The sequence below is a fragment of the Dryobates pubescens genome, chromosome 28 (genome assembly GCF_014839835.1).
Source record: "Dryobates pubescens isolate bDryPub1 chromosome 28, bDryPub1.pri, whole genome shotgun sequence".
Classification (NCBI taxonomy): Eukaryota; Metazoa; Chordata; class Aves; order Piciformes; family Picidae; genus Dryobates; species Dryobates pubescens.
This window is the reverse complement of record NC_071639.1, coordinates 11,240,134-11,310,793: the sequence shown is the minus strand read 5'-3', so window position 1 is coordinate 11,310,793 and position 70,660 is coordinate 11,240,134. Positions and strand designations below refer to the sequence as shown.

Sequence of the window (70,660 nt, the reverse complement as noted above, 5' to 3'; positions counted from 1 at the left end):
ACTAACCCTTGTGGTTTGGTTTTAGTTGCTTGGGTTTTTACCTGCTTGAGTTTTGGACAACCTCTTTTCACTGCATGGAGCCACCAGATGACACCTTTTGAGGCCACTGCAGTTCTCAGCCCCCAGATCTCTCTCACCCTTTTGAGAGAGATTAGATCCCAGCAATGTGTGTGCAGCACAGCATGCCTTTGGATGAACTGGGGACCCTCCAGACCTCTCTTAAGACTAGTTGGTCTAGGCCAACAACCCATAGATGCCCTCAAGACTAAACATCTCTGTTGTGGCTTTGCCAGTCTCCATTACCAGCAGTCTTGTCTCAGATGCACCACTGCCTCTCCACGGAAACCAAAGGCATTGCCTCCAAACAGAGACAAACACCTCCTCCATACACCCAGGGGATGTACAAAACCTGCAGAGAACTACTGGTGCTGTCAACATAGGTGCTTCTGTTCTCTGAAACAGCTCTTAGTGCCTGGAATTTATGAGGGTTTTAAAGCAAAAAAGCAGGAAAAGAGTTGCCCCTGAGCAGATGCTGTGCTTGAAAGAGCTAAAGACTTGCTCAGTAAGGAAGGGGTTAAAGCTACACTTGTGCTCTAAAGCAGTGCTCCTTACAGAGTGGTCATTTCAGGTCTTGTCCAGGATTTTCTTCACAAATCCTACCTTCCCAAGGGAAAGAAGGGTAATCCCTAGAGAACCATAGGAGAGTACTCCCTCAGCTTCTAGGACAGATCTGTGTGCCAAGGGAGAGAGGAGAGAGCTCAGGCTGTGCACTGCTGCTACTGAGAGCAAGCTCCTCGAGGCAGGAGCTCCCCTGCCCTTTGGTCCACCACAAGGTGCACAGTGAGCCAACCCCCAGCGCTGTTCTGCCACGCCACAGGCTTATTTCGAGACCCCTTCTCAAACCAACCCACCAAAACTCAAGAGCTAAGAGAAGGGCTAAGGGATGCTGTGGGGGAAACACCATGACAGGCATTTAAAGCAGTTTTTAAAATAACAAGAAATTTACATATTTAAATTGTTTATAAATCTATAAATTATACACTATGTCATATTGTACATCTATTGTATGACAGCTGATGCTTTTGGAAGATGCTTGGAGAGAACTGTTTGTTCTAGGAATAGCACAATGGGCCATTCCAGTTGATGCTAACACTCTACTGGCTGTATCTGGTAAGAATTGCACCATTTAATGACTTTGTTACAAAAATTACCATAAAAATACATTACTGAAAAAAAAGAACAACATGTAAAGAATAACAAATCCCTGCTGAACAATAGAGCATACCTGTCATTTATAAATCTATATTTAAATGCAAATAATGTTGTTTTGTTGTATTCATGACTGCTTGCATTGTCATTTAAATGCAAATTACTGTGTTTGTTATCATCCAAGAGAAGATTTTATATTAACTTTCTCACAATATAGTCAGTTTACATGGAACCAGATAGACAAAGTGTGACAATAGAGTGGATACTGATACAGAGGATTTTTGTCAGAAAGCAGTGTAAAATAAAGCAGATGCCTTTAATATGATTTATTTCATCTGTTTCTGTTCTAGGCATGAACGGTGACAATACAGACTCCCAGAAGCTGAACAAAATCATCTCAGAAATACAGGCTTTGCAGGAGGTTGTGGCTAGATTTAGACAACTTCGGCTAGATGCTACTGAATTTGCCTGTCTCAAATGCATTGTCACTTTTAAAGCTGGTAAGCAGGCAGGATCTCTTGCTCCCCTGAGCTGAGAGCTATGAGGTTGCTACTTTAAAGCAAAACAAATGCTGGTTTAAAGCAGACATAGCTTTGTATCATCCAACAGGTTCCCTAGTTTAATTCCCATAGCCAGCATCACATTTTGAAAGGCTGAGTGCTATGAGGTTGCTCCTTTAAAGCAAAAGAAATGATGTTTTAAAGCATAGTTTCATATCATCCAACAGGTTTCCTGCTTATTTCATTCCCATGGCCAGTACTGCATTTTGAAAGGCTGAGAGCTATGAGGTTGCTATTTTAAAGCAAAGAAATGCTGTTTTAAAGCAGACATAGCTTTGTATCATCCAACAGGTTTCCTGCTTATTTCCCATAGCCAGCATCACATTTTGAAAGGCTGAGTGCTATGAGGTTGCTCCTTTAAAGCAAAAAAAATTGATGTTTTAAAGCATAGTTTCATATCATCCAACAGGTTTCCTGCTTATTTCATTCCCACAGCCAACATTGCATTTTGACAGGCTGAGAACTAGGAGGCTGCTACTTCAAAGCAGGCATAGCCTTGTATCACCTGATGACTTTTCCTGCTTACTTCATTCCCATAGTCAGCACTGTGTTTTGAAAGGCTGACAGTGGGGTGCTGGGGAACTAAAGAGAATACTGATAGCATTAACCCACCCAAGCTGAACCACTAACTGATCTGCTTTCCAGTGCCTACACACAGTGGTTCTGAACTGAGGAGTTTCCGAAACGCTGCTGCCATCGCAGCCCTGCAGGATGAAGCCCAGCTCACTCTCAACAGCTACATTCACACCAGGTGAGTGCTGTCTTCTCTCAGTACTTCCTGCAGGTGCAGGGGTAAAATCCTGCTCTCATGGTAGTAAGTGCCCATGGGGCCCAGGCTGTTACAAATAGATATTGGCAGGCAGCCTGCTGGGATTTAGCATTTCCTGACGGAACAGAATCCCAGAAAAGGTTGGAAAAGACCTTAAAGTTATCAAGGCCAATGCTCAGTTCACCACGAAATGTCCCTCAGCACCACATCTACCTGCCTTTTAAATACCTCCAGGGGTGGTGACTGCATCACTTCCCTGGGAAGTCTGTTCCAGGGCCTGACAACCCTTTCAGTGAAAGAATTTTTCTTTGGTGCTGCTCTGAGGGAACCCCAAACGATTCTCCCTCTGCCCTGGTGCTGCCCTGAGGGAACCCCAAACGATTCTCCCTCTGCACTGGTGCCGCTCTGAGGGAACCTCAAACGATTCTCCCTCCACACCGGTGCCGCCCTGAGGGAACCCCAAATGATTCTCCCTCTGCCCTGGTGCTGCCCTGAGGGAACCCCAAACTATTCTCCCTCTGCCCTGGTGCTGCCCTGAGGGAACCCCAAACTATTCTCCCTCTGCACTGGTGCTGCCCTGAGGGAACCCCAAACTATTCTCCCTCTGCACTGGTGCTGCCCTGAGGGAACCCCAAACTATTCTCCCTCTGCCCTGGTGCTGCCCTGAGGGAACCCCAAACTATTCTCCCTCTGCATTGGTGCTGCCCTGAGGGAACCAAAATGATTCTCTCTGTTTATTCCCTCAGAGCAGGACCAGTGCAAAGGAGGTAATCAAAACTCAAAGACCTTGGTCTTCATCTGCTAGCCTCCCTTAGGAGAGCACAGGTAGCAATCATTTCTAGAATTTGTTGAACACTGGTGTTTGCTGTAAAGTAAAAATCTTTCTTTGGGAACAAACCCAACACCACCACACAAAAACCCAAACCAACTGCAACAACATTTTTCTCTCTGTGGCTCCCAGGTATCCCACACAACCCTGTCGCTTTGGAAAGCTTTTGTTGCTTCTACCAGCTTTACGTTCCATTAGCCCCTCCACGATAGAAGAAGTGTTCTTCAAAAAGACCATTGGGAATGTACCAATCACAAGACTGCTTTCAGATATGTACAAATCCAGCGACATATAAGATGACCTTCACATCAACCATCAGGACGGACAGTTGCGAGAAGAACTTTGACCTATGGAGAATAAGCCTCAACTAACAAAAGTCTACAGGAAGCATAAGCCTGGGAATGTTTAGCCTTTAAACTCATTGACACAAAAAAATATATCCCAGTAGATATGATTCTGCTGCTCTGAACAGAGTGATTTAGATCGTGGAGAGAACGCTTTGTTCTACAGAAAAAGTGAAAAGTGGTTGGAATTTGGCTGCTATTCCTGTTACTACAGGATGGAGGCAATTCAGATGCCAGTCACAGTTAACAAAGACTCTGCTATTCTCTTGTTTAACTGGCAGATCCGAGACAAAAATGTGGAGAGATGGAAAAAAAAATGGTACTTTGGTTTGTTCAGTATTTGGAACTGGGTGACCAAACTGGGCTTCTGTCTAACATGAGATGCAGTGGCCTTCAGAACTGTTTTAAAAGTAGCCTATGTTGGGAAAAAAAAGTTTTTATTATGATAGGCAACATTTAAGACCAGGTTACCAAAACATTGCTTCTGCTGTAACACATCATGAAGTGGCCTTCGGAACTGATTACAAAGTAGCTTATGACGGCAGCTCCGCTCTTCCCGCCAGATGAACTGGTGAGCTCTGATCAAGCTTGTCACCACGCTTTGGTTAACATCTCAAAGACACAAGAGCTTTACACATTTCCTCCCTGACCTTCCCTCCTCCTTCTTCCACGCAGAAACACATTCACACACACACCTCTGAGAAAATAAGTCAAGAAAGGAAGACTGAAACAGCAAAACCAAATACAACGGAGATGAGCGCTTCGGTGACCTGCTGACTGTCCCCTTGGCACAGTGCTGAAACCAAAGGCAAGAGTGGCCAAACTCTTTGTCAATGAGATGTGCAGAGAAGTGAAATGACTATTAGTAATCAAAGGAAAATAAAACTCAATGGAAGGAATTTTATTTGAAAGAAATAAAGGTTGTTGACTGATACAATGCTAACCATTTCCAAACGTCTCCAATGCCTTCTTAGAAACCTCCAGGTTCTAATTTTGAAGCCTTGTTCACCTACACCCTCTCTCACACACACAAGTGTTATAAGCTGCTTATTTGATGTATGGAAAAAAAAGAGAAGTAGGAAAAAAAAAAAACCCCAACAACATTTAAAGATAGCTGCTGTACTCTTCAAAATTTGATTTGGTATTAGGAACTAGCACTGAGGAAAAAAAAGAAAGGAAAGAAATCAGCACTTGGACTATCATAGAATGAGTAAAACTTTTCCTGTACAAAGTGGATTAACTGATTTGTGAAGTTAAAAAGTTGTACTCATTGTATTTACAAAAGAATAAACATATATTGAATTTACATCACTTTCCACTGTTCTTTTAACACTTCTGTCTGGATTAGATTCTTCCACTGTACTCTACTGACCAGGGAACAAAAGTATTCCCTACTAAAATGGATTGCCTTGGATGCTTTGGAGTCTCCATCATTAGGGGTTTTCAAAAACAGCAAGGACACAAATCAGCAGAAGCAAGGCTAACCCAGTATGAACTGTTGGCAGAGAGCACAAAACACTGAACTGGGTAGTCACAGTAGTGTTCTTGAACCTGTTTTCAAGAGCATCTGGATAGGTCACTCCCATGTCACATTTGGAAGCACTAAGGAAGCTTCTCCAGCCACAGAAGCACCCAGTGAGAAAGGCAACTTCAGCTGCACTGCTTGGGAACTGCAGTTCAGGCATCAACAAGCTGCACTTCACCAGTGATCACACAACCACAGCTTCACCTCTAGTGTTCAGAATAGAATTAACCAGGTTGGAAAAGACCTTTGAGATCGAGTCCAACCTATCACCCAACACCACTTAATCAACTAAACCATGGCAAAAAGCACCCCATGCAGTCTCTTCTTAAACACCTCCAGTCATGGTGACTCCACCACCTCCCTGGGCAGCACATTCCAATGGCCAATCTCTCTTTCTGTGAAGAACTTCTTCCTCACCTCCAGCCTAAACCTCCCCTGGCACAGCTTGAGACTGTGTCCTCTTGCTCTGGTGCTGGTTGCCTGGGAGAAGAGACCAACCTCCTCCTGGCTACAACCTCCCTTCAGGTAGCTGTAAGACAGCAATAAGGTCTCCTCTGAGCCTCCTCTTCACCAGGCTAAGCAGCCCCAGCTCCCTCAGCCTCTTCTCAGAGGCTTCAGGGAAGTGGTCCATGATCACACTTTACACCAGGCTTGTATGACTTTGTGTCCCTAGCTGTACTTGCAGAGCTACTTTAATCCAGGACTGCAGATAAATTACAGGTTACGACAACATTCCTTTCTCTGTAGGATGGGATAATTGTCACTTGCTGGTTGAAGCTGGAGTGATACTTCATGCCAAGTAGAAAGCTACTCTTTTCCCAAACTCATAGAAGCCATGCATCTGCTGACTGCCTACCATGAATGGGGTTCCAGCTTTGGCTGCACAGCACGGGAACAGCTTCAATACCTTCATATGTTCTTTAATACTTGAACAGTGAGTGCCAGCATCTAAGAGTATTTGGTGCTGGCTGCTAGTGACAAGACAACACTGAAGAGCAGAAGGGCAAGGATGGAACACAGCAGTTCCCTTAGTACAACCAAGTCCCTGCTTCTCAGAAAGCATGAGAAGCCCCACAACTCAAGGTCAAGAGTGAGAGAACATTTGAAGTGCATTTTCACTTTTATTTCAAAACTTTAGACAAGTTACTTTAGTATATAAATTTGACTTTTTTTTCCCCCCTCTTACAGAATATAAAGATAAATTCCCTCATTACTTCAGTATAAAGTGTTTTACAAGCTTGAAGACAATTGCATAAGTGTTCCTCACACAGAGTATCAGAAATAAAGCAGTCTTTCTACAGAAGTTCAGACAGATGACTACCTCAGAAACAGCAGAGCAGTTTAGTCAGATACAAGTGCACACGTGACACTACAACTGTGCAAGTTCAAGTAAGGCCAAGTCAGTAAACATTGTTAAGTCATTGCAAAGAAGAGTGGAAAGGTTTGTGAGGCGTTGCAAGGGGTGGATGGTCTCATAATACAATACTCTTAAATCAAGAATTTGGAGGGATTTAGCTAGTAGACAAGTGAGTTCTTTAATGCTAGAAAGCATATGCAAAGACCAAGCAGTGCACTGGTGTTAGTGGAGACTTCGTGCCTGTTTATCCTCAGCATGCTAAGACAAACTACAACCTCTTAAAACCAAGCATAAGAACGACTAAATGTTTGAGAAGACGGATTCAGAGCTCAAGTATGTCTTATTTTGGATGGTGTGTAGTTTTTGTCTATTACTTCATCTTGTAAGAACATGTGAAGGCAGCGCTCATTCTGTGCCAGTGGGTGGCCTGCAACCCTGGAGAGGAAAAAACAAGTGTTAGTGCTGACAAATGGAGGCTGCTGGCAGCTAGCCAGCAGAGAAAGCTCTCACACCAATACCCTATGGGTTTGCACTTAGGCATAGATCTCAATTCCAGGTCACTGTTGGTGACCAGAAAGGTGTCTGGCAGCAAGATGTGTCATCCTTCCCCAGCTGATCCTTTGGAAGAGCATGATGTCATTATCTGTCACCTGCAGTTAAAGTGCCCATGCTAGCAATAGGACATCTAGAGCCAAGTGAGACAAGCAGATTTTTACAGGTCTAGAAGCCTTTGACACAGGACATCTTTCCAAAGCCTGCTTAACCCCTCCATGCTCAGTCTAATTCAAAAGCAGTTAGTGCAAGTAAAGTTAAAGACTTACTCCAGCAGGGGGGGTGAAGGTCTTCTGAAGGTTCTGACACTGTTTAGAGCAGTGACTTGCCACGGTCACTGCATGTACAAGCAGCACTGGCACAGCCACAGGGCATGCTGTGAATTGCAGATGTTCTTAGATATGAGACATAAGAGAGCTTGTCTGCTCTATAAGAGGCCAGAACCTCTACTGTAGATTTAGTTTTGTTCCACATACAGACTGAGCCATCATCCTTTTAACAGTAAAGGAGCTGAAATCGAATCAGAAGACGCTCCCAAGCTTGGGAGAAAGCCACAAGGTACTGCATGTAAACTCTTAAAATATCAAGCAGCCTTCTGTATAGGTGAAAATCCAACAGAAGCAATGTTCCTGGAAGTTGATCACTTAAGGATATGAAAACCTAAAGCAGTTTGGTTAATCAAGACAAACAGCCCCCACCAGCTCCCCAGGACAGCTAGTGTCAGCCTTCTGGCCTCCACATCTGTCAGAACACTTCTACTCTAAATGGAAGCTGTCTGGTTGAACATGTACAATACAGCAAACTGCAGTGGCTCAGCATCACTACTGCCAAGCACTTCTGTGCATCTTCTCCAAACATCTGTCAGTGCTGATTTCACCACAGGACAGATTCAATTGTCATTAAGGGTGTCCTTTAATGAGGAAGCTGAGCTCTCCTATTCAGCATTGATAAGCTTTTATGACTGCACTTGAAATAGTCTATCAATATGGCCAGCCTCAAGCACTAGTTCACAAGAAGATAGTCTGAAATAACTAATTTGAGTTTCTTACCCCCATCAGACTGAAGTTGCCAGCCTGGAGCTTCAAGTGGGGGGAAAATACAAAAAGAAAAGGCAGCAGCATATTTCTTCTCCCTTTCAGGAAGGCTTGTGAATTGGTGGCTGAATTGCAAGATTAGATCTGATGTCAGATTCAGCTCTTGGGTTCACATGAATATCTCACTCTGCAGGGGCTTTTCCTCAGTATTCTTCACTAAGGTGACCCTTCCACACAGCAGTTCCTACTTCAAAAGTTTTCATGTATCCCAAAGCCAGCTTCAGGAGACAAAAGTGTTGCAACACCCCTGTGAATGTCATTCCAGGTAGTACTGATGGTGGTGCCAACAAACTGGCCCAAGAAACCTGACTCAAGCTACACTGCTGTGATTTACATGCAGAGGGACAAAGCTGCTCCCATCTTGACACTCTTGGGTATTAAGAATTGACATTGGTGCCTCAAGATCTTTTTGGATACAGTGATGCTGGTTATCTGTGGGACTCTACTTCTAAAAGCAAGCAGAGATCAGCTTTGAGTATTTATTACACAAATTATCTTTGGGTCTAATCTCACTAGTATGCAGAGTACTTGGTAGAAGCCTTATAGCTTCTACATGGTTCAAACCTTTAATTAGTAATACTTGCTTGATGGCCATGCCATTGAAATAAATTGATGAGTTTGAATAGCTAGGAGCTGTGCCGGAGGAGTCTTGTTCCAGCCATACTCCAGTCTGCCACTACATCAATATCTACATTAACAGTCTGCTTTTATGTTTCAAAGGAGGGAAAACAGACCAAGAAGTTTTACACTTCCACAAGATCAATGTATTAACTGCTGGAGGACTAAACAAGTGATACCAGCAAGCTGGCCACTCCATTTCTGTCAGGTGTCCTGAGTTTCTCAGAGATTCCAGGGACCATGACCATTTCACTATCAGCTGCTCCAAAACACAAGCTGTCCTCTTCCCCCACACATTGCTATATTCAGCTTACAAAACTTTGAGTGCCCTTCTCCTGCATTTAGAGTCCCAAACCTGCATGGATAAAAGCTGCACTTCATAGTCATGGCTGCCTTGATTGTACAGCATTAAAAACCATCTTACTATAAAAGGTCATCTGCCTTCATGTAGTGTAAATGCAAAACCAGATGCTTCAAAAATCCATTCCACTTGTCTTTGGACCGAGGGGAGAGCAGTCTGAAGCATTTTACCTGCTTAGAACTAGTAACAACACCCCTAAGTTGATCTAACAAGCAACTATGAGAAGAAAAATTGAAGAGATTTCATAGTCACACATGCACAAAGACAGTTTGAGTTAACCAGCCACTTGCAACTCCAAGCCAGATATGCCTGAACTAACAACAACTGATAAGCAGATTCTGTTCCTGTTGAAGGGCATTGCTATTAAACAAGGTTAGAATACCAGGGGAACTGACAAGCTTGGGAGCAGTCCCAAATCCAGCTGGTCTGAACAGCATTGGTTCTAGAGACCAGAACAGCTGTTTGACAGACAGCACCTTCTTCCTCACTGCTTGGATCTACACTGTTGAAGGTACTGAAGCAGCTCTTCAGGTCAATACACAGAGAGCAGTTAGTAGTGTCAGATGGTGGGGGGAAAAAAAGGAATCTTAAGATTGTTACTGTCATTTCTGCTCACCCTTTGAAAAGCACTGAGAAAAACCACAAAGTGTCTATTTCAAACTATAGTGTGCATACCTCAGGTAGTGTTTTTACACCTTCAGGAAGATTCTCATGATGATTAGAGAGAATATGCATCATTACACAAACTGATAACACCCCATATCTGCAATCAAAGTAAACTGCTGCAAGCCCATTGTAAGCGCCATTGTTCAGCCAGGGCAGGATACCTTTTCAGAAATGAAAAAGTAGAACTATTCTGAGAGCTATAATTTTAGTAGTAATTTGCATAAATTAACAATAGCACTAACATTCATCTCAGCTGTTCAGGTAAACATTAAGATATCCAACCTAAACACTGGAGGAGCACTCTCACTATGTCCTACTGCAAGATTATGTGAAAGCTGTTATTCTAAGCCCACTGCAGTTACCACCATTAGAGGATGAACAGCCTGAATTCAGTTTTAGAGACTTCAGTCCTGGGTTTGTCTCCAGATCACCAGCCCCATCACTCACTTGTTTATGAACTGCTCAAGAGCCTGCTTCCTTTCCTCTATGAAGGAATCATCGAATATGCCATCATCGCCTCGGAAAGGGAGCTGACGGAGAAGAGCTTTTCCTGGTAGAGGAGGTACCACAACCTGGAACATTTAGAAAGTGTCCTTAAAATGCAGTCTGTCAGCAAGTTCAATACACCTCCTGTGTCACCTGCTTCTCTTAGAGGACCCAACCCAATCACATCCCTAGTGAAGGGACAGATGAGCAGAGAAGAACAGTATCTGCCCCACAGAGGTAAGGCGAATTCAAGTAGTTTTAACTCACACCTACTAAACAGCCTCCAGCATTGTATGACTGAGGTTTGATGAAAGACTGACACAGTGCTTTAGCTCTGGACATTAACCACAATATCTGCCCCACATGATATATATGCTTTATAACATAAGGATAAAATTTCAGCATCATTACCCTGTCTATAGAGACTTGGATTTACTTTTCCTTTCACCCACCTTGCTTTCTCTTTCTAGTTCATTCCTTAGCCATTCAAAGTCACTGTATCTTCTTCTGACTGTGGATTCTTTCAATTTGAAGATAGGTAGATTTGTCTGAAAACAAGAACATAAGTTATTGATTAGACAAATTAGAAGTTTTGATAGGCAGAAGCAACAAACTTAAGAATTAGTTCCACATAAGCACCAAAACCAGTACTGAGAAGTGATAGAGAAATAGATAAAGCTCTGGAAGCTACATGAGTAACTTGTACCTCAAACTGCTTAACTGGGGGCCTCATTTTATGGCATTCTAATCACTGGTATTTTGCCACCACACCACCTAGCAGGGTAGCAGATTTGCTGGCCCTTTGAGATGTCCCTAGGGTCACAGAAGCATTTGCTATTCTGTCTCAGGAGCTCAATTCCCAAAGCCAACATATGTACAAAACTGGAGATGGAGGAGAGGGGAAGAAAGTGTCTTAATCCATACAAGCTCCTTCTATTGCATTCAAGGGGGTGTTTCAGGTACCAGCATAGGACATTAACCCAGCTTCCTGTACCCTGCTACCTGATAGAACTGGCCTTTAACACCTTCAAAAGCAAAATCCAGTAAGTCCTACAGTGAATCCACTCAGGACAGATAAAGCTGAAGATTTAATAGTACAAGCTGCAAAGCTCTGACAGCTTCAAAACAGCCAAAGCCAAGACAACACAATGTTCAAAGCTAATCAGATCAGATTGTTTAGCTATGAAGTTAAACCACGTAAAACTTTCCTGAACAAGGAACTCTAAAACCCTTGAAAGGGACATCAAACATGAGCCAGGCTATGAGGCTGCACAAGACCATGTTAAATGCACAAGGACCCTGATGTGTCCTTACACTAACTTGCATGAAAGCCTCTATTCCTTCTGCTTGTTCTTGGGGTGCAGTGTTCTTGCTGTAATGCCACTTGCACATTCTTTTAAGAACAGATGCAGAGGGTGCTCCCCCAATGACATCTCCAGGATGCAAAGCTCCAAGACCACAATTTGAAGCTTAAATATTAAGGTGGCAAACTGGCTGGAGTGCTATAAAAATGTTTTTGGTAGGTCATAACTCCTACAAGCAACACCAGGAGTCTGTAACTGCCATACACAAAACCAAAGTAACAGAATAAAGCTTACTGTTACCAGTCTGCATAATCACTATCTTAATATACCTTTGAAGTACCCTAGGAAGCTGATGTTTACATGGCACTACAATTATTCTCTGTTTTCCTGTTGGCAGAAGCACAGTAGTCATTCCCATCTTAGCATTTCCCCCATCCCCCCTCCCCCCCCCCCCCTTTCTTCTGTTGGTTTATTTCTCTTAAGTTCTAAGCAATCTCTTTCAGCTTCTGGTCACAGTTTGAGTGGATAACCCTGGAGGGTATAATTTGTAAGGTGTCATACATAAGGTATCAAGTGATACTTCTGGCTGCTCAAAACAGGTTTAATTGCAGAGATACTTCTCCTGCATGACTATGGGCCATTGTATTACTGCCAGCCAATAGCAAGGTTTTGGCTGTCAAAGTTCAAAAGTACTTGAGAAGTTAGCTGTGTGCTTTCACATCATGGCTATTTAGTGCATAATTTACAACTGATCAAATACAGAACAGTATTTTGTTATGCAATCTCTTATTGCTAAATGTTTGAAGGCACTCAAGCTCCCCTTCCCAGGTAAGGCCCTGTTGACTGTACCAGTGACTAACAATAAAACTGCACTTAAGACTATTATTCCAAAAGTCAGGCTTTATAAATAAACACTCTTGGCCTGAGGATAAGAATGCTCTACTCCAGAATGAATGAAGCTATGTCCCCCTGAGTGCATGAAGGGGATTCCCAGAAGTTGAAGTACTGGATTATTTTTCTCTGATTTCAGCTGTTGGCTTTTTAACCAAGCTCAGCCTTCCATATTACAACATCAACTCTTTGTCAGTCTCAGGTGAAAAGTCCTCTAACACATAGGCTCTCACCTGCAGAATGTATTCCATTCTCCTCTCAAGTTACTTACAAGAGGGATTAGAACTGAATGAAAGCAGCTAGAAACAATGGATTTGCAGGTCTTCAGGAACTCTTTTCATGCTTCTGGGCATGAAGTCTATAAAGTTAATCTCTAAACAACGTATCAGGGTTACAGGTACAATGTAGGGGTAGAAGTGCCAGCTGAGCTCATTTTACCTTCTACATTCCCTTTTGACATGTTAGTGCAGCTAGGAAGTTGGAGAAAAGGAGAGTTAAAGTACTTGTTTTCCCTTCAAGTTGAGAAATCCTTGATTATAAGCTCTACAACTACCTGAAGGGAGGTTGCAGCCAGGTGGGGGTTGGTCTCTTCTCCCAGGCAATTAGCACCAGAACAAGAGGACACAGTCTCAAGCTGCACCAGAAGTTTAGGCTGGAGGTGAGGAGAAAGTTCTTCCCAGAGAGAGTTGTTAGCCATTGGAATGTGCTGCCCAGGGAGGTGGTGGAGTCACTGTCCCTGGAGGTGTTCAAGAGGGTATTGGATGTGGCACTTGGTGCCATGGTCTAGTAGCCATGAGGTGTTGGGTGACAGGTTGGACTTGATGATCCTTGAGGTCTTTTCCACCCTCACTGATTCTATGAAATGTTCAAACTGGAAAGTATGTCATTAAGTTAAGTGGCTTATAGTCACAGCTTGACAACTACATGATAAAGGAAAGTGCATGTCCCCTGTTCTTTGGGCTGGGTACAAATTAGGGCTACCTGTTGAGATCAGCCTCTGAACCTCATTTCTTAAGACCCAGAAACTGCAGGAATTTTCCTTCCTCTAGAAATTAGTACTGATACAGTTACCTCTCTGAAGAATGCTGCTCTAAGACAGAATCTCTGATTTTAAAGAAAATAAAGGCTATTTGAGAGTCCTGCTTTATACTGTTTAATCTATTTATACCTTGGTGCTCTATTTTTAACTCAGGATCTATTGACATCTGAAGTTACTGTACTTGCCTTTCTCTGAGAACTACACAGGATTATCAAAATAAGTTTTTTAGCTTCAGTTTGAGACTTATCCCTGTTTAGTCACTGAGGTGCCAGCAGCTATTCTGAAGACTGTTTGTGCTTTTCCTGATAGAACAAGGCCAGAAGTAAGGCACAAAACTTGAAGTCAGGCAGATCTCATATCTACAAACACTTCTCCTCATTCATCACCACAGTGTCAGCTTTCTGCCCTGTTGATCTGCAGTCTGTCATGAAGCTCATGACCCAACTTGGCACAGGCCCTGGAGCATAGCTGATTCCTCTGATAAGTTCAACACCATTGCTGCAGCAAGTTGTTTTGGTGGTTTCTTTCCTTCTCTAAGGGTAATTAGTCTCATTTTTATATAGAACGTTTTCAGCAGCTTCCTCACCCCAAATCATGCCTCTTAGTCTGAATGCAAGCCCTCCACCTGAAAGGATTATGCACACTGCCTAGGGCATCAAACAACCAGAAGTCTCTAGTCAGAACTGCAGGTAAAGCAGGACAATAAAAGCATAAATAAACCAGCTCTGCAGGAGTCCCACACAGCCCAAAATCCTAATCATAAAGATACCAAGAGAAGATAGGGTCTGCCTTGCACTGCTTCTGTATCAGACTACATGTAGACACTCATTAAGCTTTCTCTGGCTACTGTCAAACAGCCTGTGTTCTGCTGGGTGAGCTAATGGACAACCCAGAACACTGGAATAAACATTGTCAGAGCTGGTGGCAAGTCAAATTACATAGTTAAATAGCAGATGACAAACCCAGACCCTTAAGTCACTCCTGCATTTCTCCACTCAAATGCCAAAGGGATTTCTACAGTCATCTGGCTGGCATTCAACAAACCAGGAATAGAAAGTAGTGGTTGTGTGCTACCAGACTTCAGGGCAAAGCCTGTACTCAGGGTAAGCATGTTCCCTCAGCTACATTTGTTATTGTAACAGATGCAAAGTGCAAGTCTGGCTCCAACCTCAGGAGGTTCCCAAATTCACCTCAGAAGCAAGTGACAGCCCTAAGACAGTAGCTCAGACAACCAGGTGACAGTGTTCTAGCTGTTAGTAGTCACTCCCTGAGTTAATGCCTAGATAGAAACCAATGTTGTAATATATGACTGAAGAGACCCTCCCAAGCAGAACACAAGTAGTTCCAAGTACCTGTCAATACTGTCCATTCAGCTTCAGATGCACAGCTCCCTGCTGCAGCCACCGGGGTGTACAAGTTGCCTTACATGTAGGAGGAAAAATGGGAGCACTTCAAATAAATCAGTTTGTACCCAAGTGTTTTGTTATCTAGACTAGATGAATTGATCCAGCAAGTGGAAAAAAAGCTTGCAAATAGCCAGACTTGTTCCTACAAGTTCATTTGTAGACACATATCGAATGCAAACAGCATCTGGGTCCCTTCAGAGTGCACGGTGATGCTCTGCAAGATTGAGTCAGTGACACTGCAGCTCAATTCATCCCTGCAACTGCAGAAACTCCACAACTGTGGCTGCCCAGGATAGTTTGAGGAAAAATTGATTAATTTCTTCATCTGTCAATGTAACAGCAGCACTGCACTGCCCAGGTCTCCCACCCCATCAGACTGAGAATAAAGCTGCACTGTTGCCATAGCACCTACTTTGATGTTGTCTTTTCAAGTAGGTTATGGCAGCCTTGATACAACTCTATTTCCATTAAAATAGAGTGAAAGAAAGCACTCAGCTCACTTTTGATAGAAGTTTGTGGCCTTGACTCTCAGAAGCTAAATTCAAGCTTCTTCCTATCATACAAGCATTATCTTTGTCAAGAGACTACCCCTTTGGCTACATTTACAGTAAGCTGATGGGAGCTCGGGGGCGAGGGGTGTTACTGTAAGCAGCTTTCAGGGTGGATAAAAAGAGTGTGATGGTTTTCCTAAAGCAAGAGCCTGCTGTCTTTCAGTACTAGAAACTGGCTGCAGCAGCCCAGTGCAATTGCAGAAACCTTGCCAGTGGTTTGCTTCCTTCCCGACTTGACATAAGCAGCTACCTCCCCGTTTCCTACAATTATAAGGATCATGAAAGAAGGAAAACATGCTCTGAACTTCATTGCTACGAGTTCAGATTTTTGCTGTGTACTTCACTGAAGGAAACCTCTTTCCCCACTGCAAAAGGTGAGATAAGAGGCTGTTATTTGTCCAAGTTTCAGACCTTTTGATCTAAGCAGAGTTCTCCTTCCTCTTTTATCCACTTGGTGTCCACATCTACTGAATGTGCACCTAGCTGCAAAAAGATCTGAAGTTAATGGAACACTGAATAACTCTGACTATATGCAGGCACCTAAGTTTTTAACAAGGCTGGCTTAAGCTATACCAAGACCAATAGAGCTTCCCACTCCACAGTACTGAGACAGAGCTAGGATGTTTCCCATCTTTAAGGCAATGAAACCCTAAAAGAACACAATGACAAGAGGACACAGTCTCAAGCTGTGCCAGGGAAAGTTTAGGCTGGAGGCAAGGAGAAAGTTCTTCACAGAGAGAGTTTTTGGCCATTGGAATGTGCTGCCCAGGGAGGTGGTGGAGTCACCATCCCCAGAGGTGTTCAAGAGGGGATTGGACATGGCACTTGGTGCCATGGTCCAGTAGTCATGAGGTCTTGAGTGACAGGTTGGACTTGATCTTTGAGGTCTCTTCCACCCTTATTGATTCTATGATTCTGTCTCTTTAGAGTAGAGTTAACCTTTGCCAAGTCCAATGCCCTGAGTCCAGAGCTGCTCTGGGAAAATTAGCCTAAGCTGTCTTGGGTTTTGCCAAGCAGCATCTATCGTCACCTGACCAAGTTCACCAACATCATTCAATCAGTGTGCCATGGTCAAAAGGCTCAAAGCAGGGCAAGTTTGAAAAACAGATTGATTAGGCATTCTTTATTCTTCAGATTCCATGCTTGGAAGCCCACTTTAAAAGGACACATTCAGGTAAAGGTTATTACAACACCCAAACAGAATTACTAACTCTGGGTAATTATTTCAAGGTTAGCAAGCCAAAGTGTCCTCTGAAACACCAAATATTCCTCTTAAAGAGAAAGGGCTGCTGCTTTTATACAGTTGCAAGCCATGACTGCCACAAGCTCTGGTTTGACCTACTGTAACATTACTATTCACTCCTCCTTGAGAATGACTGAAAAGAGATCACATTAAGCTGATGCTTTGGTGTCATTACCTGACATCTACCAGCTCCAGTCAAAGGGGGCTGATGAAATTACAGAAAATTACTGCCATTGATAGTTTTTATCAGAAATGAAAGGTTTAACATGTTTGGCAAGCTAGAGACAGTACAGTACCCCTACACTTCTTAAGCATAGCTAGAAATAGATGTATCAAGAAGCAAAAAAATTGTCTTCATATTTCCAGTTCTATTGGAGCAGTGACAGTCACATTAAGTAGACACCTAACAGCTACAGAAAGGCTGACAGCTCCTGTTCATTAATTTGTAGCCTGTCTTAGGGGATACTGCAGCTTAGGCCCACAGAAATAGTTTCAGAGACTATTTCCAGGTACAGAGGTGGTAAAGCAGCATCTAAAAATAAAGAGGTATCAAAATACTCTGGGATCACATGCCTCCCTGGATCACAGCCATCTGTCCTACAAAGATTAGTCACTGCTCTGTTGGATTTAGTCTGCTCAACACTGTACTGGAGTGGACACTTAATACATGACAGTCAAGGCCCACACCATGTGCAGAAATAGAGTCCAAGTCACCAGTGAAGCTAATACATTAATAAGAACCACTATTCAGAGACTTGATGTTATTTACACAGACATCAACACCAAACTAGTTCAGCACCTTTGGACCAGATCTTGAATGTTGTTTAATCAAAACCTCTACAGAAAAATCATCTGCTCAGAGCAAATGCAGGCAATAGCCACTTGTAAAGCCACTTTGCTTGCTTTGCAATTTTCTTTCACCCACACAGAGAAACGCAATAGTCTCCCTAGTCAGTGTCCTGAGCAGTTCCTAGGCTTCCAGCCATTCTTGTCTGAATTACTACTTGAAGGAACAGTTTATGTTTACAAAGGTACAGTACCTGGGCTGTAGATCTGAAAGTCACCTGAATCAGTGCAGGTTTACCCTTTAAAGATGGGTCTAAAAATACCTAACTTATAGCAGTGTCTTGAATAGGATATTAGGAGTAATAAACTCCAGTTTGAGCAGACTTGGTGTGATGCAAGGTTTGCAGCAGTAAGGAAACAGAGAATTAGTGCTGACTAGGCATCTCTAAATACATTCACACTGAGTCACTGTTTAGTCATTACCCCACTACAGGCTTTGCCGATGATGAAACTGAACAATGCTAATGTCAACTATGTGCACCAGCAGATTTGTTTCTTCTCGTGGTGGCAGACGAGTCTGCAACTTCAAACTCTGCCCAGCACATGAAGTGCAAGACATGAAGACATTCACCAGATCAAGGGTGTCGCTTTGCACAAGCATGGTGTCAGACAGGTGCTTTCTGACCAAGCTGCATCTTCAGTTCATTCACCACCTTACTCTGAGTTGGTAACAGAAGTCAAACTCCAATCAGACTACTAAAAATATGAAGTGCAAACACTGTATCCAAGTGAGGTCTTGAAAAAAGGGGTTAAAACGAGAACAGACTTTCAAAAGCAGTTCAAGTGTAGCAGATATACTTCCCCAGCCCTTGAGGCCAATACTATTCTTAACAGTGTGGGCACTTCACAGCCTGTGTGTTCATTTCCTTCCCCACTCCAGGCCTGAGTAGTCAAATATCTCTGCAGGTCTACAGAAGCCTTTCTGCAGAAGATACAGGAAAGGTGAAACACTGGCACCACCCAAGAGATGAATTTCACAACATCTGGAAGCACAGCAGCAAGGCCTTACCTTTCTATACCTCAAGACAGGCCACTGAGCTCTGGAACCTTGAGAAGCTCTAGTAATGAGTTTCATCACACTGATGAGAGGCATAAGATCATTCAACATTAAAGGACAGAATTAAGATAAAGGCTTTTTGTTTAACTTTGGCTTGACTAAGAAAATTCTTTAACTGCTTGGACTTTGTAGCTCCTGTAACAGGGACTTTAGCTCTATCAGCCTGAATATTCATGACTTCTCTGCCAGTCCTTACTAACCACAAGGAGATAACAGAACCTTTTAGCCTGGGTGACAAACCCAACTGAAAAGAGCAGCACAGAAGTTTCTACAGCAACAGATGAAAGTATTAACAAAGGGATATTTTCCCATCTAGAAAGTTCTCAAATATCTGTATGCTTTGTTGACAGTATTCTAACCAATGTGCTTGTCTCCTATGGCACTGCTCTTACAGTGAGCATACAGCTCTGAAGTGTGTCACCAGTTGCTGGGATCAGAGTTAGCTTGTAAAGCTTAAGTCTTGTCTCCTAAAAGGATTTAGCAACTGAAGCTGTTTCACAGAATCTGTTTGAGCAAAGATGTTCCTGTTGACCCACTTAACAAGCCAATTATTTGCCTCAACTACAGCAGAAGTCAAAGTATACCTGGAAGGGGACTGAGGACTGCAGGCATGCTGCAGGATATGACAGCTGTCATTTGCTCTACATTGGATTAATGGAATTCAGAGAGAGGACTGGCTTGCAGCCCATATATTGCAACAGGTATGCTCTTGAAGCGTTGGCATGCACAAGCCCACCCTGAAAAGCTGTAACAAGGTGCAACAAGTAGAAGAGAACCACCACCTCTCTGGTGCCACTTCCTGAGGAGCTAGTAAAGACTCATGACAAAAAGCATGTGGAATGCAAGGGTATTTACACTGAAGTTTAACTGTTGGTTCACACTCTTCCTCAAGAGGGAAGGGCAATGGTTTGTTGTATTACCCCAGCAGAAAAATCAAATCCATTATGTTAGTTTTAACCACTACTCACCATACTGTGATCATCTAGGTACCTTTAGATGAGGTGACTACTATTAAGTTTTATTTCACTGGAAAAAGCACTTTGAGCTTTATATCCTACTGCATTGCTCTCCCTTTTAGCTCATACTAAGCCTTCACACAAAGGATACCTCAAAATGGTACAAACTCACTGCCTAATGCTGCTGCAAAGCAAATTCTCAAGTACCCTGTCAAGAACAAGACCCACTCAAAAGTACAATTTTAGCACTGCAGGATGGCATTTTCTGTATCATTTACCATTACTGAACAAGGCATTTAGCTTTCATCACCAAGCTGTGCTGCAGTGGCATACCACCACATTGTGTTGCTACAGTGGAAAGCTTTGTCATCACCTTGTCCAGTCTGCCAAGAACAGAACATGATTTCATGCAAGTTCAGGCTCAGAAAGTCAATACCTTGGCCAACTGACCATCTGTGAATTAAACTGCCCCACAGCAAGTGCTGTGTAGGTTCCACCTGCAGCACTCCAAGAGCTTAATTGCCTGGGGAAATACCACAACACATAACCATCCTGCTAGTCTGCAGAGACACATGCTGTGAAAAGCCTTCCTAAGCACTGGAATACAACTGACTTGGTCATCCAGCAGTATCCAGCTGCTGCATAGAGCACCCAAAACTTTTGGGTTCCTTATTAAGCTTTCCAACTTCCACCAGAAGTTGATGAATACAGCAATACACAAACTGAAGCATGAGGTAGTTCCACTTGCTGCTTTCCAAGAAACAGATATGCTTCAGCTGCAGTATCAGTAGAAAGCTTGCCAACAGACATTTAGGAGGAACTCTGAAGTACTTCACGCAGGTACTTTCTGCAAGTTATTAGTTACCAGACATCGCTTCAAGAGTCTGTTGCAAAGTTCAGTCTTGCCAAAAAAAAGTTAAACTTCAAGATTCAGCCAAAGCAATAGGCAGAGTTACCCTTGGACCATGTTTGTGAACACTGTGGCAATGGTACAAGTTTAATGGCTTCAATACAACCTTGAATCTCAAGTGTCCAATCTGACAACGTTTCTGGCTTAGTGTGACCTCCAGCCATAACATCAGGCTGTCCAATGGCTTTTACCAGACCTTGGCAGCAGTTAAACCATCCACTTCTGCTCCATTTAGTATGTTAATGTTGGGGTTGGCAGAAGATATAGCTTTCCAGATATGACATAGATAATTCATTCCATCTTCTCAGGTTTGTTTTGCTGCCACCACTAGCACTGCTGGGAGAAACCGCAAATGCCAGCTGCAACTTTCTGTGACCACAAGCCGTTGTCAAACCACAGAGGTTAACTGGTGGCTACTGGCTGCCACACTCCAACAAGCAGCTTACAGTACAAAGCCTACCTTTTAGAAACACAATACTACAGCAACCCAAGTTTCAGCTCTTCTCCCATGCTGAAACTTGTGTGCTCTGCTGAGAAGCAGTTAGTTGATACAAGTTTAGACAGTGAACACAGCTCTGCATGACTTGTATTACCTGCTCTGTAGCCTTCCAGCACACAGACATAAAGCTCAATTTTGCCCTTCATGATAGCTATGAACATATAAAGCATGGGTGCACTATGTGTACAGTGCAAACTGGAAAGGGAATGGTCATGTATTCCAAGTTCTGTACACAGGCTTGCACAGATACACATAAGGAGGGTGGAGGAAGCAATGTTTATACAGGAGCCAGACTGGAAGGAAGAATAGAGGAAGGTCACAGCACTATCACAGTGTATGTTTGTTTAAGTCCCATCTAGGTCTTCCTTACAACAGGAATCCAGAATTTTCTACCCCAAACAGCATATAGGCTAAGAGCAATCTGTCTCAAAACCTGTTTGTTTTTTTTTCTGATTTCCTTTCTGCTGAATTACTTCAGTTGAGGATTTAAACCCCAAAATGATTATTTTTTTAGCCCCAGTAAATTTGGTCTCATTGCCAAGGCTAAATCCCTTTTGTATCATCTTCCCCAGATGCAGCAATTCTAAATGCTCAGCCTCATGGAAAGAAAAGTCATCAGGAACCTCAGGCACAAATACTTTCCAGCAAGGTAGAGTTACATCCCTCTGCTAAGTGGACAGCTAGGGTCCTTACGATAAGGGCAGTGTAACATGACCCAAGTCAGCAAGTTCTAATCTGTCCTCAGGCACAGGCCAAACATAGGTAACAATTGTTTTAATTTATTCTTCCTGGCCCTATGGACACATCCTGAAACATAAGAAGAGCGTCAGAAATAAAGAAGCATCCTCCTTAGTAGCTTTAAAAAAAGCAAAATCAACTGAGATTTAAGTAAAGCTACACTAAGTTTAGAACTTAAAAGACTTTCAATATCAGAAAACCCACACAGACTTTTAGTTTTGTCTTAACAATTCGAGTGACCAAGGCAGCAGCCCTCAGATGAAGCCTTGTGCCATGTGCACTCCATGGTGTCCAGTGAAAGAACTCATAGCAGAGAATATGTGCTGGGGTTCAGTGAGGCTTGTCCCTCCTCTATGACTGCCAGGTTCAATCAGGTGTGAGAGACTAAAGCTGCACAAGGTAGGAGACTCAGCCACAAGCTAGGGAAAAAAATAAATAAATTCCAAGAGGTCATCTTTCCTGAACACAACTTATGCCTGGCAGCATAAGCTAAAAGGGTCCCCATCAGTCACAGGCAAGGATCACATCACAGAGACAGTAGTTTTCTTTACATTCCTCCAGGCCCTGTTTATGAAACTAGAAAGCCCAAGGATCAGTGCAATGATTTCACATAGCTTTCCTCAAGCTCAAGAGTACTACTTTTTGAGGCTAGTCAGCAAACATGGCCCTTCCAGCCAGGAAAGGGTCTGGTGCTACTAAGAAAAAGTATTTGATAACACATGATGAGAAATAACTCTATTTATTACGAACTCAATTTGTGCTTAGGTACAGCAGAAACCAGGAAGCCCTCCTCCATACACACTCACCTTATCACTTCAGCTAGCTTTGATCTACCACGAGTGCTCACTTGTCTTATTTACACATGCTGCACAGCATTTTTGAGGCTGCTGGAATCCTGAACTTGACCTTCTCTGGGCAGATCCACCCATACTACTACAGACAGCTGAGTTCACCCTCTTCTATTTATTCAGGAGACAGACAGGCAATTGCTCACAGCACAGCAACATTTCAGTCTCACAGCAGTGCATTTGTCCCTTAGTTATCTCAACCGAGAGGCGTTGCCTCGGCTACTACCAGACCATGAGTTATCGAACGCTGCTGCTTGTAGAGGCTGGGGCCTGCTCCCACACCGAGGATGAAGTCCAGCGCTGCTCAGCCACCACCTCCCCTGCGGCACTCACCGCACTGGCTGCGAAGCAGGCCCTGAAGGACAGGACGGCAGCAGCCTGTCACCGCCACCCCGGCCCCCGGGGACACCCAAACCGGTTACATAAGAGCCAGCCCGAGCCCGCCGCGGAGCCCAATACGACCCAGAGGCTCCCCATTCACCTCCCGCCTTATATTCGCTCCCGAGGCGCCGGGCTCGGCCGCGGGAGGAGCGGACACGTACCCCTCCGAGCGCCCCCGGCCAGCCGCCTTGGCCCGGGCGGGGGCGGCGGGGCCGAACCCTCGGCTAGCAGGAGCGGATCTGGCTCCAGCGACCCCCGCCGCCAGGCCGCACGGGACCGAGCCGAGCCAGGCCGCGTCCTCACCTTGACGCGGATCTCGTAGGTGGTGAAGCGGCCGCGGCCCACCCCCACCGTCTGCGGGTTGCCCACGTCGATCTCCAGGAAGTTGCTGGGCGGCCCGTAGGCGTCGTTGAGGTTCTGCGGCTTGCTGATCAGCCGCCGGGTGTCCGCGATCGTCTCGGCCATGGCGGAGCGGGCGCCTTTCCCCCCGGAGCGCGGCAGGACGTGAGCGAACACCGAGGAGCAGCAGCACCGCCGCCCCGCGCCGCGCGCCCTCTTATCGCCCCGCGGCCAGCTGACTGCCCGGCAACGCGCACCCACGCCGCCGCCCGCGGACGCGCCCGCCGCCCGCCAGCAAGGCAGCCTGGGCTTTGTAGTCCTCGGGGGCCGCCCCGGTCCTGCACGGCTCGGTGCGGCCTCCGCTTCTCAACTACAGCCCCCGGCGTGCGCCGTGTCTCGGACCCGCCCGCCCGCCGTCGGGCTCGGCAGGCTGCAGACGGCGGCGCGGGGTCGCCGGGCAGGGCAGCGAGCCCTCTGCTTTCGGCCAGGCAAGGCTTTGCTGTGCGTACCCTCTCGCCTTTGCTGGGGGAGGGTTGTGCGGTGCGGGCGGCCCGGGGGGGAAAGGGTTTGGCTGCGCCCGGCCTCTGGTGAGGCCGAGACGGGGCCCTTGTGCGGGTCAGGAGCAGAGACAGCGGGGATGCGATTTAGGCAGTGCAGGAGCAGCCTAACCGGGTTTTTTTAAACCAAAGAAGGCTTTAACAACACATGCTAATATTCCTAAATGACTCTATCATCTTAGAGATCTTCCAAGATTTGTTTATATCTGATAATGGTACTCTTCCAATATTTAAAGCATATATAATTTTCTTTCTGTATGAAAAGTGTGCTGGTGGTGCTACTTTCTATGTCTACACAACATTATATCCAGGTAGAATGAGACTGTAAGAAAACTAGTTACTTTTCTCTCTCTCTTTCCCTCCCCCCTAAAAATCTGTGTCTAAGCAGTAGTAAAATAGCAGGGTGCCCACAGCTCAGATCCAAGACATTTAAAGTTAAGATCTGCCAAGTTTGGGTAGCAGCTGTCTACGTTAATGAAAAGATAATCAGAAAGCAGAGATGAACCCAAAGTACAAAATTAGCCCATCCACATAAGCAGTATGCTGTAGGTGGTTTGCTTTCTAACTTCTCTGTGAATATCCCACTCATCACTCATCCAGCATTATTTCTGCCCCTTACTCGTGCACCTTCCGTACTTCCTCTCCGTTAATAGCTGCCAGCTAGTCACTTATAAACAGAAATTAAACTGACAAGAGTTTTGCAAAGTGGGAGTGAAAGGGAACCTCACCTGAATTATACTAGTTATTAAATTGGTCTTGCAGCAAGGCAGGAAAAAACTCAGGAATTCTTCTGAAATGCACATGTATGCATGTGGCTATGCCTTCTGTTTTGCTACACAACCTGTGCTACCACATCTGACTGCAAATACATGAGAGCACTGGTATTGTCTTAAGTACTGTCTGCCTCCTGGCCAAGCCTGGTTTCATTATCTATTCCAAAGAAACAAAGAAGTGCCTAATACTGTATACTGGGGAAGTTGCTGAGCCTATGATTAATCAAGAAATTAATTTGTTCTCACACTGGGTAAGTACTAAGAGTGAGGAGTAAGTCAAGTATTTTTCCCACAGAACACCACCTCAGCAAAACTCTTCTGCCTCCTTTTCCTAACAGAGGCAGCTGGTGGTGGAGAGCTGTACAGAGGCAAGCTACAGACTGTGAATATTGTAGTGCCTGTGTGTCAATAGCATTGGTAAATAAGGAGGCTGCAATGATTTGGTGAGGTCTCTCATATCTGCTTTTCAAATTGAGGTCAAATACAAATCCCCTGACTTGGGAGGTGAAGGGGAAGATGCCCCCCACTTCCTGATTAGACTCCCATTAACATGATGTGAAAGGTTGTGTGCCACACTGGCTAATGAGGCAAAAAGAAGGAATGAAGGTGGGGGGGAAATCATAGCCCTGTGAGCCTCCTTATTTCCTTCCAACCCTCAGCAAATGCATTTGGTTATTTTGAGTTGTATTATCTCTTTTTGTGCTCCATGAGATTGAAGTTACATCATCAACAGCTGTTTCTGTTTGCTAGAAAAGTTCTTTTCAGGATGAGGGTGAGCACAAATCCAGAAACGAAAGTGTTCATTCTGGTTCTTGTTTCTGACATGAACTTTGGGAGCAAATTTCAAACCTAGACAGAGAGATAGAGGTCATCTCTGTTTGTGAGTCCAAAGACTAAATGCTGACTAATAGTGTAGCTGGGCTGAACAAATATCAGTTTAACATCTATACAATTGTCACATTTTTTGGAGAGGAGGACAGGGATAGGGAATGAAGTATACAAATGTACCACAGAACAGATCTGTATCTGTTACAGGACAACAACTGTGCTAATCTACAGGAGTATAATCAAAAGCCCTGCTCTGTTGGGTTAACATCAAAACATGGTTTTGGCAAGTGCTAGCAGCCAGTGCAGGTACAGTTGGGGTATGCAATACCCCTGGTGATGTTTCAGCTTGCCAATGTATAGAAGGCTCATAGTACTGCAGAGGGTTTATTCACTTAGGTAGACAATATCAGAATAGATCCCAATGAGAAATTTTTCTATGCAGCCTGGGGTAACGAGGTTAAGAAAAAAACCAGTGACAATTTAAATAAATCAGATGTTTTTGCTGAAGATTATGCTGTCATTTTCTCCAATTATTCTTGACATCTTACCCATTTGTATTGTGATCTGAGTTAATAATGGAAGAAAACCCAGCTCTTGTTGCCTTGTTTATTCTTTGTTCTCAAGGAGATAAGCTGTTTATAAAGATAAGTTATTTGTTATTTAAATCACTTTTACTGAAGTTGTTTGTTTCCTTGCTTTGAGTTTCTAAAAATATTGCAACAATTGTGCTGCATCTTGGAGAAGTCTATTCAATTCACTATGATTTGTACTGGAATTCATTCTAAATGGGCACAGGTGTTGGTAGCTGTAACATGCTAGAATGAGTCAAACCCAATAAATGCTCAATAAAGGAAAGATGAAAGAAAATGCACTGAAAACAACTCTTTTTAAGATGTGCTAAATTAGCAATCTACTTAATTGGGTATGTAGCACTGAAGATGTCTCTGGAGCAACTACATCTTTTAAAACAGCTGAACATGTTAGACCATCAATCACTTAATATTTTCAATATCATAAACATTCTTTTCAAAATTAGCAATACTATTTAGAATGTAATTAACTTCCCTTTGCAAGCTGTTCAATAGTGCCCTGGTGCAACATTTTGCTATACTCTTCTAAAAAGTTGATTAATACTCTGAAAAATACTTGCTCACTTTCTTATGTTGCACAGAAATTGAATGCTAGAATAAGACAGGAATTCTGAAGCTGCAAACCTAGAAGTCAGTTAAAGCATTTCCTTTGTGTTTTTACCATGAGCAGACATTCTGTTTTCTTTCTTGCATGACACACTCTGCAGGCAGCATCTGAAGCTCCATCCTGACCTTTGGATGCATTTCTGATGGCAATGGAGGGCTAGCCACTGAACATGGCAATTCCTGAATGCCAGTGCCTTTCTCTTAGAGCATAGGCTTTTTGCATTGTGCCTTTCTGTACAAAGAGCTTGGTGGTCACAATGGACTTGGCTGGCTAAGAGAGGCAGGTACCTACCAATCGAGGTCTGCGTTCTCCCAAGGAGCCCTCAGGAGCTCCCGTGCTGGTGGTCTGAACTGATACCTCCAAGGACAGTGCTTACTGTGTGCTAAGCACACACCAGCTGTACAGGGCTGAATCAGTCTCTAGGTTTTGCATTATCTTCAGGGAAATCTGCTTTTATGTTGTCATCTCTTTACATCATTGGATCTTGCTGTTGTAGCTTCGGTTCATAGGCATTGAAGTGGTTGTACTGCTGAAGGGCCGGCCAGACTGCAACTTTGGCCAGCAATATTTGTCCTTAAGATTTCACAAGTATTTGCCCGTATTATTTTATGGTCCATGCTTTTAAAGGCAAACTAACACCACAAACTGCGAATCGTAGACAAATGCAAATTCAGTTGCCGGAACTCCTCAGCGACAGCCTGAAAGCTGCTGCATGGGATACAGCCACGTTGCAGCATAATACAAATCACAGGCGACAAGCAAGTTGTTTGGGAAATTGGGCAGGGTGGATGAGGCGCTGAGGTGCTGTAGTGACCCCAGGGTGGCACCTCGGTGCCTCGCTCAATTGCGACTAGTGCCGAGCGGCTTCGTCTTGAGCGCGGCCCTAGGGCGGGCGCGGCCGGCTCTGCTCCCTCTGCTTGCCGCTCGGCTTCCCAGGGCTTGCCCCCCAGCCTGCGGCTTGGTTTGGAGGCCAAAAGGAAGGAGAGGGGCCCGAGGCCTCCAGTGAACCGACTGGGCCAGCACAGGCCGAAGCTGGGCTCCTGTGAGAGGCTGAGGCCTCCGCGCAGGAGGCGGCGGAACTGCCTTTCCCAGCGGGCCCCGCACTGCCGCTGCAGAGCCTGGGAAGATGGCGGCGCCCGTGTCGCCCTTGGTTACTGCGCGCTGCCTGCTGCGGGCTTCGGCGCGGCGAGCCGCCCGCCTGCTACCGGCCCTGTGGAGAGGTCAGTACCGCCGCACCGAGAGGGAGGCCGGCCCTGCGCCCAGCCCTGCCCAGCTTGCAGCCGGGCGAGAGACAGGCTGCTAGGGCACCGCATAGGGACGGCACAGTGCAGCGGTCGCGGCGGCCCCTGCGTCCCTCTGCGCCGCGGGTCTCCCCTTCGGGCAGAGGGGATCCGTGCCGAGGGCAGGGGACTCGCCGGTATCTGTCGGTCGGGACAGCCGGCGGGACGCGCACCGACCCCGTGCCCTGCCCATGTCCTCATCTTCCCCCGCCTGGGCAGGCCGGGACGGCGTGTCCGCTGACACAGCCCCGGGGGAGCCCCGAGTGACAGCCGGGAGCTGGCGCCGAGAGTCGCCCGCGGATTCCCGGGAGCCGCCCCATGACTTGCCGAGTTAAGGATGCCGCTTTGCCTTAGCGAAAAGGGGCCTTCTGTGCGTTGCTCCTCAAACGCTTCACTTTGCGGCGGCCCCGGGAGCTCGGCGGGAGCGCGGGCCTCTGCCAGAGCTTTTGCTGTGCCCTCGGGATGGCGTCTGAGAGACCTGCACTCTTGTCAGTGGTGTCCAGCGACAGGACGAGGGGCAGTGGACTAGAGCACAGGAGATCCCACGTCAACATAGGGAAAAACTCCTTCACTTTGAGAGTGGCAGAACACTGAACAGGCTGCCCAGAGAGGTCGTGGATTCCCCTGCTCTGGTGGCAGTCGAAACCCGCCTGGATGTGGTCTGTGCGATTTGCTCTGGGTGATCCTGATCTGGCAGGGGGATTAGACTCGATGATCTCAATTTTATCTTTTTCATCACTAATCCCTTCTAGTGCTTGTTTCAACTTTGTTTCCAGAGTTAATTATACACATTAATCATACACATGTGCTAGGGGAGGTTCAGGCTTGAGGTGAGGAGAAAATTCTTCACAGAAGAGAGTTGCTGACCATTGGAATGTGCTGCCCAGGGAGGTGGTGGAGTCACCATCCCCAGAGGTGTTCAAGAGGGGATTGGATGTGGCACTTGGAGCCATGGTTTAGTAGTCATGAGGTGTTGGGTGACAGGTTGGACTTGATGATCTTTGAGGTCTCTTCCAACCTTATTCGTTCTATGATCCTATGATTTTCATGTGTACTGGATGTGAGCGACCCTCTAGTGAGGTGAATATTATCATCTGAAGCATGACTTAACCTTTTGCAATGAAAGGACTTCAGTGCCATTTGTTTGATCTTTGCATATTTAGCTGGATATTACCTGTCATGGTTTTTATTGTTCACCTCACTGAAGGTCTAGGATTTTTAGTTTGATGGCAGCAAGAGATCTTGCAGATCAAATTTGAATTCATCTGGGAAATACAACAGTTTCTCCCAGAAGGGAATAATTGCCTTAAATTCACTCACATGAAGTCTTTTTGCATTGCTTGAAAACTCAGATTAATAAAGTTAAAGGTGTCACTTTCTGCAGTCACAGAAAGATAACTAAGATGAAATTCATGTCAGGGAAACCCAGGTTCTTTTCCTAGGCCCTGAAATAGGAGTGAGACCAGGACCTGCTGGGATTTTTGTCATGGGAATTATCTTCTGACAGATTTTTAGACAGTTCAAAACCTTACCTAATGAAATGCAACTACTGGGGGGGGGGGAATAAGGATTACAAGGATGGGTGGTGTTTATCTCGGTTATCCTTCTGTGCTCTCAACCTCCTGCTATCAAGATCAGTTTGTGATATGACACAACCAAGCTCTCATTTCAGATTGTCTTTGTACATAAATAACTGTAGTGCCTGCCTCAGCTGTGACTGTTGCTTTCATAAGCAGTGTCATTGAAACTCACATACCTTTTTCCTGTGTCATCTTAGCCAAGGGTTCTAAGTGGCAATAGGAAACTTGACAACACACTGATCAGTTTTTCAATTTGCTGCTCTCTTCCAAAGCAGAAGGTCCCTTGAGTTAAGAGTGCTTTTCTATGTAGGCATGGGTACCTTTGCACTTGCAAACTAATAGCAGTTTACTGAAGGTGTCTTTAGTTCCCTGCTTTAAAGGAAATGTTATCATTTTAGGTTGGCATTTTCATTCATACTGATTTAGGAAGGCTTCTTTGGAATCCTGTATCTTCTTTCCTAGTTGTATGTCATTTTATGCCTAGCAATTCTAACTTACATATATATATAAAAACAGAATTCCTGCTTGGAGATGGCCCTGCTACCTTTAGCGAGAAGGTAATGCCAGCAGAGCAGAGTTCCACAGCTATTGCTTTGCTTAGTGTGGTCTTTGCCTCTTTTCAGCTTGCTTACAGAAATCCTGTTTTGGTCTCCTGTTTGCTAGCTTTTAAATTCTTTCTGTCTAGTTAAGCCCACTGCTCTCTAAAGGATTAAGCTCTTTAGAGAAATGAACTTTGGAATTTTTGAAATGATTTTGCTCTAATTAGTTGAAAAAACCCTGACAAACAACCAAATGCAAACCAAACCAAACCAACAACAAGAACAAACAGCTCCCAAAACACAAAGGAACAACAACAAAAAACCCAAACCCCCACAAAACAATGACAACAAAAAAACCCAAACCAAACAAAAACCCACCAGAAAATCTCCAAACAAACAACAACAAAACTTCCCTTGCAACAGCTCATCCAAATCTTACCAACTCTCTGCTTCTCAATAACAAAAATGCATGTTCAGACCTACTAGTAGAGCTGTTTACTGCTAAAGTTGGAAGTTGACTTAATGATAAACACAGGGTTAATGTACTCTAGCAGTTGTATTGGTAAGTGATGTGAATACATCTTTGTGTAAACTAGTCAGAATTGGTTATGACATAAGAGGATGCTAATCAAAACTTCCCTATTCATCATTTACTCTTCATTTTACAGCATACACAGCTCAGAGAGATGAGAAGGCAGCCCCTGGTACTCTTACAGATGCTAATGCCAAAGCCTTGCTGCTGTGCCATGGACCTTTAGAACATTATGACTTTCTGATTAAGCAAGAAGAGCTGAAGAACGATGAGCAGCAAAGGAAAGTTGTGCAGCACCTGCAGAAGTTGCATGAAAGCCTTAAAGGCTACAGCATCAGTTCAAAAAATCTTCTTGCACAGGTGAGGCTTATAATGATAATTTTTTCCCCTTGTTTTTTTGCATTTAGTTTTGCTCATAAGAATGTGCTTAAAGTACAGAAATTCCTGTCTTTGACATCTCTTCCTTCTGCAGCTGGGTCTTCACAGGTAGATCTGTTGTTTGGGTCTCTGTTCTTTTGTTTGTTTGTTTGTTTCTAAAACTCCAGTGACACTCTAGAAGTAACCAAATTAAATATATTGAAATAATTGTGTAAGAAAATGTGCTGTGATTTTGGTTATGTCCTACTGTTTCCCTTTCAAACGCCCCCCCAAAAAAAAACCCTCATTTAAATGTTGGTTGGCTATGGGAGAGGGGGTGGCCTAGACCAGGTTTTAATTTTCAAGCACTGGTATAACATGTGTTACACATATTGAGCAGTGGTGTTTTGTGTTCTAACAGATCTTCCTTGAATATAAGTGAGGCTCTAAATAATTCAGCTTTGCAAAACATTATCATGTCAATCAGACATGACTTAAAACCCCCAAAATCTGTTCTTTCCAGTGGTGTTAGTCTCCAGGTGAGGTAAGGAAAGCAGGCAGAGGTGTGATCTGCACCCTAGTTTGCTTTTTGGGGACATCTCAGCTGGTTTTTAGAGTATGAACAGAAATTGAGTGTGTCCCTGTTGCACAGCACCTTAGCAACCATAGTGCTTTAGCCTTTGTAGCAGCCCTGTAACTTTTCCCTGAAGCTGCTGGTGCAGTGTTTTCCAGAGCCTCTGTGGCAGTATTTTTCATGTCTTGTTCTTATGCTGCTGTTGTCAGATTGTTGATCTTGTAGCCTTGCACCTGCAAGTCTTGATAGTGTTGTAGCAGCTTTGGGACTGGTATGAGAATCCTCCCCTTACCTTTTCTTGCCTCTTGTTGTGTAAACTTGAATTTATACCCCAGAAAACCAAAGTAGTGCCCAGCAAAGTAGATAAGACATTTAATTACTTGCTACATATTAGGCAACCATAGATGGGCACAGAAGCTGAAGGACCACTGAATGTGCTCCATTTGCACCTGATTAAAACACTTGAGTCAGCACAAATAGTCATAAACATGATGGGAAACAACAAGAAGAGAGTCTGATGAGAAAAGTATAGTACTGGGGGAAAAAGCATGGCAAAGTGTTTGTTGCCATCATCATCTTAATTTCCCTGCCTGCAGTGGACAGACACCTCCCTAACCCTAAGAGGAGGCTGTGTGATAGCTGTCACTGCTCGTCCCAGCCAGCCACTGAATGTTTTTCTTTCTCTTGCCCTGCTTTGGGTTTTATTTTTCATCAGAAGTAACTTTCACATTTGCAGTCAATGCATGCTGTCATCTGCAGACCTTGATAATAAATCTCCTGTCAGTCTTTCTCAGCATCCTTTATGCATCACACCTTTGGATACTGGGCAGTAAAAGAGGAAGCCACTCAAAAGGAAACCAGATATCTGGCTTTGCTCCTGCATTATCTTTTGAACATACTGCCAGACATTGATTCATTATCATCCTTTAGAAAACCTGTTATGATGAAGGTGCTGATGCTGCTGTCCAACCTGAGGATCAGTAAGCTAGAGCATTTTGATCTTTTCTGCTAAACTGTTTTGGACATTTAGATACTCTGTTCTAAAAGCACAGCCTTTGAAAATAGTTTGGAGAGCTGACTTGTGTTAACTGGAGTGCCCTGCATCATTAGAGTTGTTAGAGCAGGTTTCTTGTAATGGCTTTGTAGATCAGGCATTATGTGGGTTTGTTATTTACTGCTTCTTTGATTGGGAAGCATGAATAGAGGAGAAAGTCTTTATTGTAGAGAACAAATACTAATCTTATTCTCTTTAGGAAATTGTGATGCTACTTTGTCCCTGTGCAGCAAAGCTGGTTGCAGTGAAACCAGACTGACACTTTTCTTAAAAGGGAAAAGTCAGAAGCCAGTTTTTAGATTGAGAATGTGGTTTTCATTAGTTCCTTTAAAACCCTTCTCTCTTTCATTCAACATTGCTTCTATTCCATGCTTTAAAAAATCATTGCATGGCTTGCTGATACCTGGGAACAAATGCCACAGTCAGTCAGAAGCAGCTGTAGAGTTACTCTCTACTGGGATAAATATTGTTGCAGTTGGAGATTTTTCTTCTGGAGTTTGATATCTCTGTGGAAATCACAGAAGATTGATAACCAGGTTGAGCACTGTAGTGCAGTGGCATACATCAGAACTCCAGATGAGGAGTTTTGTGTAAATCTGTTAGAGCCTGCTAATTTATGTAATCAAATCCTGATTAATGATGGAAAAGTTTGTTTCTCTTCTGGTGTCTTTGGGGAAGTTACTTTCCAGTTCAACCAGATCTCCTTTTGTGATATAATGAAGCCACATAAAGTATGGTTTAAATTCCAGAGCAGGCCAGGTTTTTGCTTCAGCAAAGTTATGATCAACGTCCTTAATGAAGGTTTTGCCCAGAATGAGTGCTAATGTTATAGGGAAGAGATAAATCTGTATTTGTGAATAGCTCATTGGCACTCTCCTCCCTTGAAGGCCTCAGACTTTGTAACTTTGAACATGTTGGGAAGTGAAAGATAAACCTCTTGCTGTAGATGTTCAGTTGCTTTTATGCTAAAACACTTGCACTGGTTTTGCTTAATGTTCTGTGCTTAATGGGCTTTCATAGATCTAAATGAAATGATTTCTTGCAGCTCAAACACCTCAATCAGTTAGACACAGCAGTTTGTAGATGGACTTTTTGCCTTTTCAGGTTTCTAGCAACTTCACTAACCTTACTCTTAGCAGGAAATCTGCATTGAAAAGAATCTGCTGCAGCTTTTTAGGAGTAAGAAATGCTGGTGCTCAGCATTTTGAGAATGCTCATTTTGCCTGAACCTGTCATTGGAGAGCATGTGGTTGAGAGGTTGAGGTGAGGGAAAAGGAGAGACAGAGAGCAGCCTCTTTCTGTCAGCCTCTTCTGTCGTCTGATATTCCTTGTTTTATTGTTTGATTTCTTCTGTGATAGACTTGCAGCAGCCTCTTCTGAACTAACAGTTATTCCAGAAGTAGAAACTTACTGCCCTTCTGAACAAGAAGGATCTGCTTTGGCTTTAGTTTTGTTCATTTGTCATTCTCTGTCTCAATAGTTTTAGTCACTACAAGCAGGATTAGGAAACAAATACTTATATCAGGCACAATAGACACATTTCAGTGTTTATCCAAGAGACTTGCATTACCTCACAGGCCAAAGCTTTCTGAAATCAATAATCTGGAGGGGATGACACACAACATGAGCCATTTCCTTCAATAATAAAACTGGGGGGATTTTTATGATATAGTTTTTGTTGTGGTGGTGTTGGTTTTTTTTTTTGGCATCAGTTTAGAATGAATTTGAGGGGAAAAACCCAATTAGTCTTGCTGCAAAGCAAGAAGGCTTCTCTTTTTTTCTAAATTATTACTCAAATCTGAACAATGACTTTGATCTTCAACTTGCTGAGAGCATGGCCTTGTATGTTGGAATATTTTGAGATCCCCCTGAATAGAGGAGTTCAAGGCAGTCACTGTTTGCACAGACATTTTAGATCTCCAGCTTTTCAAAATAATACCAATTGGGACATCTTAAGAGTTGTTGAGTTGCTGTGCTAATGACTTGAAATAAGCTCAATTATAAGTGAGGTCATGTCTTGAAAAGAGGTATGAACAGTAGTAAACACCATTCAAGACCTTGAAAATGTGCTCAGCTTACAACCAAAAAGGAGGCCTGAAAGAGTGGGAGAAAGAGGCAGTTTTGTTAGTGTTTAGAACCAATAAAATCTGCTCTTTGGAGACTTGCCTCTTGGATTTTGCATATTTTAATTAACCACTTCAGTGCTGACATGCAGTTTCACTTGAAAGTTTTTCAAATCCCAGTAAACATTCCTAGGAAATGAGTTGCCACTGCCAGGCTTCAGAAGATGCATGAGAATAATTTCAAAACATCATCGTCACAACAACAACAAAAAAGCCGTTTTAGGATCATGCAAAATAGTTTGAGACCAGGAAAACAGTTTGAGAGCAGGAGGGTGTCTGTGTTCCAGCATTAAAAGTCCACCAATGGAGTTGAGTTATTTCTTAAAATAAAAGATGTTTTCCTGTAGCAAACAGACAAACAACCCCCCACAAAACCCAACTACAACAAACTCCAAACATATAAACAAACAAAACTCCAAGTAAAATCCAAACCCAAACCAAACTAATTCTTACTGTTATAAAATACACGTTAGGGTTGAGGAAGGAAGGATCCTAAAAGTATCAACAGCATCTCCTGTGATGGGGGGAATACATAAAATATCTCCTACAAACTTCTTCAGTTGGCTAAAGAGGATTCAGAGCTTTTCTGGTGTTTGATTTGCTTTCAGAGATGCTCAGTTCAGCAAATGTGTTTGGACCTGCCACTATGTCCATCTGTTTTACGATTTGTGTTGCAATTAGGTCTAACTTAGTCTCGGGCTGTGCCAGGGGAGGTTTAGGCTGGAGGTTAGGAGGAAGTTTTACACAGGGAGAGTGATTGCCCATTGGAATGGGCTGCCTGAGGAGGTGGTGGAGTCACCATCCCTGGAGGTGTTCAGGAGACTTGACAGGGTGCTTGGTTGCATGGTTTAGTTGATTAGGTGGTGTTGGATGATAGGTTGGACATGATGATCTTGAAGGTCTCTTCCAACCTGGTTTGGTCTATTCTATTCTATTCTATTCTATTCTATTCTATTCTATTCTATTCTATTCTATTCTATTCTATTCTATTCTATTCTATTCTATTCTATCTTGCTGTCCTAACCAAACCACCCCAAACAACAGCAACAAAACCAACCAACCAAACCAACCCCATAACTACAAAACAACTATGTCACTTTAAAAAATCAACTATAGATTTTATTTAAGACTTTTGTGGAGACCAAGCCATTGTGTTTGTTTCCCTTAGCCAGCCCTCACACTTTCCTGTAACATATAAGTAATGTGGTAAGTACTGGAGTTGGGAAAATACACTCAAAAAAGACAAAACTTCAGGATGGTTAAATGTAATTAATGAACACTTCAGAATGAGACAAAAGAAAACTAAAAGCCATAAGGCATTACTCCTTGTTCTGTAACCTCTACAAAGAGAGGTAAAGCAGTGCTCTAAACACTTGATTTGTTCTTCTGGCTTAGTGTCCTTCCTTGTGAAACAGCAAATTGCACAAATACAGCCCCCCCCAAAAAAACTAGGTGATGTGGTCACCTTTTGTCTTGTCCAAATGACTGTTGTTCCTCTGGAATGAAAAAGAATGAAATTCTTGTGAATGTCTCCTTTGGATTTTTGTTTCCACTTCTTTTCTTCACTGTGTAGCTCGGGAGCTTCAGTACTTCTAATGAGTGCAAGGCTCTTACAAAGCGCACGCTGGAAACTGTTCCTCCATTCCGTTCTCTTGCGGTGCTTTCAAAGCACTTGCAAATAGTTGCAGCCTTGTCTATTAATGGAACTGTTTCAGAACATCTGAAACCTTGCTCAGCCACAGATTGATGATGCAGAGTTTTGATTAGCCTATTAATACAGCCCTGAATTAAATCTGAGAGTGGGGTCTTACACAAGAGCTCTGCTTTCCTGTTTGCTGAATAAACTGCTGCTATATAGACCAGAGACATCTTTCTGCCTCTTGGTCGTTATTTTAGTTCAGGTTTAATTAGTGTTTTTGCTGCTGACTCCTGGGATTCTTCAAATGTGGCACTGCATTCTGAGAAGTGCTTTAGAGTTAAGTCGTTTAGCAGTTAGCCAGCTCCAAACGAGACCGGAGGGTTGCAATTATCATTTTCCTCTGTTTTGGCTCAGCTCATAGGAGTCTGGAAGTGGAGCAGTTCAAAATAACCAAATACTCATCTGCAGTGTTTTGGGGGGGAGGTCAGCTCAGTTTCCTCAATTTCAGGAAAATTTGGTTAAGATTGCCACTTTTTCTTTGCAAAATTCTGTTTGTGTCTGTGCACAATAACTGGGGGGGACTGCTGCAAATTGAAAGTCTTGCTGTTACTGCAAGTTGTTGGGTTTCAGTTGTTTTGTTTTGTTTTGCTTTGCTTTGCTTTGTTTTCCCCCATTGAAATACATGTGAATAAAACAGAATAAACCTTTAGGTGCCACAACACGTGTCCTGAGCAATAGGAAGAGATTCAAAATTGTCTGGGCAGGATTCACTCAAGATAAACATAACTCACTTGAGGAAAGGATTAATAAAAGGCATACTTTGAAAAGATCCTTTTAAAAATATGCTGTAACATGCAAGTTGCAGCTTGTAGCTTGCAGTGTGCAACAGATGTGCTGCATGGTGTTACAAGTGGCTTGATTTTATCTGTGTATACACAGAGGTGCCCATGTATACAGGTGCCTGTTTTTACTGTGGCTCCACTGATTTTTAATCATGCTTAAACCAGAGATGATTCTGCACTGGCTTTGCAATCCTGATTTTCTCAATCCTAATGATTTCTACCTTAAGCAGAGCTGCTTTAATAAGAATATTGTAGATATGTCTATGAATACTTCAATACTGTTCATTTTATATCCTTTTACCCTAGGACTATTTGTTCAAATGGCTTAATGAGGAAAAGGATTTGTGTTGATGGTGATGGATTGGGAAACATTTAATGATTTTATATGTGTTCTGGTCAAAAGGCATGTGTGCTGAGACTGGAGATGGCCTTGTTTTCACAAGGACTGAAAACCCCCCAACTAAACCCTGCATATGTGTTTGTTTGGCCTCTTTGATAGAATTTGCACAAATACAGCATTGAAATTCCTTACCAGCTCTGAGCTAATGATTTATTCAAGGTTATACATTGCTACCTAGTGCTGCTTTGGTGGTGGACTTCTTAAGGTGTCAGCTAGTGATAGGACTGGAGGGAATGGATCCAAGCTAGAGGAGGGGAGGGATAGATTAGACATCAGGAAGAAGTTCTTCCCCATGAGGGTGGTGAGACACTGGCACAGGTTGCCCAGGGAGGTGGTGGAAGCCTCATCCCTGTAGGTTTTTAAGGCCAACCTGGATGTGGCTCTGGGCAGCCTGATTGCACAGAGTCACAGATTCTGGTGGAAAGTGCCCCAGCCCGTGGCAGGGGGGTTAGAACTGGATGATCCATGGGGTCCCTTCCAACCCTGACAATTCTGTGAAATGTAGCTGTTTCCTTACTTTACCCCAGCAATGTGCTTGCTTTTATTTTTACCCCATATTTCATCTAATTTTTGTTTTCCTCTTGATTTGCAGCTTTTTGCTAAAAACAAAGCCCCCAAAGGTCTTTATGTCTATGGAGATGTTGGTAAGTTTCAGCTACATCTGTAGAATTGATGCATGTTGATGTCCCAATTCTGAAGTGTCTAAAAGCTTTGTGTAGAATTATTGCTGTAATGAATTTTTCCAGGATTAGTTTTCCACGTTCTGATTTTATTTGATACAGGTACACTCCAAATTCTGGAAGCTGTTGGACAGGTTGGACTTGATGATCTTTGAGGTCTCTTCCAACCTTGGTGATTCTGTGATTGGACACTCTTAACATGTGCAGCTTATTTTCAGTGTTGCCTGCTCACTAACATTTAAGAACACAAGTTGGGAATTTGGGAAGTAATTGAGGGTGCCACGGGGTGGATTTATGCACTCTAATTACAAGAGCACAGCATGAAAACGCATTCACTCCTCAAGAGGAAACACTAAAGGTGTTTCATGGATGCTTAGGGAGCCATTTGTGCAACCTTTGGGCCATCTCTGTATGGATCAAAATTTTAAACCCAAAATAAAAATGTAGTTCAAAGGTTTTGCACAGAAGCTATAACTACTTGTCCTTCCCACAGTCTGGTCTTGTCCTGACTTGGTTGAAGAGTAGAGAGCCATAGAATGGTTTGGGTTGGAAGGGACCTCCAAAGGTCATCTAGTCCACCCCCCACCTGCACTGAGCAGGGACATCCTCCACTAGATGAGGCTGCTCACAGCCTTGTCCAGCCTGACCTTGAATAGCTCCAGGGATGGGGCCTCAACTGCCTCTCTGGGCAGCCTGTTGCAGTGTTTCACCACCCTCATGGTGCAGAACTTGTTCCTCACATCCAATCTGAATCTCCTCTTCTGTAATTTCAAACCATTGCCCCTCTCTCACGATCAATCATTATTGCAATCACTCCATACTGTTCTTAAATTAACTCCCTCTTGGGTATTTGGGTTTTTTTACTTGAAGGCACAGGAAAGACAATGGTGATGGACATGTTCTATTCTCACCTGGAAGTAGAAAGAAAAAAGAGAGTCCATTTTCACGGCTTCATGCTAGATGTACACCAGAGTAAGTGCCCACACAGGTATTTACAAGAATTGTATCAACTAACAGTATCTGTGAAAAAAAGTCTGTCTCATCCTACTAATCAGCTTAGCTTTATTGCAGCATGTAAGCTAAAAAGGGTAAAAAACAAGAGAGACATTAAAAGACTTGAGCATTGTCTGTCATCCCAGAGTAGGTGTTAATTGCATATTATTTCTCAAGTATCTCTTCTCAAAGATTCTGTGTACCTGATTGTGTAGAAAACTTGAGTGTATATTTAGGATTAAATCCTTCACTAAATGTTCTCCAGTTACCAATTAGCTTGCATGAAATCTGAAGAAGGCAATTGCTGAAACTGCAACAGTAAATGTTTGATTCGATCTGCATGTTGAGTGAGCAATAGCTAAGGCAGGTATAAACCCCAAGGCGAGGGAGACCTGTTCTGGTTGGCAGACTTAGTATCAGGAATTCAAAGATAATAGGAGGAAGTTTATTGCAGAAATTTTTCTAACAGGTTGAACAAGCTGCTTTGTTTTGACACAGATACTCTCATACATTAAAAATGTTGTTTCAGTTTCTGAACTCTGTGACTTTAAAATACTGTGGAATTCTTAGCTGATGCTGTCATTTACAAGTGGTGTGACAGCTTCGTTTTTCTTGGGAAGCTTTCATCATTCTGCCACTTTTAGTGCCCTCTTTTCTGTCATCACTGGGTCACTGTTGGGGTTTTCTGTTTCCATTTCTTGTCAGATGTGCTTTAACAAAGGTAGGTTCTCACTGCAGGACCTTTGCCTGTAGTCAGATGAAATACAGTCCATGAGACAGTGAAGTATGGATGCAGTAATCTTATTCTGTGCCAGTGTCATCAGACTTACATTTGAAAATGTAAAGTTCTTTAGCTCTTTAATTGCATTCTAAGTATACCTTCAGAGCATGCATTGATTCTGAACGCTGTAAGAGCTTTTCATGCTCTGACAATTGAAGCAGAAAATGCCAAATTACAAAGTGAAACTGAAACTAAGGTCATGAATTGCAGCAAGATAATTTCTATCAGCTTTTCAGAGCTACACTAAGTGCATAGTATTCAAGGGCTCTCTGATAGTTGTTTCTAACCAAGAATATGGGAATGGCAGAAACTTTGGGCTCTAAATAACTGCCTGGATGTAGATGTAAACTGTTTTGCCCTCTTGAAATTAGACTTTTCAGCTTTCCTATTTTTGCTTGACTGGGTGACATTTTATTTGGCAGCTAAATAATTTTGTTGTCCCTGTCTTAGAAAAAATAAGTGAGGAATATTTGTTGGTTGGTTGTGGTTTTTTTCTCTCTTACCAACCGAGGAATACATCGCCTCAAGCAGAGCTTGCCGAAAAGGAAGCCAGGATTCATGGCCAAAACATATGACCCAATTGCACCAGTAGCAGAGGAAATAAGTGAAGAGGCTGCTCTCCTATGTTTTGATGAATTTCAGGTAAGAAGTCAGTCCTGGCTTCAAGAGAAGCTTTATATGATTACTTTCAATCTGAAAATGTGACAATTGCTGCTGCTGCAGCAGTTGAATTGCTGAGCAGTCATGAACTGTAGAAGCTGAAGTTGCTTAATGGTTTTGAAAGTGGTAGGGTTTTGGCTGATTGTGGTTTTTTCCCCAGGAAATAAGATGCTAGTTAGCAGTTGAAACCCCTTTCTAGTGCTTTCATTTACCAGTCTGGTTACTGCTCATGGAAGGGTGTACATGCCTTGGAGTTTGAGACTCATGAGTAGTTTAGAGCAGGAACCATCACAGTGTAGTTCATATAATGCCAGAAAATTGTCTCAGTGGCACTAGGGACATGGAAATGACCTGTCAAATCCAACCCAAACTCTTTCCTAGAGTTACTGGAGACTTTTTGCATGGCCGTGCCAGATTATATCAATGTAACTAACATTTAAAGAAACTTCTATTGAACTAAATATGAAGGAAAAGGACCCAAACTCATGAAACTATCTGTGATTGATTAATTAGTTTTACATATCCTGTGAATTTTGGTTTAAGAGCATGTCACAAATGTAGGTTTAGAACTGCTTGATCAATTTCGGGGGGGATGGAGACATTTGGCAGCTTCAATCAGCTGAGTTTCCAGGCTGTCTGTCAAGTTTCCTCATTTTAAGAGCACAGACTAGTAGTTGTTCCCAAATCGATTGCCTGCTCCCTCTGCTGACTTGCTTGGGGTACATCAGTCACTTCACTTGTGAAAGTCCCCTCTGTTTTTGCTGGTGGGTCACTGTGGGAAAGTAATACAGGGAGTGTGCTTTAAAACGTGTATCTAAGCCTTGGATTCTTACGTGGATTAAAAAAAAAATCTGGGTGTACTAATGTTCTAAATTCACAGCTTTGTCAGCAGCTGGGCTTCAGGACTGATTGTCTGTGATGTGGAAGGCTGTGCAGGCTTTGCCTGCTGAAGAGGAGGCTGAGTCCCCTGAAATTTTGCAGAAGGCACTGAATTTGGGATGAGAAGCCTGTCTGCTTAAGTAGTCATAAAGTAGTGCAGTGACATGGTGACACAATTAGCACTGGCAGTAAGGAGCCATATCTGATTCAGGATGTTTGCAGCTCGTTTCCCCAGTGGAGATAATGGCTACATTCCACTGCAGTCTGATTCACAGGATCATTTCAGTTGGAAAAGACCTTTAAGATCATCAATCCAACTATTATCTAACTACCAAGTCTGGTGCTAAAAGATGTCCCTCAGCACCGTATCTGTCTCTTTAAAACACTTCCAGGGATGGGGATTTGACCACCTCTCTGGGGAGCCTATTCCAGTGTTTTGAGAATCCTTTCAGTGAAGACGTTTCTTCTAATATCCAACCTAAACCTGCCCTGGGGTGTGTTGAGGCCATTTCCTCTAACTCATATTAAAAGGATTGCTAGATTAAAATGAAACTGGAAAGAGCTGGAGACTCAGAACATGTACTGCTCTGACTTGCACACAAGGCTGCTCTCTGTTTTGACAGGTGGAAAGTCAAGCTGGGGGTACCTACTTTAGCCAAATGTTTGTGTGGAGGAAACATCAGAAAAGTTGAGATTTGCTCTAAACACTTCAGGTTGCTTTCAAACACATGTTGGGGCAAAAAAAAGTGATAGGCTGGAATTATTTATTTCTCTTATCCTGAGAGATGTTGTAACAGGAACAGCAAAAAGTATTGTTAGTGCTCACATTTCAGAGGAACCCAAATGCAGAACTTCAAAAGACAAAAAGCATTGCTGAGGTGGCACATTCATCTGTGACAGTGGGCTGAAACCAGAAGTACTCTGGAGTGAATCTTGTTGCAAAGCCTGGGGAATTGGCTGACAAGTGGGGAGTTGCCTAATTGATGGAGAACACTATTTCAGCACTTCCTAAAGTAGTTTTATGTGTTCCAAACAAAAGGAAAAAAAAAAACCAATTACAGTGTCCTGAATGATTCTTTTTGCAAGTACTCTGTGGTAACCAGGACCTTAGTCATGGAACTGAGCTTCTGACTTTGGCCATTTTGAAGCAGGTGGTTTTTTTTGGTCAACATTTGCCTGAGCCAGAGGCTCTCAGGTGATGGAAGCATTGCTACTGACTTGTGTTTGTCATACAGCTTCAATATTCAGGTCTTTTCCCAAATCACTGAAGTCTTCAGCCCCTCTAAAAATGTGTCTCTGTTTGCATAGAATCTTAGAATCATTCATAGTGGAAAAGACCCTTAAGGTCATGAGGGCCAACCATTAACCCTACGCTACCAAACTGTCCACTAAACCATATTGCTAAGCACCACATCTAAAGGACCTTTAAACACATCCAGGGATGGTGACTCGACCACCTCCCTGGGCAGCTTGTTCCAATGCTTGACCACTCTTTCAGTGAAAAATTTTGTTCTATCACTAATTACCTGTAAGAAGAGACCAGCACCTACTTCTCTATTGTCCTTTCAGGGTAGTTGTAGAGGGTGCTAAGACTTCCCCTCAGCCTTCTCTTCCTCAAACTAAACAGCCCCAGCCAAACTCAGCAGTCCCAGAAGAACCTTTTGGAAGAAACCCCCTAGAGCTAAGCCATTTGTAATTATACTTTTGATGTATCAGAACACAGAGGTTGGCCAATAAAAAAGAGATGAGTTATTTAGTGATCAAATAACTATACAGAGGTAATTAGACTCTTCATTTTGGTGTGTGTCTGTAGCCTGTGGTAGGACTGATAATGAAAACAGAGTCCCTGATCTTGGCAAGCTGAATGATCATACAGTGTTCATCTTTATATACCACATGGACTTAAAGCAAAGCAGGCTACAATTTAGGGAGTGTTTTACTAACCTGCATGCTATTAAAAGCCTCTAATAAAAATTAAGCTCTTATTTTTGTGCTAATACTAATTGCTTTTAATACATGCCTATGTTTGTCATTCATTAGGTGGAGCTGTACCAATCAGTGGCTGACTGAGTCTCAGGCACTTACATATGTAAATGAACTGTTACTCTAGTGTGTTTTCTTTTTCTTTGGTTTTTCTTTGTTGTCTTATTTTTTTTTCTTTCCATTTTTTTCCCCTATTTTTGTGACTCATAATGGAAAGTAGCACTAGGTCATAAAATCTTCTCTCTTAAATGCTAATGAAATGTCTCCATTCTCTCCATTAGGAGGCTCTTCTCGTTGGTAATTTGTAGGCTTTGCTTTTGTTCTCCATTGCAATTTAAACAAACCCCCAAACAATTGGAAAATTCATAGATTCATAGAATGGTTGAAGGGGACCTTGAAGATGAGTTTCAATCCCCTTGCCATGGGCAGGGGCACCCCCCACCAGCCCAGGTTGCTCAAGGCCTCATCCAGCCTGGCCTTGAACACCTCCAGGGAGGAGGCATCCACAAGCTCCCTGGGCAGCCTGTTCCAGTGTCTCATCACCCTCACTGTAGAGAATTTTTTCTTAATCTCCAGTCCAAATCTGCCTTCCTCAAGCTCCAATCCATTCAGTCTCATCCTATCACTACAAGCCCTTGCAAAAAGTCCTTTCCCAGCTCCCCTTCAGATACTGGAAGGCTGCTGAAAGGTCTCCTTGGAGCCTTCTCTTCTCCAGGCTGAACAGCCCCAGCTCTCTCAGCCTGTCCTTATAGGGGAGGTTCTTCAGCCCTCTGACCATCTTTGTGGCTCTCCTCTGGACCCACTCCTTATTTACTGTCTAGTTACTGTCTTCTACCTACTTTACCTCACAGAAATTTTCTGGCTTTCTGAAGCTGTAACACACACAAAGAGCTCATATTTGCTTCTCACTTCTCAAAATGCCTCTTGCTTTTTGACAGAACTTCTGACAGTTGTTTGTCTGGATGATATTTTTTTTTCCTTTATCCCAGAAATGTCATTTAGAAATGAGGGAATGATAAGGGGTGGGGTGGTGGTGGAGTCGGGGAGAAAAAATTTGGTACTGGTTAAGGTCTTTTTGTGGTGCATTGCTGTCACAACAGACCCATCTCACCTGGTGAAAGCACAGCAGTCTGGCAGTCTCAAGCTGCACCAGGGGAGGTTTAGGCTGGATGTTAGGAAGGAATTCTTCATAGAGAGAGTGATTGCCCATTGGAATGGGCTGCCCAGGGAGGTGGTGGAATTGCCATCATTGGAAGTGTTTAGGAGGAGACTTGATGGGGTGCTTGGTGCCATGGGTTAGTTGATTAGATGGTAGGTTGGATGCGATGATCTTGAAGGTTTATTCCAACCTGGTCTGATCTATTCTATTCTATTCTACCTGTTGTGTAATGAATGCATCTGATTCTCAGCATGCCATCACTTTCTGGATTGCCTCAAAACTGAGCTTCTGGTAAGTCCAAATGCAACAAGTGGCTGCATAAGGAAGGGAATGCAGGAGAAACAAGAGTAATGATGATAAAGATGGTTCACTTATCTACCACTGCCGATCTCTTGCAGGTGAACTCCGGTGAAATACAAATTGCTATTGCAAAGGGTTTCTTCAGAAAAGAAATTATTACATTATCACTTTTTTTTTTCTCATTTCTGCAGGGTGGTTTCTGTTTCCTTTTGTTTCTTGGTACTGTAAAGCAAGTTTGTTAAGCTGAACTTAGATACTTAAAGCAATTTTACTTTATGGCTTATTTTTCAGTCTTTCCCCTTTTTTTCCTTCCTTCCCCAGCATCACTTGTCTCACCCATTTTTTAGTTTTTATCCGTGTTTTGTGCCTGAAGGTTAGAAGAGGCTGACTGTGCTGGAAGTGACTGCAGTGCCTTTTGATTATTCATGGACAGTAATAGAAGGCACTTAAAAAGAACAATGAAATTGCTTATTTTTGTGATGGGCCATCTGTTGAATTGTTTTTTTGCAACAATCACACAATAGTATCTATGTCATATCATTCTATTTTCAACAGCAGCTGATTATGTCTAGTTGGCTACTTGTCTTTATTTCTAAAGCCCCATGACCATTTAAATTCACCTCTGCAAACCTTTGCCTCAAAGGTAATAGAAATGTAAAACAGCCGGTGTGGATTTTCTTTCTCTCTTCTGGGTTTGGGTTTGTTGGGTTTTTTTTGATCCCCTCATGTTGTTTCTAATTAATTAGGCCTCTTAAATGTTTAGGTCTGCTTTCTGTGTCTCCCACCTGTAGTTTTAGAATAGAAGTTAACATGGAATCGTTTAGTGATTGGTAAAGAAATGGTAGAGTTCCACAATAAAGAGTGGGCAAGTTTTGCAAGCCTGTGGTACATTCACTGCTTATTAATTATCCCTTTGATTTTTTTCCTCACCAAGCAGTAATTAGAATCTTTCTCCACGGCTTTCACTAACAAGCAATTTTTTTCTTCCCCCTAGCTACAAAGCCACTTGCAGATCTATTGCAGCAGAAGCTGAAAGCAAGATGAAACAAATGTGTTGTCTCCTCCAGGTCACTGACATTGCTGATGCCATGATTCTGAAGCAGCTTTTTGAAAACCTCTTCCAAAATGGGGTTGTCGTTGTGGCAACATCTAACAGGCCGCCAGAAGGTAAAAACAAACATGCTAATGCTGTTGTCCCAGTCTCAGTGGCCTACAGAGCCATCACATTAAAACCATGCAGCATTTGATGCTGAGAAACTCTCCAGCCTTTGACAATCTGAGGTACTCCAATTTGTCCCTTGGTTTTTCCTATACTTAAGGGAGAAAGGTTTTTCAGGAGGTCTTACTCCTCCTTTCTCTCAAAGTGTTGCTCCCCCATCTCCCCTCAAATCCTCTCTCTTCTCTGTCCTGACATTGCTGATGCCATGATTCTGAAGCAGCTTTCTGAAAACCTCTTCCAAAATGGGGTGGTTGTTGTGGCAACATCTGACAGGCCTCCAGAAGGTAAAAACAAACATGCTGCTGCTCTTGTCCCAGTACAACGAACCTCAGTGCCTTGCAGAACAACCATATTAAAATCATACTGCATTTATTATTAATAAACTCTCTGGCCTTCAGAAATCTGAGATACTTCAATTTGTCCCTTGGGGTTTTTTCCCTCTATGCTTAAGGAAGAAAGGTTTTTCAGTAAGTCTTACTCCTCCTTTCTCTCAAACTCAAGGTGTTCCTCCCCCTACCTCCCCTCAAAGCCTTCTGTGTTTTCTGATCCTCTCTACTCTGTCCAAGCCAGTGGGAGGATATTTGATGAAAGGGTGAAATATTGCTTCTGCTTTGGGTGTATTCCAGGATGGGGAAAAAAAGTCATATTCTGCATCAGGGAGTGGAAGTGAGAGTACATAGAGCTCCCCAGTTTCTGACTTGGAAACTCACAGACTTGATCCACCAGCACAAAGCAGAATGCCTTGTCAAGATGCCATTTTCACAGCCTAGTTTGAGGCCATTCATTGGGAATTAAGTGGAGAATTGCTTCCATTTCTAACAATATTTTTAGACAGAGAATGACTACCTGGGTGGATCCCTCTATATAATCCCCAGGTCTGTATGGCTTTTGAGCAAGCAGGGGTTCCAAATCCTTTGTTATATCCTTACTTCAAAACAGATGCTGCTTATTTCTTCTGCTAAAATCAGCTATATGCCATCAGAAATTTAAGTCATCTTTCACTCCCTGCCATTTTCAGACTTTCTCAGGACATTCCTTTCTTCCTTGAGAATGTACTGAGTTTTCATACAGCAAAAGAAATCAATTTCAGCTTTCATTTCCTACCTTTTTCCCCCTCCTCTCTCTAGCAATGCAGAGTTTGATTTGCCAGACTAGAAGACAAGCTGACATTGTTATTAAGACTAAGTAGCAAAATGGTACTGATTTCCTTTCTTTCAGATCTCTACAAAAATGGTCTTCAGAGAGCTAATTTTGTACCATTCATTGCTGTGCTGAAGGTGAGTCACTTGTTAAATGCTTTTCAGTTTTGCCTGCTGTGTTAATAAATTAGAGATTTGTACAGGATCACTTTGATACTTGTTTCCAGATAACATGTTTGTGCTTTAACTGGCTGGGGCAAAAAATAATTGAAGGTAAGGCAAAAAGGAACTCTTGCTCTCTGGAATTAACACATCTCAAAAAGTGGACTTTTTTGTTATGAGAAGAAGTTATCTTTCTGACTCAGGCAGCAGAATTTGTTTAGAAAAGGCTTTTTTGACTGGTGTGAATGTGCTGTGTAACACAGTATTCCTCCAACAGTTCTACTGTACTCTACCTGGGGCTGCCTTGTATTTATTGTGCTACAAAAACTCGGTGTGCCTTTGGTGGAAGGAAAGTAGCAATCAGTATGGACCCCTCAATTACCTTGTTTCTGGGTCTTTCACGTGTGTAAGTGGTTTTCTGAATTGTCATCTGTGAGGTTTCACTCTGCTCTGCCCTGGTGAGGCTGCATCTGGAATATTGTGTCCAGTTCTGGGTGCTTCAGTTCAAGAAGGACCTCAGGGAACTGCTTGAAAGAGTCCAGTTGTGGCTAAAAGTCTTTGGCATGCAATATTCTTTATTATAGAATCCTAGAATGGTTTGGGTTGGAAGGGACCTCCAAAGTTCATCCAGTCCAACCCCTCTGCAGTCAGCAGGGACATCTTCCACTAGATCAGGTTGCTCAGAGCCTTGTCCAGCCTGACCTTGAATAGCTCCAGGGATGGGGCCTCAACTGCCTCCCTGGGCAGCCTTTTGCAGTGTTTCACCACCCTCATGATGCAGAACTTGTTCCTAACATCCAGTCTGAATCTCCTCTTCTCTAATTTCAAGCCATTGTCCTGTCACTGCAGGCCTTTGCAAACAGTCTCTGCAACCTTCAGATACTGGCAGGCTGCTGTTAGGTCTCCCTGGAGCCTTCTCTTCTCCAGGCTGAACAGCCCCAGCTCCCTCAGCCTGTCCCCATAGCATAGATGTTCCAGCCCCCTAATCATGGTCCTCCTCTGGACATGCTCCCATCAGCTCCATGTCCTTCCTGTGTTGAGGGCTCCAGAGCCGGATGCAGCTTCGGGCTTAGTTTCTGCAGCAGTGCTGCTTCAGTCTCTCGAATTTTACAGAGACAGAGCTTTACAGAGATCAAAAGTATTAGAAAGGAAAATCTTCTAATTCTATAATTGCAATTAGATTCAGTCCCTTCTGATTGGGCTTTTAATCTTGCTGCATCTCTTACCAAGAATTTTGAAGTGCATGGAACTCCTAAGTGATGATTTTTGTAGTGCTGTTTTGCTGGTGGCTTTTTTTCAAAAGAAAGGCAAAAGAGAAAGCCTTTCAGTTACTTTCTTCAGTTGTTCATCTAAACTGATGAGAAAAAATTTCTAAGCATTTAAGCAACTGATTGACAAATAAAGCTCTGTGTCTGCAGCAGCCCTGATGGAAGATCTGAAGTGAGGATCTTCAAAAATGGAAGAGAATGCACACTTTGACTGCCTGCTCTGGCAGTCATTCTGGCCATGGTTTAATTTTTGCAGATGCTGAATGGAGATATTTACATCAGCCCTTAACTCTTCTGAAATCCCAGTTCTAACTTGCTGATGAGCTCAATGCTTCATTCTCTGGACAGTCAGGAGGGAAAGCACCTCAGATAGTCTGTTTTGTAGAGCCTGTAGCTTAAATGTGCAGTTCTTTGGCTTCCAAAGGTCTCCTGGAACTGCAATGTGAAGTTTTCAAATGTCAGACTGAGTCAAAGTACCAAATATGTTGACTTCTGCATTTTCTTCATCTGGGAGATGTGCACTGCCCAGAAGTCTGACTGAAAATCAGGAAGTTTTAGGGCCTTTCATAGCCTGAGTAAAACTGAGGCACAGTTGTAAAAGGAAATGTTTAGCTTTGCCTACCTGCATTTTGCTTTAACCAAAGAGAAAGAATCAGCCAGAAACCTGCTGTCAGTTGGACATAAAACTACTCTGAGCTCCTTACAGTGAACTTTGGTTTCCCTTTTCTGCTATGAAGGGAGCAAATCATTATTTCTTTGATTTGGTTAAGCATTTTCCACTCCTCTCAAATGGAAAGCAGTGTGTTTTCATGAGCTGTGTTGTTCACTGGCTTTCTCCAAATTGATTCAGGATTGTTTATTGACATTGTTGCCTACTCAGGTTTTAATTAAAATGCATCCTGTCTCACAAAGCAAGAAATGGAGGAATTGAAAAGTATTTTCCCTTCTCAATAACTGCAGTTTGAATACACAAAAAATATTTGCTTAGAACATCTAGAGCTTGGAAATTGGAGGGGGGTGGGAGGGGTGTTTGGTTTTGTACAAAGGCATTTGGTAGATGTAAAATGTCTTTGATGGTGCTCCCAGCTTTTGTCCAACCACCTGTGTGAGAAATGCAGGGATTTGTTGATTGGCAGATCTGCCTCTCCTCCCCCCTCAGAAAAAAGTCATCTCCTTGATGAAATTGATTTGTCAGTTTGTTCCAGTCTAATGGTGTGATAGCCCAGCAGCTTTCAGTACGTTGAATAGTTAAAACCTGCTTTTGAGGTCAGTGTCAGCCACTCTGACCCCTGTGAACTGTCACCTGAGTCAGAATTGCAGGGATTAGGCCTTTGATATTGTGATGGCTTCGCCTATCAATTGACTTTTTCATTACTGAAGATGTTGGGCCTTTTGTTTCCCTTCTTAGTATGTAACCAAGCAAACCCCTAAGTAGAAGGAGCATTTGTTCTCCTTCTCTCTTTCTGCAAGTAATAGAAGTACACATCTTTTGTGAAGTGTACCTAATTAAACACAGAAGAAATGAAAAAATAGAAAATACAGCACTATTGCAAGAGGCTTTGTGCTGAGCAGCACTACAATTTCTGGCTGATTGTAGTTAAGACCAATTTGTAAGACCGGCAGCTAACAAAATGTTGTATCTAGGAAGGCGAGGTGTCAGATTAGAAGTTACCAAACCCTTTCTGCCTTCGAGCCTTCTAAGCCTCTGTGTGTGTTAAATTTAAGCACAAGGATTATTTGAAGTCTGTAGTTCAGGGCACTTAATTCTCACTGTGTTTTACAACATACCTGTTGCTTTTTTTACACTACTTTAGTGTAGTCTCTAGATACTGAGCTGTTCAGTTTGGTTACCTTCTGTGTCTGTCTTAGACACACACACACACACCCCCAGGCAGTGTGTTTGTTTGCTTGCTCCCAGACAGTTTATTTATTTATTTGTTTGTTTGCTTGCTCCCAGTTTCTTTCTTTCTTTCTTTCTTTGCTTGCTTGCTCCCAGTTTATTTATTTACTTGTTTGTTTGCTTGCTTGGTCCCAGACACTTTCTTTAGATGCAGTACACAACTTTTAGCTTAGGATCAAACAGCTGCTACTGTAGCTCGGTGTTAGGCTCCCTGCCTTCTCCCTGCCTTTACTTGTTAGGATATCCTGAGTTCTTGCTTGCTTGGTTAAAATGGGTAAATTAAAGCATATGATAGGTGTGGAATAGTTGATTCCTGCTGTATCAGGGGAAATTAGTCTAATTGCACGTGGCAGTTTTATTTGCTCGTGATGTAATGTGAAATGAGGTCCTGCCTCCCCCGCCAAAGCCCCAGCCAATTAATAAACCTTTTAAGCTCTTTGTCACAGGCCACCGTGGAGGTCTGCAGAGAAGGACTTTAATCCAATAAACATTTCATTTAGATCATGAAAAGAAAGCATGAGGAGAAGCTCCTACCAGAGAGGGTGTTACCAGCAATTCTAGCCACGAAGAGATGTGAGGAATTTGCCAAATTAACCAAGAGGCCTTCATATTTAACACAGAAACGTGTCAACCCCCCCCCCAAAGAATAGAATAATTTGATTTGAGTTGAACCTGACATTGTTAACATTCTGAGAAGCCAGGACTGTGCTCTTCAAAGACTTTTGCTGTGGAGTTGGATGGACAGGGCAAGGGGAGGTTGTGAGAAACCCAGATAGCGACTAAGACTGGCCGAAGCCGGTGGAAAGGATAATAAAAAAAGAGGAATAGATAATTAGGTGTAATTAGTGTGTATGAATTGTTGTCTCCCTGCCCTTGGCTTGAATAAATTTCAGAGGGGAGGGGAAAAAAAAAAAAGAGAAAAAAAAAAACCCCAAACCAACCCTAGTGGTGAAAACTCTTTGATGTGAGAAGAGTCATTGTGGTTTGGCAGCATAAAGGCAGTGTTTTATACTTCTTACATAATGGTGGTGGTACAGAAAGAGTGAATGGAGCCCTCACCCCCCAGCCTGCTTTACAGCAAGGACTTTTGGAGTCCCTTGAAACAAAAAGCAGCAGAAGTTTTCAGTGGTTGGTAATGAGGCAGCAGCCCTCATCAGAGCTAAACCTAAGCCATCTTTAGCCTTTGTGTAGGTCTTAATCACTATTTTTTTATTATTATTATTAATCATCATCATTCTGGGAAACCCAGTTTTTGTAAATCAAGGCTACTTTTTGTGTTTGGTTTGGGTGGGTGGGTGGGTGGGTTTTTCTCTTTCTCCTGCCTGCCAACAGTTCTGGCAGGAGCAAAGGCTAATACCGGGCAAAGAAATAACAAATCAGACATTAAAAGGAAAAACACCAGGGGGAAAAAGGAAAACAAGAAATCTAAACAAGTAACTTCATCTGGGATACCATTCCAGCAAAATCCCTGCATTAGGGGTGAATTTGACCCTTAGCTTGTGAAAGATCACGTTAGAAAGTCAGGGTGAGCTCTTGGCATTTGCTTTTCACACCCCACCGCAGTTTGTGTATCAGGAGACAGAAAGTTGCACTCATTGCTGGGTGTTTAGCAGAACAGAATGGTAGGCAGTGGGTTGTGGGGTGGGTTTGGTTTGAGTGGGGTTTGGGTGTGGGGTTTTTGTTGGTATTTTCTCTGCAAGGAGGATTTTTCCTCCTTTTTTTTTTTTTCCCCCTCCTTTATTTTTTCTCCCCTCCTTTTTTTCCCCTCCTTTTTTTCTCCCACCTTTTTTTTTCCCCCCTCCTTTTTTTTTTCCCCCTCCTTGTTTTTCCCTCCTTGTTTTTCCCTCCTTGTTTTTCCCTCCTTGTTTTTCCCTCCTTGTTTTTTCCCTCCTTGTTTTTTCCCCCTCCTTTTTTTTTCCCCTCCTTTTTTTTTCCCCTCCTTTTTTTTTCCCCTCCTTTTTTTCCCCTCTTTTTTTTCCCCTCCTTTTTTTTTCCCCTCCTTTTTTTTTACCCTCCTTTTTTTTTTTCCCCTCCTTTTTTTTTTCCCCCCCCTTTTTTTCCCCCCTCCTTTTTTTCCCCCCTCCTTTTTTTCCCCCTCCTTTTTTTTTTTCCCTCCTTTTTTTTTTTCCCTCCTTTTTTTTTTCCCCTCCTTTTTTTTTCCCCTCCTTTTTTTTCTCCTTTTCTCTCTTCCCTGGGCAACATGTCCCAGTGTTCCACCACCCTTGTGGTGCAGAACTTGTTTCTAACATCCAATCTAAATCTGCTCTTATTTCAAACCATTGCCCCTTGTCCTGTCATCCCAGCCTTCTTGTGGCCTCCTTCAGGTACTGGCAGGCTGCTGGTTGGTCTCCCTGGAGCCTTCTCTTCTCTAGGCTGAACACCCCCAGCCCCCTCAGCCTGTCTTCATGGCAGAGGTGCTCCATCCCCCCAATGAATTTCATGGTCCTCCTCTGGACAAGAAGTATCTAAGGCTATTGTAGCAATTTCCCATATTTCATTATTGCAGGTGATGAAGAATATGAAGGAAAAGACTATAAAAAACCCAACCCCCCAAAAGAAGAGAGTAGTTAACCCCTTAAAGCATTTTGTAGAACAAACAGCCTTTTGTGCTTGAAGCTGATTCAAGCTGTGAAAGGCAACACCTGAATATCATGCAAGGCTAAGTAATTATGCCTGATTGTAAGGTGGTGGTGAGGTTTTTTTTTTTCCCCCAGGTATAGGTCACAGAAAATTCAGTTAGGGTAGAGCATGCACAAAGCTGAGAAATACACAGATTGTTCTGTTGTAAGGTTGTGTGTAAAAATTATTTACACTTAATACTTGCAGAAAGGTGAGAAAGGTTGATGAAGTGATATTTAGTTTTGCTTTCCTATTCACTGCGTGTCAGAATGTAATTATGACTGATTCATGGAACTGTCTCAGCAATGAACCATCTTTATTAAAATGCTGATCAAGACAAGAGCTGCCAGTAATAAAGAATAGAACATTTTAGTCTTGCTGCTTTTAAATGATTGCTAATTACCCCACAGGTCATGTATGGTGCTTGTGAGGATTCATTGACATTTTCTTTAAAGTCTACTGTTTCAGCAACACATGAACAGGGAGACAAAAACTGTCTGCACACCCAGCCACACTTGGACCACATTTTTAATGCATCACCAAATAATTTTGTTCCCATGAAGCAGTGTATCAGAAAGTTAGGAGTGTTACAAACTTGATTGGTTTTTTTTTACCCTCTTTCTGTACCAATTTGAAACATGGATGAAAGGAGCAGAGCCCTCTGAATGTCCTCCACCTGTACCATGCCTGCTTGTGACCAGTGATCTGGTTGGTCTCCTTTTATTGCTGCACAGGATGGGAAACACAGCTCTTAACTTTGGATGCCTCTCTCAGCAGGCTGCAGGCAGACCTGCCCAGTTCTTGAGTTCCAGTTGAACCAGTTTCATACTCTGAAACATGCTGGTGATTGTCACTTGCTGATAACTTTCTGAGAGTACCCCAAAGTTTAAACCTGTGGATGTGCTTTGTGGGGCAGAAGGAATTTTTTTCATGGCACACTGGTTTTGCTTGACAGGAACAGGTTGCACAGGGAGGTGGTGGAAGCCTCAGCCCTTGAGGTTTCTAAGGGCAAGCTGGATATGGCTCTGAGCAACCTGCTCTAATGTGAGGTGTCCCTGCCTATGGCAGGGGGGTTGGAACTAGAGGATCCTTGAGGTCCCTTCCAACCCTGACAATTCTATGATTCTGTGATTCTTGTTCTACCACAATTATGAATCACTGGGGAATCTTCGAGGCCACATGGTATCATTTGGTGTCACTTGGATGAAAAAACCTTTCCTTGAAATTGCCGAATCAAAGTGTTCATAGATTCATAAAATAGTTTGGGTTGGAAGGGACCTTAAAAGTTATCTAGTTCCAGCCCCCCTGCCATGGGCAGGGACACCTTCCACTAGCCCTGGCTGCTCAAGGCCTCATCCAGTCTGGCCTTGAACACCTCCAGGGAAGGGGCATCCACAACCTTCCTGGGCAGCCTCTTCCACCATCATTGAAAAGAATTTCTTTCTAATTGTAAGGAAGAAGAAGCAATGTTCTAGTTGATAATACTGCATGGAGTCAATGAAAAACACAAGAGGTTTAAGTCTGGTGAACTCTATACCTGAGAAACTCTGTTCCTGGCTGAGGATTCTCACCATGTGTCTACATGATTATAGAATGGTTTGGGTTGGAAGGGACCTCCAAAGGTCATCTGGTGCAACCCCCTCCAGTGAGCAGGGCCATCCTCCACTAGATCAGGTTGCTCAGAGCCTCGTTGAGCCTGACCTTGAGTATCTCCAGGGATGGAGCTTCCAGTAACTCCCTGGGTAATCCATTGCAGTGCTCCACTACCTTCGTGGGTTGATTTATGTTGGTCTCCAGTGAAGCTGAGAGGTAGCTTCTCACCTGCATGTTCAAGGGTCAGGAGCAGATCACAATATTTGAGCTCACATGGTATTTGGTAGAGTGTTTAATGTGGATACCAAGGCCACCTATTAGCATTTCAGGGGGGGTTGTGGCACGTGGAAAACACAGCTCTTGAGACCTTGCAGGTTATCCAGTTAACTCTGCCTGCCTTTTGAAATCCTCTGAATCCTCTTTTCCTCCACTTAGCAATCTGTCATGTTGTGTGCTTTAATTTCTTCTGCAGCTGAGTATTTTAATAGCCACCATTCTTGATTGTAGCAACAAAGGAATATTAGAGGTGCTTACAGGAAGGGGGGGGGGAATCCTATTAGTCTATAATTAATAACTTTTTACAGTAGGTATAAGAATGGGATGAGAATCTGATTTTCTCTATTCTGTCTGGAGGTTGTTAAGTGTTCTGCCTCTAGCTGAGCCTTGAGGCTTTGTCTTTTGTGGTGGGTTTCCCCCCCCTCCTTCTGGAATGAAGAGTTCCTCTGCCACTTCAGTGGGAATGGGAGCCTGATCGTGCTTTATTTTTAACTCAACTAATTGCATTTTCAATTCTGTAATTGTATTTGTTCTTTGTATACATAAATACATAAATGACTTCAAAATACATTGCATGACTGATTAATTTCATGCATTGGAATTGAATAGGGCAAGGCAGACTTGAAATGTCTCAGTGGAACAGACAATCTGTTGGAAACAGTAGATGGTTCCACGAGGGCAGACCAGACTAACTGGAGCTTGAATGTGAAGTATTTATTTCCAAAGAAAGGCAGAAGTTCAGCCCAAGCAGATGAAATTTTAAAGTTGAGATCTCCATTTTAATAACTGGGAGCCAGTAGTTACAGTCCTGGCTTTGACAATTAAGTGCTAACAATCTGAGCACTCCAGTCGGTTCTTTGGCTGTTGATTAGGATTCCGTGGTGGTGATTAGTGAGCGTGAGGGTGCAATCACATCTGTGGAGTTTAATCAGCCCAGTGCTGGGGAAGTTAGTCCAAAGATGGGGAGAGAAAGTAGAAATTCTCTGTGTGTCCTTAGAATCAGAATGGTCTGGGCTGGAAGGGACCTCCAAAGGTCATCCAGTCCAACCTCCCTGCAGTCGGGAGGAACATCCCCAACTAGACCAGGCTGCCCAGGGTCTCACTTTGAATATTTCCCACTTCCCTGGGCAACCTGTGCCAGTGTTCCACCACCCTCATAGTAAAGAACTTGTTCTTATTAGTTTTTTCCCCAGGTTACTAAAAGATGGAGGGTAAAAAGTAGAGAAGCCTACCTTCTCCTTCCCCTGTCCGCCTCTGAAACCTGCAGGGTTTCTAAATGCCTCTGCTGATTTTCTGCTTCTGTGAGGCAGGAGCATTGTCTTGTTGATACCAGTGCAATCATTTGTAGCTTAAAAGAGGCCAAAAAGCCATAAATAAGCTTTTGAGCACAGACCAGCTTTTCTTAACTGATGTCACTAATGATAGTGATTTCCTCTGAACACTCATAATACTAATTATTGTGAAGGGAAAAAAGGAAAGGAATCAGAAGAAATGCATCTTCAGAGCTCCACTGGTAGTGTTTCCATGTACAGTTCTAACCTCCCAAACTCACTCCCTGCAGTGTTAGGTCTCAGACCCACAAAGGACTCACAAAGGACTGGCAGCACAGCCAAACAGAACATTGGGCAGGAAGATGGGGATAAAATACAGGGCAGGAAGATGTGGGTAAAACATTGGGCAGAAAGATGTGGAATGGGCAAAATGTTTATTGGGCAAAAAGATGTTTAACAGCAGTGCCTGGCAAAGAAAAGCCAAGTACAGCAGCTTTGCTGGGAAATTCAGGAATCTTCCCTCTGGCCTTGACTGCCAGACTGATGCTTGGAAGAAAAGCTTCAACATCCTCCCTCCCTCCCTTGTGCATATTATTACATGCCTCTGGAACTTTTTTCTTCTGCTCTGTTATTCTCTTTCTTTGTAAGCTTTCATGAAAAGAAAGGGAATAGATTATAATAATATTGTAGCACCCATGCCATTGTGTTTGCAGTAGCCTTAGCCCAAGATAATGATTTGATTAGCATGGCTTTTTCACTTACCAGAATTAAAGACACATGGATTTTCCTGGGATTCTCTGTTTCCAGGATGGTTTTCTTTTCACTACCTTCTTCTTCATTTTTTTCCCCAGCTGTATATCTTTGTAGAAATGTGGGAGGATCAAAACAGTTAAGAGAACCTTCAGAAATAGCCAAGGGCAGAAAATGAGTGCTGTGAGTCAGCACAGTCACTCCTGCAGATATCTGTAAGCTAAGCGTTTGTTCCAGAGGGCCTTTGTTCAGAGAATCACACCAAATCACAGAATGTTAGGGGCTGGAAGGGACCTTGAAAGCTCCTCCAGTCCAACCCCCACCCTGTCAGAGCAGGATCACCTAGAGCAGATCACACAGGAGGCATCCAGGTGGGTCTTGACTGTCTCCAGAGAGAGAGACTCCACAACCCTCCTGGGCAGCCTGTCCCAGTGTTCCTTAAATCACTGATGGATAGTTGTTCTGAAATTTAAGGTGGTTGTTTGTTTCCCCCCCCTGCAATATAGTGACTATAAATGAGATTGGACATTTCCAGTGTTGATACTTGAATGGCCCCAAGGAGGCTATGAACACTTGGACACTGAAAATGTGAAATGCTTAACAAGAGTATTATGATAAACTAATAATTCATGGTGCAGGGAAGAAGCAGAGTAATTTAGTGGGTGCTGAGCAATCCAAGGGATTGTAATGGTGTTGAATTCTACAGAGCCAAGTTTTATTGCTGTAATTAAATTGCTGATAGAGGTATATTTGCTAAGATGTTAAAAAACTTCTCTTCCCTTTCTTTTATAGCTTCTTTAGCTTCTAGCTATGTAATACCCGTAAGTTGTGGATGTTGCTGGTAGTAATAAGAGATAAGCAGAGCTATTCCCTTTGCCAGAGGGTGTAAAATCTTCATCTAGCTGGGGTTAGTGAGAATTTTCCTCTCAGCCTCAGGCCTTGAATCAAAAGAATACCCTGCCCTTTAGCACAGCTGGCTTTCAGTTTTCTAATAGAGGCAATCATTGGAACTACTCAGACTTGGAATCTTAGAGGTTGTTTAAAGGGAAAAAGGGGGAAATAAAAAGATCCTTTTCTGAGTGATTTTGGACATAATGAAACAAATTCTGTGTGCCACAAAGCTTTGTTTATTACCCTTTACTCTTCAGTCTGTTCTGTGGCGAGACAAAATATCTGTTGTTCATATATTTGATGTCAGACTAATAAAATGTGTAATCTTCTGAGCAGAAGGGGAAAGTAAAATTGGTTTTAGCTAGAGAGCAGAAGTAGTTTCAGCTGCCTCTGTTGTTAGAACTCGACCGTGGTCTCTTAAACTTTCATTGCTCCTCATTTTCTGTTTCTTCTAAATGTGTGTTCTGTAACGTGAAAATCATTATCTTCACACACTCCCCCAGCAAAGCACTACTCAGAGCAAGCAACAGCCACTCTCATTTCGGTCCCCATGCTTCCAGCCTGTATTCAGTTTCTAGTTGATGGCCTTTGGGGAAATGGTTACTTTTTGTTGGGTTGTTGGGGCTGTGTGAATTTCTTCCATCTCATTTCTTTGCTTCGTTAATTGTAAAGGAGACTTTTGATTTTGTGACTCTGGATTCCAGGTTTGCAGCTCTTGTTCGGGCTGATGGTTTAGCACAGCAGTCTGTCTTCTCTCTAGCACAGCTTGAGGAGAGCTATTCTTTTTCTCTTTATTTTGTGTCTCTGTAGAAGTACTGCAGCGTAGTCCAGCTTGATTCTGGAATAGACTACAGGAAACGAGTGCTTCCTGCTGCTGGAAAACTCTACTACCTGTAAGTTTATCTTATGATATGGTATTTACCCTTTTTTTTTTCTCCCCCCCTTCTTCTTAGCCAATAATTCCCTAGCCAATGGGGAATGAAAAATGTATAGCAGAATTAGCAGAGTGTGACTTTTCCTTTCTATGCCTTCTGGTCCAGCAAACCGCCTTCCATTATGCCCTGAGATTAACTTCATTAAACTACATTTCCAGTATCCACACAGAGCATCATTTCTAATGGGTGCCTGAATTAAAACTAATTAGATTTTTTTTTTTGGGGGGGGGGGGAGGTGTGGTGTTTGGAGAACTGAAGTGACAGATGGTTAGAAAGTAATGAATATCCTCTTGTAAGAGATTGCACAATTCTCTTCTAATAGAAGAACATCCTTATTGTATTTAAGTAATTAAGTATTTATAGAAATCCAATGACAAGGATTCATTTAATGTTGGGTGTTTCCAGTGCTGTGGATTTAAGACAGAAAAATAAACTCAAAACCACCCCCCACCCACCCCCCTCCTGTTTTGACAGATTGTTTCTGTTTACCAGGACAAAATTTGTTCAGCACTTTATTTGCAAATAAGTGCATTTGAAAATCTGTTCCCAGTTGTGCAGCATTTATCTGCCTGCTAGAAACAGGCTTTAAAACACTTTGAAACCTTTGCATTGTGGCTTTTCTCTCTCATATTTTCTCTTATATTATCATTTAATCAGTGCCCACCTGAGTAAGGCAGACAACAGTAGCTTAAGATGTGATTTATAACCTATTGGATCTTTCAGCTCAGCATGCAATATTGATTTTAAAGTCATGGTTCCATTAAGGAAGGTGCAGTGTTGGTGTGGCAGGGGTTTGGAATGAAGTCTGCCTGTATCACTTGATAATAAAAGTAAGGAATTGGGGTGGTTTGTGTGGCAGGAGGAGTGCAGCTTGGTAGAATTATAACAGGTAACTCACTCTGCTTCTGGAAGGAGACACAATTTAAATGGAACCAGATCAAATGCAGATTCTGTGTCTTCAGATACAGTGTGACTGTATGAACTCAAGAGACCTGTCCCCTTTTCTATATTCTGGCCTGACTCTACTTGAAGTTTTGTGGTGTCTGCTCAGAAGTGCTGTTTGCAGCCACCATTCTCACCTCAGCAGTGCTCATTGTGGCTCCTTTCTGATGTCTGTGTGTAGCTGTCCTTGCCTGTGGCTCTGCTTGTTGTGCCCATTCCACTCTGTGACTTTGTTTGGTATCTGTGGAGAACACTTACCTGCTGCCCATACTCTAAAGAAAGGAAGAGCACATGTGTGCTTACAGCAGGTAGTAGGCTGGACATAATGCCTGTGTATAAGCTCTCAGAGGAGAAGAAATAGGAGCATCCTTAACATCCTGTGATCTCTGACTCAGGAGTAGTACCCAGCCAAAGTATTTCATGGTGCTCTGCTGTAAAACTTGAGGTAAGTGAGTGGCAGAGATTGTTGAGAAGTCAGTTTCCTGTTCTTTCAGTGGGGGGATTCATAGAATGGGTTGGGTTGGAAAGGACTTTAAAGTTCCAACCCCCCTGGCATTGCCAGGGACATCTTCCACTAGACCAGGTTGGTCAAGGCTTAAAGGATGTTGATTACCTCTGGAACTCACTGTGTTGGGGTTTTTCTCCCCCCAGTTCTTTGTAAGGTTTGCTATTGTTAAGCTTGAGCTAAAAAGCAGTTATTTCAGTTCTGTTCTTCAGATTTCTGAGGAGTTTGAGGCCTGATGAAGAGGACAGGAACTGTGATATGCTGATCAGCACTTACCATTTACAGGAAGTGTAGAACTGTGTGAAGTGATGCAACTGGAGTCTAAAAAAGTAGACTTTTCACCCCAGATGGGATTGTACAAACTTCAGTGAACCCTTCAGTATCCTAATTCTAGTTTGGCATCTACCATAGCATTAATTTACTGTTCTCAGCTTTTAAACTAGCTGGGGGGGGGGGGGGGGGGGGGGGGGGAACCCAAACCAACAAACAGCTGGAAATGTTCTCTCACCTTCATTAAGAATGAAGCACAGAAAGGCTGGCCCTCTGACCCATTCACTCACAGAAAATACCCTCTGATCAGACTGATTTTTTTATTCTTACTGCCACCAGAAGATGAATATAAACTTTACCCCAGCTCTGAGCACAGGTAGTTTGCATTGTCACTAGCTGGGGTTTGTCTTTTCCCAAATGGTACTGGGGACAGAGGGAGGGAAACCGATGCCAGGGGTAGTACCACGCAGCTATGTGGGATTTTGTGCTTTCATTTTGCAGGTTGTTTGGTCAATGCAGTCAGTTGTCTTGATTTCCACACCTCCCACTCCCCCAGGAAGATGCTGCAATATTTACTTCCACAAAATCTCTCCTCAGAAATTTCCAGGGATCCTCCTTGAGGTGCTTGACTGCCTTGCCTTGTCTGTTTGCTCTTATTTTGCATGCAAGATAGAGCCAGAAGCCTTTTTTCCTCATTGTGTACACATAGTGTTAATGGATCTGCTCTGCCTCTATTGCCTCATTACTGGAAACGGCTCCAAACACAGAAGTCTTTCAGTGTATGCAAATAAGGCAGAATCATCTACCTGAGAGTTAATATTCTCTACTTTTAAGTGTATTCTAAATCTAATGTTTGTATTTAGAGCATAACATCCTGTTCTCTCTCTCTCCTTTTTTTTTTTGATGGGCAAAAAGCTAAGCAGGCTCAGGCAGCTGTTTGATGTTGGCTTCAAGTGTTATTAATTTCATATTCTATTATTCTTTTCACTGTAGCACAAGTGAAGCTGATGTGGAGGCTGTCATGGATAAGTTGTTTGATGAGCTGGCTCAGAAACAAAATGATTGTACGTAAGTTAATTTCTCTTGAAAGAGAATACATTTAGAACACAATGCCCAATCTCCACTGACCAATTAATAAGTTCCATTGCTGTATATGGGTTGATGCCACACTCAAGTGGCAGTCATTGTATCAGCATTTTGTCTAATTTATGTGTTGAATCATGTGCTATTATTCATCAAGCTATGCATTTCCTATCTGTAAGAGATGAATTTTATAGTAATTATCCAGAGAAGATTGAGTCTTTGTTCATGTTCCCATAGTAACTAGACCAAGGATTCTAAAAGTGCAAGGCAGAGAGCTGAGGCTGAATAAAGCATGTGGAACCATTGCAGACTCCACGTTTGAAGAGCTGTGCGACAGAGTGAGTACCCCAGCCCAATCCAGAGCAGTTCACACTCAGACTTTTCACAGTTTAAAAGGGGGGGGAAACAAAATCTGAAACACAAAAACTCACTATTTAAAAGGGGGGGGGGGAGGGGAACCAAGCCTGAAGCAGGACAAGTCACTATTTGAAAAGGAAGTAAAATCTGAAGCAGGATAAGTCACTATTTGAAAAGGAAGTAAAATCTGAAGCAGGATAAGTCACTGTTTTAAAAGGAAGTAAAATCTGAAGCAGGATAAGTCACTGTTTGAAAAGGAAGTAAAATCTGAAGCAGGACAAGTCACTCTTGGAAAAGGAAGTAAAATCTGAAGCAGGACAAGTCACTGTTGGAAAAGGAAGTAAAATCTGAAGCAGGATAAGTCACTGTTTGAAAAGGAAGTAAAATCTGAAGCAGGATAAGTCACTGTTTGAAAAGGAAGTAAAATCTGAAGCAGGACAAGTCACTCTTGGAAAAGGAAGTAAAATCTGAAGCAGGACAAGTCACTGTTGGAAAAGGAAGTAAAATCTGAAGCAGGATAAGTCACTGTTGGAAAAGGAAGTAAAATCTGAAGCAGGACAAGTCACTCTTGGAAAAGGAAGTAAAATCTGAAGCAGGACAAGTCACTGTTGGAAAAGGAAGTAAAATCTGAAGCAGGACAAGTCACTGTTGGAAAAGGAAGTAAAATCTGAAGCAGGACAAGTCACTCTTGGAAGTAAAATCTGGAAGTCACTATTTTAAAAGGAAAAAAATTATCTGAAAGACAAAACCTCACTCTTTAAAATGGGGAAAAAACCCATCTGAAATATGAAAAGTCTCTATTTAAAAAGGAAAATAAAATCTGAAACACAAAACCTCACTCTATAAAAAGGACAAAAAAATCTGAGCCATGAAAACTCCCTATTTGAAAGGGGAAAAAAAAACTAAGCTGAAACTAAACCTCACTATTTAAAAAAAAGAAAAAAAAGCCCTGGCCCATGGAAAGTCACTGTTTGGAAAGAAAATAAAACTCTGAGTCATGAGAACTTTCTATTTAAAAGGGGAAAAAAAATCTGAAACAAAACCTCACTATTGAAAAAGAAAAAAAAATTCTGAAACATGAATGCAGAATTAACCAGGTTGGAAAAGACCTTTGAGGTCATTGAGTCCAATCTAATCAACTAAACCATGGCACCAAGTACCTCATGCAGTCTCCTTTTAAACAATTCCAGTGATGGTGACTCCACCACTTCCCTGGGCAGCACATTCCAATGGCCAATCTCTCTCTCTGTGAAGAACTTCTTCCTAACATCCAGCCTAAACCTCCCCTGGTGCAGCTTGAAACTGTGTCCTCTTGTTTTGTTGGTGGTTGCCTGGGAGAAGAGACCAACCCCCACCTGGCTACAACCTCCCTTCAGGTAGTTGTAGAGAGCAATAAGGTCTCCCCTGAGCCTCCTCTTCTCCAGGCTAAGCAACCCCAGCTCCCTCAGCCTCTCCTCGCAGGGCTGTGCTCCAGACCCCTCCCCAGCTTTGTTGCCCTTCTCTGGACACCTTCCAGCAACTCAACATCTTTCCTAAACTGAGTGGCCCAGAACTGGACACAGGACTCAAGGTGTGGCCTAACCAGTGCTGAGTACAGGGCCAGAATGACTTCCCTGCTCCTGCTGGCCACACTATGAAGCCACTACTTAAAAAGAAAACAAAAATCTGAACCATTAGAAGTCACTTATCTGAAAAGAAAAAAACCCTGAAGCATGAAAAGTCAGTGTCTGAAAGGAAAAGAAACACCTGAGACATGAAAAGTCTCTATTTTAAAAGGAAAAAAAATCCCTGAAACAAAACCTCACTGGGCCAGCAGCACATTTGGCTCAGGATGCTGGTTGATGATATTGATATGCTATTGTATTGGTTTGGTTATAGCATAATGTTTTTCACTTCATTTAGCTGCCCTGCTGGTGACTATTTGGGCAGAAATTGCACTGCTTGTGTTTCAGACTGTAGGATTGGGGCTTTGTTGGATTTCAGTTGCAGGCAAAAGCAGTTGAGTAGTTGTGAGACTGGAGGTACATCATCAGCTTGCTTTTCTTCACATAGCAGGAAACTATGCTGCCAACAAACACTTTGGAAAGTCTTTAGCCCAGGAAATGCTTCCTGTACTTAAATGAGATAATAAAATTGCCAAATGGTAGGTAAGTTGACAGGCATCATGGGATGCTTAAGAACAAGAAAGTGGGAGGCTGAAAAAGATGTACTGCAAAGGAAGATCTACAGAAGAGAACACTTGATTGCAAAATCTCAATGTCACAAACTAGCAGCCATGAAAATGTAAGTCTTGCTGCCCCCAGCAGAGTGCTTTCCTTTCTCTTCATTTACACATCAAGGTCAGTGTTGATTATGCCTTAGAATAATCACCCTCTGCCAGCTCTCTTCCTTGACTTCCCATTTAAAATTTGCTTTGAGGATTGGCAGTTGTGACAGTTTGGCTTGAACCTTGAGCTGCTTTAAATAGCTTAGACCACTATGTGATCTTCCAGGGTCCTAAGGGGGTAAGGGGACAAAGTCTTCCTCACAGGACTGTCTTTCAAAGTCTTCCTCTCACTTGTGGATAGCAGCTGCTGCCCTCTGCTGGGAGCACAGCTTTGTCGTGTGCTCAAAACGGCACATTTACAAGGCCTTGTAAAGGCAACTTTAACTTTGCTTCGTGGATCCTAGCATCTCTTCATTAGGTAGTTAAATAATCATCCAAGTGCCAGTGGGCATAGTGACTGAACCGGATACATCTATTAACCTGGGGTTTGTGGAGGGGTAAACTGAAGAACAGGCATGTTAAAGGGTAAAGGTTTGATACAGAAGTGCATGGAAGTTGATGAAGGGTTGTCCTTCCACACAAGCATTTGGAAAGGCCATAAAAAGACTGGACTTGAACACCTCCAGGGAGAGGGCATCCATTACCTCCCAGGGCAACGTGTTCCAGTGTCTCACCACCCTCACTGTCAAGAATGTCTTCCTAATCTCCAGTCTAAATCTGCCCTCCTCAAGCTTCAATCCATTCCATCTCATCCTATCACTACAAAGCCCTTGTAAAAAGTCCTTTCCCAGGTCTCTTGTGGCTGCTTTAAGGCCTCCCTTGGAGTCTTCTCTTCCCCAGGCTGAACAGCCCCAACTCCCTCAGCCCATCCTGATAGGGGAGGTTCTCCAGCCCTCTGATCCTCTTCATGGCCTCCTCTGGATCTGTTCTAGCAGTTCCAAGTCCCTGTTATGCTGGGGACACCAGAACTGGATGCAGTGTTCCAATTCTGTCCCTTTCTTGAACTGTGATCTTGAAACATGACCTCAGTGCTCCATTTCTTTTCAGTGATGAGTGTGGCTTCTTTGAAAACAACAGAAAGAGCTCTATAGTCTTTTGTTACTGCTTAATGTTTAAGTTGTAAATATTGCCTGTTTTCAAACTGTGTTTTGGTTTTAGGAAGTGCTGGAGCAACTGCACTAAATTGTAGTTATTGTCAATCACAGCTCTTCAGGATGTTGTTAGAGCTGGTCCTGGAATATCTTCCAATATCAAGGCAAATAAATGTTGTGAGATGAAATAAGCCATGTAAAGCATTCTGTGTTCTTCAGACAATCTCTGAAAGATGAGCTGCTTTGTCACTGATGAGTCAAGAAAGAAGCAGCATGCTTTATACTTTAATTAAAGGGAATATATAATAGAAACACTAACTCCTAAAGCAGTCCACAGAGAGCTCCAAAGGATAAACATCCTACTTGAGCTGAGATGATGATAGCTGGAAATGCATTAAGGAGACAGAGAAACAAAAAGCAGTGAAGGTGAGAACTCAGTCAAGCAGGCTGAAGTGGAGCAAACACTTTGTCAGGAGGCTAGCCCAGGCTACTGGTAATGCTTTTTGCATCAGTGTGATGCCTAGAAAATGCTGACTCCTGCCATCAGAGTTAATGACCAAAATCTACAACAGGTTTACCTTACACACACACACGGGCAGGGAAGATAATGGCCGAGGAAAGAGCCTTCTCTTGGTCATATTTAGTTGTGTTTTAAGAAAGAATGAATTGCAGGCCGTGAAAGAACTGGTAACAAGTGGTAAGTGGCAATTGTTATGTAAATGTGGGCTGGTTCTGAAGCTGAGTTGTGATGGATGATTGGTGAAACAAGCAAGACCAGACAGTCCCAGCCACACACACCAAACCAAGCAGTTATTTTTAGAAGGACCAGTTTAATCAGGCTAAACTTTTAATAAGAGGATTACATATATATGTAGCAATATTAGGAGGATTTGTAGCTTCATTAGCAACTTCAGAGGAAGTAATACCTTCATGTATGCTACTGCCTGAGATGAAATACTTTCTGTGCATGGATGAAGCTCAGAAAATTATTTCAGCCCTGAAGGTTTATAGAGAGAACAGTGCTAAGTGTCTGAAATCATTTGCCACTGCTCTTGGTACCGAGGCTGAGCCTGGCAGTCAGGACTCAGCCAATACTTGCTGTGGGGTGAGGAGAAAGGGTCTGCAGACAATACTGAAAAGTTTCTGCTCCTCAGTAGAGCTTCTGTACAGTCAGAATCTCCGGCAGTGGTGCCATCTGGCCCTCACCTATTTTCCTTGTGGGTGGTTAAAGTATACAAATAGAAACTGGTAAGGTCTTACTAGAGATTTTGGGTTCATCGTTGCAGGTGAAACTATGAACAGAGGAACAGCTAGAGATTTGTATTTTTGTCTGTTTCATCTTACTTGTAGTACCTAGAGCTTGAGATTTCCCCCCCCCCCAGCTTGGCTTAGCCTTGGGTGAACTAAATGCAGGTCAGCTGAGGAGTTAGTAACTAGGATATGCCTTTGTGTTTACAATTGCTGCTTGGGAAAGCACCCTTGGAGCTGCTCAGATTATTTATGCTTTAGGTTGACTTTTGCTCTGTGGATTATGGTTTAAGTAATTACTTTGTTTGAGGTTGTCAGAGAGATCATAGTGTTGTCAGGATGCAGAAGAGCCACTTCTTAAACTCTGGAACACCACAGCTGTATATGCCTGTGCAGACAGGGGCAAACAGGCATTCCTGAGGCAAGATAGGAGGTGGTGACCTGATCACTCACTGCAGCAGGGTTGGACTAGATGACCTCTAGAGGTCCCTTCCAATCTGGGTGATTCTATGATAGGAAGAAAGAAAACCAAGAACATAATTAGCCTTCACACCCTCTCTTCTGTAGCTGCAGCAGTTCAGGATGCAGTGTTCAGGCATCATCCTGTCCTGGGTTTCCCTTTCTTACAGTTTGTTTCGTTTCAGCCTCTTGGGGCCAGCGACTACCTGGAGCTATCGAAGCACTTCGACACAGTCTTTGTGCGCGACATCCCGCTTCTCACCATGGCAAAAAGGACACAAGCTCGTCGCTTCATTACTCTCATTGACACCTTCTATGAGCATAAGGTGAGAACCAAGCCTCTCCCATAGCTATTGCAGTGGGAGCTCTAAACCCTGGCTGGTACCACGGGTTTGAAGTGAGGCTTTCCGTAGTGGTCATCTGGGAAGCAGAAGCAGAGTGAGCTAGAAACATCATCCCAGCTTCACATAAAAGGCCACACTGCAGCAAAGGCAAATGAGCAGGTACTTTGTAATGATTCTTTCAGAGAGAATTAAGCATGGCCATACACTGAAGCCTGAGCTCATTTTCCTCTCTTGAATAGGGATGTTATTTCTTTCCTAACCCGAGGTAACCGCAGAGGTAAATCTGCAACAGCAGTGCTGATCAGGGAAAGGGAAAACACCTGTGAAAAACCAAAGTGGTTGTGATTTGAGATTTGCTTTTGATAAAACCTGTGTTTGATCCCTTTTCTGTAAAGCCCAACTGATGCTGCTGTTCCCTGCTTCCCTCCCCTCAGGTGCGCATTATTTGTTCCGCAGCGACTCCTCTCCAAAGCTTGTTCCTGGTAGAACGTGGCAGTGGTGAGCTGGAGGACAACAGAGTGTTGATGGATGATTTGGACCTGAGCCAGGTACATGATAGTACCATCCTCTCCCTTTTGTAATGAAATTGGTTTTGGTCTCATCATGACAGCAGCGTTTCAGGAAGAGGAATCAAGTGAGCATTGAACTGGTGATTTGCTGCTTTTTCTGCAGGGAGCTGTTGCTCTCGTCCTTGCAAGGCCTGCTCTTCAGACATAGCCAAAGGAAAGGCCACAATGTAGAGAGCTATTTGGATTGTTAATCATGATAGCTGCTCAGTCATATTGGAAAATACTGATTTAAGTTTAGCCCCTACATTGAAAGTACAGAAATAAAAGATGGTCTGTTCTACCTCTTCCTGGGCTGTTTAGGGCCATGTTAGAATCACAGAATGGTTTGGGTTGGAAGGGACCTTCAAGATCATCTAGTTCCAACCACTCTGCAATGGACAGGGACACTTCCCACTAGACCAGGTTGCTCAAGGCCTCACCAACCTGGCCTTGAACACCTCCACAACCTCCCTGGGCAACCTGTTCCAGTGTCTCATCACCCTCACTGGAAAGAATTTCTTCCTGATCCCCAGTCTAAATCTGCCCTCCTCAAGCTTCAGACCTTTGCCCCTTGTCCTGTCACTGCAAGCTCTTGTCAAAAGTCCCTCCCCAGCTCTTCTGTAGCCCCCCTCAGGTACTGGAAGGCTATTCTAAGTTCTCCCTGGACCTATTACAGACCCTCACAAACAGAACTGTTTTGGATGTTGCTTATTCTGCTTTTCCCTTTCCCTGTATCCTGGTTAATGACTTTTGAAATTACTTTTCTAGACCAATATGCAATTAGTCAACAGAGAAGTGAATAGAGATGGTTAAGCTGTTGGTTTAAAGCCAAGTGATTGTTGTGCTGTGCCCCTTCACAGGGCTGCCTAGCTGGAATAGGTGGCTTTGGTTTATTTCTGGATGCTAGCTTTAATTGTTGTGGTGCTGTCTTAAATTGTCAAAGGCTGTAAAGCAGCCAGCCTCAGGAGTTAGGCAGGATGCACTCCAGCACAGCTACATCTCTCACAGCTCTGTGGCACTGTTTTTGTGTATTAATGCAGGATTCTGCCAAAGGACTCTCCATGTTTACAGGAGAAGAGGAGATCTTTGCCTTTCAGCGGACTCTCTCACGCCTGACAGAAATGCAGACTGCACAGTACTGGCAAGATGGGGACAGAAGCAAAAAGAGCTTTAATTAGAAGTCAAATAAAGTCACCAAGAAGTGAAACTACAGAACTGGGAAACTTTTCTCTCTTTGCACAACTGAAATGCTACTAATAATTGCACTTTATCACCTGGACCACGTTTGCTGTCTTTGCCTGTGGTTTTTGTGCTCAAGACTTAGTTGCTTTTCTGTCCCACTGGGGTATGGACATGTGAAATTTTGCCTTTGTTTTCTTTTCTGTCAAATACAGCTTTGTTGTTCAGGAAGTTCAGTGGGATCAGACCTGTCCTGGAGAATGGGTCTAGGGACAAAAGTGAACAAGCTGTGCAAGGTTTCCAGCAGGTTTAGAAGGCCAGGTGAAGAGGGCACTTTGTGGTTCACGCACTGCTTCTGTCACCTGCAATGCAGCCTGCACAAGAGAAGCAGCAAATGCTTTCTGTATGAAGCTCCTGGCATTGTAAAGGTCCCTGCTAGAGTCCTGGAACTCCTGCACAGTGTATTCCAAGGGCTTTTCCTCCTTATTTTCTGTGTGTAGCCATCTGCTGACTTTTAGGCTTCAAGAGTGTTTTGTACTCAGGCTGCTGCTCAGACTGATTCATTGAAAGCTAGCAGCTCAAGCCGTGAGAGAACCCCGAGGAGGAGCTTGGAGGTACTTCAGACCTCACAGGATTAGGATCTAAGTAATCATGGATGGGAAGAGCAACTCTGATAAGGCAGGGTGTGCTGTAACAGAGAGTACTAACTTTCAAACCTGTTAGCCCTAAATGTTCTGTTTCTTGCAAGCCTGGATATGCTGCCTCTGCACCAGGGAAGTATCTCTACCCTGAATCTGCTCAGGCTTCATCTGAGTGTGGACTCCAGCCATCTCACAAAGAGGAGGACAACTCTGTCCAGTGAGACCTGTCAGTAAGAGAATCAAGATCCAGGAGTTTCCTTTCTGCAGTCACCTGGATCTGAAGAATCCCAGTGCCTCAGTTTCCCTGTGGATAAAATGGGAGTTGTTACTTTCTTGTTTGCTAACACTGGAGTGCTGCCAGGCTTCACTCATTAATATTCTAAGATGCTTGGTGAGGCTCTGGGATGAAAATACTTCAGTAAAGTAGGTAAACAGTGCAAGAAAAAAACCAAATTAGCTGCTGAGAAGTGGATTAGTTTCCTTGTTTGGGTTTCAGAGTGAATGCCATCAGCTAAACACCACGTGCCTCTTTGTAGTGATGATTTTTCTTTTTAGTTATGCATCTGTTTTAAATAAAGCCCAAGCCCTGAGGTTTGTGATTAAAGCCCTAAGCAGT

At 43.2% G+C, this 70,660-nt stretch overlaps 3 protein-coding genes across 3 annotated transcripts in view; 2 read left to right on the top strand and 1 right to left on the bottom strand.

Moving 5' to 3' along the window:
* NR2E1 (nuclear receptor subfamily 2 group E member 1) overlaps positions 1-4,798 on the top strand; it is a 16,376-nt gene extending 11,578 nt beyond the window's left edge. The window contains exons 6-9 of the mRNA XM_054174092.1: positions 1,074-1,170; positions 1,560-1,709; positions 2,415-2,520; positions 3,500-4,798. Of these exons, the coding sequence (XP_054030067.1) occupies positions 1,074-1,170; positions 1,560-1,709; positions 2,415-2,520; positions 3,500-3,662 (516 nt within the window). The 3' untranslated portion in view covers positions 3,663-4,798. The remainder of the gene's footprint in view (positions 1-1,073; positions 1,171-1,559; positions 1,710-2,414; positions 2,521-3,499) is intronic.
* A 1,034-nt stretch (positions 4,799-5,832) lies between these two features.
* On the bottom strand, positions 5,833-23,634 carry SNX3 (sorting nexin 3). Its single transcript, XM_054174093.1, has 4 exons — positions 23,343-23,634; positions 10,823-10,918; positions 10,332-10,456; positions 5,833-7,028 (listed from the first exon to the last, which is right to left on the bottom strand). Exons 1-4 carry the CDS (start codon positions 23,502-23,504, stop codon positions 6,923-6,925), a joined length of 489 nt encoding a protein of 162 aa, XP_054030068.1. The 5' UTR covers positions 23,505-23,634; the 3' UTR covers positions 5,833-6,922.
* A 4,216-nt stretch (positions 23,635-27,850) lies between these two features.
* Positions 27,851-69,538, top strand: AFG1L (AFG1 like ATPase). The gene is made up of 13 exons (XM_054174017.1): positions 27,851-27,953; positions 30,801-31,024; positions 38,246-38,297; positions 39,204-39,305; positions 40,619-40,749; positions 46,156-46,255; positions 47,526-47,584; positions 58,987-59,069; positions 61,822-61,892; positions 62,149-62,249; positions 67,518-67,658; positions 68,111-68,224; positions 69,265-69,538. The coding sequence occupies exons 1-13, from the start codon at positions 27,860-27,862 to the stop codon at positions 69,400-69,402; spliced, it is 1,410 nt and encodes a 469-aa protein (XP_054029992.1). The 5' UTR covers positions 27,851-27,859; the 3' UTR covers positions 69,403-69,538.
* Positions 69,539-70,660: the final 1,122 nt, after the last annotated feature.

Bases quoted from the DNA above. Each gene is read 5' to 3' on its own strand.
- SNX3 (XM_054174093.1), bottom strand. From the start codon at position 23,504: ATGGCCGAGACGATCGCGGACACCCGGCGGCTGATCAGCAAGCCGCAG. The intron at 10,919-23,342 runs GTGAGGACGCGG...TCTTGTTTTCAG, and splicing joins CCTACGAGATCCGCGTCAAG to ACAAATCTACCTATCTTCAA. The intron at 7,029-10,331 runs GTGAGTGATGGG...TTTCCTCTCCAG, and splicing joins CTTGAGCAGTTCATAAACAA to GGTTGCAGGCCACCCACTGG.
- AFG1L (XM_054174017.1), top strand. From the start codon at position 27,860: ATGGCGGCGCCCGTGTCGCCCTTGGTTACTGCGCGCTGCCTGCTGCGG. The intron at 59,070-61,821 runs GTAAGTTTATCT...TTTTCACTGTAG, and splicing joins GCTGGAAAACTCTACTACCT to CACAAGTGAAGCTGATGTGG. The intron at 61,893-62,148 runs GTACGTAAGTTA...ATGTTCCCATAG, and splicing joins GGCTCAGAAACAAAATGATT to TAACTAGACCAAGGATTCTA.